Source organism: Bufo bufo, chromosome 8 (assembly GCF_905171765.1).
Source record: "Bufo bufo chromosome 8, aBufBuf1.1, whole genome shotgun sequence".
Lineage (NCBI taxonomy): Eukaryota > Metazoa > Chordata > Amphibia > Anura > Bufonidae > Bufo > Bufo bufo.
This window is the reverse complement of record NC_053396.1, coordinates 66,593,068-66,665,156: the sequence shown is the minus strand read 5'-3', so window position 1 is coordinate 66,665,156 and position 72,089 is coordinate 66,593,068.

Below are 72,089 nucleotides of genomic sequence, written 5' to 3'. Positions count from 1 at the left end.
AGCCAGGGTAGCCCCAACACTAGAGGAGTAGGCAAACCGCTAAGGACAAAACATGACACATCCTCAACATGAGCATCACTCACAATTAAACGGATATTGTGAACTATGCCCTTTAATGATTTCTGAGAAAGTGGAGCGGAATCAATAGCAAAAACAGGAATATCCTTTCCCAAAGTGCATACCTGGAAACCATAAGTTATTGCAAATTGATGATCAATGAGATTGATAGCTGCTTCACTATCCACAAAAATCTCACAAAAAATGCTCTTGCTCTCTAGCGCCACCCTAGCAGGCAGGACAAAACGGGAACTACAAGCAAACGGAAAACCTTCAATTTCCGCCTCAACCCTGCCAATAGTAACAGACGGAACATTTTTAAAATATTTTTTCCTTTTTGTCTCTTTATTACTCCCAGAAAACTGCCTGAATCTCCTAGAGGGACACATATTTGCCAAATGATTTATACCTCCACAACAAAAACAAACCCTCCCATGCGGGCTGAATCTTCTATTGTCTGAGGCAATCAACCCCAGCTGCATGGGCTTCTGCTCAGAAGGGGCTGACAGCGACTGAGACCCCTGCGCACAGAATGGGACCGCTGCACTGTCCCGGGACTGAGCATGACAGGAAGGAGAGATCTCTCCTCTCTCTCTAAGACGCCTGTCAATACGAACGGCCTGAGACATAGCAGAATCCAAGGAGGTAGGTCTCTCATGAAAGGCAAATGCATCTTTCAATCCTTCTGAAAGACCATGGCAAAATTGACTTCGGAGTGCAGCATCATTCCAACCAGTATCAGCTGCCCATCTCCGAAATTCTGAGCAGTATATCTCTGCGGATTGTTTACCCTGGCATAACAGACGTAGTCTAGACTCAGCCAGAGCAATACGATCCGGATCATCATATATCTGACCCAGGGCTAAAAAGAATTCATCCACTGAACGGAGGGGCCGTGCCCCCTCCGGCAGCGAAAGGGCCCAGGACTGAGCGTTACCCCTGAGCAGCGATATAATGATCCCCACCCTCCGTTCCTCATCACCAGAGAAATGGGGAAGAAGGCGAAAATGGAGTTTGCAAGCCTCTCTAAAACGCACAAAATTCTCACTACCCCCGGAGAACGCATCCGGGAGCGAGATCTTAGGCTCAGAACAAACTCCATGAACGCAAGCTGAACCGGTCACTTGAAACTGAGAAAAAGTCTTACGGAGATCAGCTACCTCCAATGAAAGACCCTGGAAGCGTTCAGCCAAAAGTGAAACCGGATCCATGCTTGAGACGGTTTTGGCGGCTTATAATGTCACGGATGGTGTACAGGGAAACAAGACAATACAATATGATCTATGAGTCACTGGATCCACAACTAAGGAACAAAAAGGAGACCCCTGCATGAGACCTGCCACTCTCCCTGACTGCTCAGCCTATGCGAACACCCCAAAGGTGGATGGGCGCATATCCACGTACCTCGACTATCTTACAGCTGAAGACCCTACAATAGTGAGGGGACAAGACCACCGGCCCCCTACACAGACACGGAGGGAGCCAGGGTCACCTGGATCCAGCAAACAGAAAATTACAAACACATAAACAGTACTTATCTTGCAGACGACTGGGAACTAGGAAAGGCATGCACACACACTCCAGGAAGTTGTATAAGCCGCAACCTAATGCATCATGGGGAGGAACTTAAAGGGAAGCAATCAGTCCAACTGCATGACAGCTGAGATAGGCTAACGAGATGAGGAACTGAAATCAAAACAAAGAAACTCAAGGAGGAGGTTCTGGACAGCTCCTGTCAGAGCTTTTCAGCTGTCTGGTTGTGACAGGGGGCCATTTTAGTACAGTGAACTCATTGTCATGTTCAAGAAACCAATTTGAAATGATTCGAGCTTTGTGACATGGTGCATTATCCTGCTGGAAGTAGCCATCAGAGGATGGATACATGTTCTCATTATATTTACGCCAAATTCAGACTCTACCATTTGAATGTCTCAACAGAAATCGAGACTCATCACACCAGGCAACATTTTTCCAGTCTTCAACAGTCAAATTTTGGTGAGCTCGTACAAATTGTAGCCTCTTTTTCCTATTTGTAGTGGAGATGAGTGGTACCCGATGGGGTCTTCTGCTGTTGTAGCCCATCCGCCTCAAGGTTGTGCATGTTGTGGCTTCACAAATGCTTTGCTGCATACCTCGGTTGTAACGAGTGGTTATTTCAGTCAACGTTGCTCTTCTATCAGCTTGAATCAGTCGGCCCATTCTCCTCTGACCTCTAGCATCCACAAGGCATTTTTGCCCACAGGACTGCCGCATAGTGGATGTTTTTCCCTTTTCACACCATTCTTTGTAAACCCTAGAAATGGTTGTGCGTGAAAATCCCAGTAACTGAGCAGATTGTGAAATACTCAGACCGGCCCGTCTGGCACCAACAACCATGCCACGCTCAAAATTGCTTAAATCACCTTTATTTCCCATTCTGACATTCAGTTTGGAGCTCAGGAGATTGTCTTGACCAGGACCACACCCCTAAATGCATTGAAGCAACTGCCATGTGATTGGTTGACTAGATAATTGCATTAATGAGAAATAGAACAGGTGCTAATAATTCTTTAGGTGAGTGTATGTATATAATCACCGTAATAATTAGATCCATGATTGTAGTGATAAAAACATACAGTACTGGTGAAATTTAGGAGACGTACACATACAGGGATGGGGGGGGGAGGGGAAAGGGAAAAGAGGGGGGGGGGGGGAAATGGAGGGGGAAAAGGGAGGGGGGGGAGGAAAGGAAAAGAGGAAGGAAAAGAAAAGAAAAAGAAAAAAGAGAGCGTGTCCAGGCAAGCAATGCATATGTGTCCGTGCATATAACAAAATACAACGGAAGCTCAAATAACGGAAACATAACAAGCTGGAGAAAAATCCAGTGTTGTAGCAGATCAATGGGAGGCAAGGAAATGGCGTCCTGCAGAAAAGGGGTGCTGGAGAGAGACACAAAATATATTAAAAAAATAATAAAAATTGATTAATAACAACAAGCTATTAAAATAAAAATTGTGGGATCCACAGTCGTGGGCCCAGCAGTTACAGGAAAGATGAGAAGCCCAGATTGTTGTTAAGGCCCCTGGGACGTAAAGTCCCAAGGGTCAAGATCCAACGGCTCTCCTTTTGGGCTAGCCTCTTGGATACATTGCCTGCACGTAGGTCAACCTGGATACAGTCAATCCCTCTAACCTTGAGAAGACTCGGGTTACACGAGTGAAATTCCTTAAAGTGCCTCGCAATTGGTTTGAGGACCTCAACCTCCTTTATTTCCTGTGCATTCAGAATGTCCCTTACATGTTCCCGCACGCGGACTCTCAGCTCTCGTGTTGTCAAGCCCACATATATCTTGGGGCATGGGCATAGGGCATAATATACCAGCCGCATGCTGGAGCATGTAAGGGACTGATGGATTATAAAGGACCTGGTTCTGGAGGAGTCCATAAAGTCAAAGAATCGCTCCATATTAGGACATGCGGCACATCTGCCACAGGGTCTGAACCCGGTCTTTGGACTACCTTGTCCGACACAAAGTAGAAGAGATACTGGTTTTAAGTAGCCTCTAACCAGATTATCTCGTAGGGTGCTAGCCCTACGCGCCGTGACAAGGGGTCGTGTAGACAAGAGTTTTTCCAAGATGGGGTCCGTTAGTAAAATGGGCCAGTGTGAGGCCAGACACTTCCTCATTTCATCCCAGTGTGAATGGTACGTGCTTATAAATCAGATTTTTTTTTATCAGAAACCCTATCTCTTTTAGTTTGTAAGAGTTGGAGCTGATCCTGGGTCTTAGCCCACCAATAGGCCTTTTTAATAGACCGATGGCTGTAGCCTCTCCTGAGGAACCGGTCCTTCAGATCACTGGCCTGTCTTTCAAAAGTCGCATCGTCGGAACATATCTGACGAATGCGTAGAAATTGGCCAACAGGGATGGCAGAAATAGTGCTTTTAGGATGCAAGGAAGTTGCATGCAGATAAGCATTGACAGCCGTCTCCTTGCGTAAAACGTCAGTCTTAAGATGGCCGCCAACATCCCTTAATACCGCCCTTAATTCCGTCACTGGAGCGTGATCGTAAGATGGTAGATGTGCTGCTGATGGCATTCCCACCTGACAGCGGGGGCACAGTGGAAGCACAAGGCGAAGGCAGAGGAGGAGGAAGAGGTCGCCAACGCAGCTGGGGCACCGCCAGCACCTGAGAAGGCAGGGTTAGCATGGCCAAAATGTGGAAAAGCCTTGGAGGTGCTGACCTGCCCTGCAGCCAGTGTATAGTGTGCACGTGTGTTTAGCACGGCAGAGAGCATTATCACAGGCCGCAGCCAATATGGACAAGCTTACGTTTGTTAAAATGAACCAGGCATGGATCCCACAGGACCTGTCCGTACCTTGTGCAGAATAGACATTTATACCAGCCTCAACCATCCATTCTTGTACTCAAGTGCACTTATTTTTTATATGTCCCAATATTTTAGGGGATACCCCAATTTAAAAATAAAAAATAACACAAATCAATGTTGGCTACCTATTCCTCCTTCACCACCGCTTCCACCTACACCGCCACGTCAACCTACACCGCCACATCCACCCATCCGCCTCCTCAACCTCCTACTCCTAGATCCAGATTGTTATTTTACATTTTTCTGTATTTTATGTTATTTTAAGTCATTTCCCTATCCACATTTGTTTGCATAACAGTTGCCATGTTCTTAAGCACATTTTGATGCCTTTTGTAGCCCTCTAGCCCTTTCCAGGACTACTTTAGAGCCATTTTAGTGGCCAAAAGTTTGGGTCCCCATTGACTTCAATGGGGTTCGGGTTCAAGTTCGGGTCAAGTTCGGGTGCCGAACCCGAACTTTTTTTTCAAGTTCGCCGAACTCGTCGAGCCCGAACATCCAGGTGTCCGATCAACTCTACACGGAAGCCATTAGGTCTGTACTGGTATCGGATGATGTTCCCATTAATTTGTTGGGAGCTGATATCTTATCAGAAATACAGGCGATTATTGAGTACACTCCAGCTGGTATTGTGCTCAGTAGTACAGAAGAACGATTATTTGCTATGGTAGCATTACCATATCTAATGGAACCAGGCTGTTTCCTGGAGTTGGATGTGCTGGCAGAGGTAAATTCCAAAATTTGGGCAGCTGACAAGTACGATGTGGGTCTTCTGTCTGTGCCACCAACTACAGTTAACATCAAGCCAGGGAGCGTTTTGCCCAGATTACCACAATACCCCTTGAGTGTGGCTCAAATGGATAGTCTTAAGATCCAAGTGGACCGATATCTACAGATAAAGGTCCTCACACCAACCAAATCACCCTGCAACACCCCACTATTCCCAGTGGCCAAAAGGTCGACCAAAGGCCAGGAAACAACATACCGGCTAGTACATGACCTGATAGCTGTAAACAAGATCATTATTAGTGATGCTCCTCTGCTACCTACCCTCCACACCTTGCTGGCCTTTGTACCACCAAACGCAAAGTTTTTTTTTACTGTTATTGATTTAACCAATGCATTTCTCTCTGTACCACTGGACTCCCAGTGCCAGTACCTTTTTGCTTTTACATTCCAGAGTCAACAGCTAACATGGACACGTCTCCCTCAGGGGTCGGTGACCAGTCCCTCTGAATACAGTTGCAAGCTTAAGATCGTGTTAGACCAGTGGGCCCCGATGGATTCAGGGGTGGTACTGCTGCAGTATGTGGATGACTTGCTACTTTGCTGTCCCACGTGGGAGGTCTGTATCATTGCTTAACCATCTGGTGCCACGGGGAATAAGGCTAGCAAGGAGAAACTACAGTTTTGCAAGGAAAATGTTATCTTTTTGGGACATTGCATCTCTCAGGGCACCCGACATTTAACCACCCAGAGAGTACAGACATTGAAAGACTTGCAGAGACCTAAAAACACCCAACAATTGAGAGCCATTCTTGGACTTATCAATTATTGCAGAGACTGGATCCCTAACATATCATCCAAATTAGGGCCTCTTTATGAGCTGACATCAAAAACACCTTTTCAATTGTCAGATGACAACTGGTCAATCCTACAGGAGATGACCCAGGAGCTCTCCAAATCACCTGTTTTAGGTCTGCTCAACTGGAGTATTGACCCAACTACACGGGTCCAGGTTCCGACCCACCATGTACCTATTGTCCGGCCTAGATTCGGTCATCTGAGGCTCACAGGGATGTGTACGAGCCGTGGCTGCCTGCGCTGTACTACTACAGAAAGTAGGTGACATAGTGTTGGACTCCCCGTTGACCCTCTATACTCCCCATTCGGTGCAGGAGATCCTGATTCACGCCCAGACAAAACACCTCTCGGCTGCCAGGTTGACTAAGTACGAAGTGGCTCTCCTAACACCTACTAACCTGACTTTAAGACGATGCACCATTTTGAACCCAGCGTCTCTTCTTCCTGTTATTAAGGAGGATGAGAAGGGGGGAAACAATGGTGTGAAAAACGACAATTTTCTAACTTTTACTAACCATTCTAACCTCTCAACTACTAATCAATTTTCCAACCTAGTAGGGAATCACCTCGAGGACCATCACGACTGCTTTACCTTGATGGAACTTGAGTCAACAGCCATCAGCCCGGTGTGGGAGACTCCCATTCCAGAGGCCAAAAACCTTTTTGTAGATGGTTCCAGGTACTATACCCCAGACAGTAAGCCCCACACTGGATATGCTGTAACTACAGTCACTGAGGTTGTAGAGAAAGGCTCTTTGAGCTCACACATGTCTGCACAGGAGGTGAGCTATGGGCAGTGGCAAGGGCTTGTGAGATCCACAAGAACCAGAGGATTAACGTCTATACAGACTGTACGTATGCTTTTGGGATAGCACATGACTTTGGTCCAATCTTGAAAGCTAGAGCGTTTTTGACTAGTTCGGGGAAGCCGGTGAAACATGCAGAATTGATCGACAGGCTGTTTGTTGCCTTCAGCCTGCCATACAAAATGGCCATTCTGAAAGTGAAGGCACAAACGGTTGATAGGTCCCTGGAGGCAGTTGGGAACGCCTTGGCAGATAGAGCTGCCAAGGAAGGTGCTCTGAGCCCCTCTGTAGAGACCTTGATGCTGGTCGTCCCTTCTGATGTATCTCTGGAAGAGTTTAAAAAACTGTAGGGGCAGGCAGAGATGCAGGAGAAGAGGAAGTGGACAGATCTGGGGGCTACACAGGGCTCAGATGACATCTGGGGTCTTGGCAACAAATGGTGTCTGCCAAGATCAGTTTTTCCAATGATGGCCTTTTTGAGTCATTACCCAGGGCATCAGTAAAAGATGGTTATGTGTGTGTAGGTGGAAGAGCACTGGATTGCTCCTGGGTTCACTACTGCAGCATCCAATTTTACAGCTTCTTGCCTGGTCTGTACTTTGCACAACCCTGGCAGAACTGTGAAACCGCCAGAACGGCATTCGCCCAAACCGGAATATCCCTTTCAGCGCATACAGATAGACTACATTACGTTGCCAAGGAGTGGGCTGTACGAGCATGCCTTAGTCTGTGTAGATATGTTTTCTGGATGGCCAGAAGCATGGCCCGTTCGATGCGCCAACGCCACTACCACAGCAAAAAAGGTCCTGTCCGAGATAGTGTGCCGCTGGGGCCTGCCTGAAACGATCGAGTCAGATCGCGGCTCTCACTTCACCAGTCAGATTTTTGCAGAAATATCTAAAGCTCTACATGTCAACCAGGAATTACATATCTCGTATCATCCTCAGAGCAGTGGTAAGGTTGAACGTCTTAATGGGATTATTAAGAACAGGATCTTAAAAATCGTGGCCGATACTCAAAAACCATAGCCTGAATGTCTCGCTATAGCCCTTTATTCCATCAGGAATGCCCCCAGGAACCCCATGGGTTATCACCCTACGAAATTTTATTTGGTAGTCCTCCAAAGACGGGATTGTACTACCCTCAACTGCTGTCTTCTTTACATTCCAATCTGACGGGGTATGTGCAGTCTCTGCAAAAGGAGCTCCAAAAAGTCCACCACCAGGTCCGGGAGTCTCTCCCAGGCCCAGACTCAATAACCGGTGTTCATTCTATTCAACCAGGTGATTGGGTCATGCTAAAGAAACATCAGAGGACGGGACTAGAACTGAGATATCTTGGGCCATTCCAAGTGCTGCTGAAGACGCCAACCTTTCTGAAACTGGAAGGACGAGACAACTGGGTCCACGCCAGTCGCTACAAGAAGCTGTTCAACTACACTGCTCAAAAAAATAAAGGGAACACAAAAATAACACATCCTAGATCTGAATTAATTAAATATTCTTCTGAAATACTTTGTTCTTTACATAGTTGAATGTGCTGACAACAAAATCACACAAAAATTAAAAATGGAAATAAAATTTTTCAACCCATGGAGGTCTGGATTTGGAGTCACACTCAAAATTAAAGTGGAAAAACACACTACAGGCTGATCCAACTTTGATGTAATGTCCTTAAAACAAGTCAAAATGAGGCTCAGTAGTGTGTGTGGCCTCCACGTGCCTGTATGACCTCCCTACAACGCCTGTGCGTGCTCCTGATGAGGTGGCAGACGGTCTCCTGAGGGATCTCCTCCCAGACCTGGACTAAAGCATCTGCCAACTCCTGGACAGTCTGTGGTGCAACGTGACGTTGGTGGATAGAGCGAGACATGATGTCCCAGATGTGCTCAATTGGATTCAGGTCTGGGGAACGGGAGGGCCAGTCCATAGCATCAATGCCTTTGTCTTGCAGGAACTGCTGACACACTTCAGCCACATGCGGTCTAGCATTGTCTTGCATTAGGAGGAACCCAGGGCCAACCGCACTAGCATATGGTCTCACAAGGGGTCTGAGGATCTCATCTCGGTACCTAATGGCAGTCAGGCTACCTCTGGCGAGCACATGGAGGGCTGTGCGGCCCTCCAAAGAAATGCCACCCCACACCATTACTGACCCAATGCCAAACCGGTCATGCTGGAGGATGTTGCAGGCAGCAGAACGTTCTCCACGGTGTCTCCAGACTCTGTCACGTCTGTCACATGTGCTCAGTGTGAACCTGCTTTCATCTGTGAAGAGCACAGGGCGCCAGTAGCGAATTTGCCAATCTTGGTGTTCTCTGTCAAATGCCAAACGTCCTGCACGGTGTTGGGCTGTAAGCACAACCCCCACCTGTGGACGTCGGGCCCTCATGGAGTCTGTTTCTGACCGTTTGAGCAGACACATGCACATTTGTGGCCTGCTGGAGGTCATTTTGCAGGGCTCTGGCAGTGCTCCTCCTGTTCCTCCTTGCACAAAGGCGGAGGTAGCGGTCCTGCTGCTGGGTTGTTGCCCTCCTACGGCCTCCTCCACGTCTCCTGATGTACTGGCCTGTCTCCTGGTAGCACCTCCATGCTCTGGACACTACGCTGACAGACACAGCAAACCTTCTTGCCACAGCTCGCATTGATGTGCCATCCTGGATAAGCTGCACTACCTGAGCCACTTGTGTGGGTTGTAGACTCCGTCTCATGCTACCACTAGAGTGAAAGCACAGCCAGCATTCAAAAGTGACCAAAACATCAGCCAGGAAGCATAGGAACTGAGAAGTGGTCTGTGGTTACCACCTGCAGAACCACTCCTTTATTGGGGGTGTCTTGCTAATTGCCTATAATTTCCACCTGTTGTCTATCCCATTTGCACAACAGCATGTGAAATTGATTGTCACTCAATGTTGCTTCCTAAGTGGACAGTTTGATTTCACAGAAGTGTGATTGACTTGGAGTTACATTGTGTTGTTTAAGTGTTCCCTTTATTTTTTTGAGCAGTGTACATCAAAGAATGAGAAGTGTCATTTTCATTTATTTGTGTAGCATAGTTTATTCTAGCGAGGGAAACAATGAAAAGCATCCCAATCTTTTGTTTAAAATGCACCTCCGGCTAGCTAAGGCAGCAAACAGGACCAATTGCTAGGTGTGCTCTAAATCCCTCCCTAGCCATTATACCCCAGCAATGGCAGCCGTTCATGCTATATACAACGTTCATGAAGAAGTACAAGAAATTATCCAAGACCACCCAGAGACATTTGTCGATAGAATTTAACTATACATTTCTACAGGGTAACATCAGTTAGTGTTTTAATATTAGCTCTAACTCTTGCGCCTCGCTTGCCAATCCTGTATAGGTTTCCGGGCAGTTAGGCGACCCGCAGGTAGGCTTCAACATCAGCTTCGGTAAAGGGGATAGATTTGTGGGATCCTCTAGTTGTGAGAAAGGTATAACAGTCAACCTTACTAATGAAACCCCCAATCTCTTTAGTAACACCCATAGACCAAATTATATCTGTTGGAAAGAAGGATGCGATGTGGACTGGATGGGGGATCAAGCTTATGAAGCAATTGAACAATTTCTCCTCTATTGTAGATGAGATGTTCAATGAAACCGTAGAAGCTGTCAGGGAGATCATCCAGGAGTAATGACAGATGAAGACTCTAGTACTGCAGGAAAATAAGGCTCTTGGTTATCTTTTAGCATCCAAGGGGGTTTCTGTGAATTCATAGGTGAGGACTGTTGTACCTGGATAACAGACACCAGTGACATGGTCAAAGCATATATGGATAAGGTTAGCACCCTGCAAGGCAGAGCCAGAGCTATAGCTAGTGAAGGTTGGAATCCTTTTAAAGGTTTGGAAAGCTTCAGGGATTTTTAGTTTTCCATTGGATCCTGGCTAAAGGAAATAGGAGAATATATACTTATGGTGTTTCTGTTTCTATTCCTTCTATACGCCGGGGTCTAATCGACCGAGTCACCAAAGCCCAAACAGATGACTACATTTTCGTTGCCGAGACGAGATGCCCTGAAGACCAACCCATGGACCAGATACAGAGGATTCTAAACCGACCGGCGACCAAAGCGACCCACCACCTCCTCTGAGTTACCTCCCGAAGAGCAGAACCTCCGAGTCAAGATTTGTTTTCAAGCTCTGTTCTTTTCCATCATCTGTTTTGCTTTTTGGATTCAGGACTTTTCTTATGCAAGAGGGACTGTTTATTTTATTTTCCAAAGAAGATCGTGATTCATCGAGGGAAACTGGGGAGCATATGACAATGAGGAGGGACTGTTGTGGAAATTTTAATATATGGAATTATGCAGACATTTTATCTTAGGATGTGTGTGTGTTTTTTATAGATTGTCATCTGTCTCCCTGTGTCGGATTTAATCGAGTAACGCTGTAGCATAGGGTACTTGGTTTGAATCGGGACCAGCGGTAAAACCGTCAGTATGAAAACCTTCTCATGGGCTTGGAGACGTGTTCTCAGTGTGTAGGGGGGGCGTTTGCCGGTTTGTGAGCACTAAGTGCAATGCGCTGGGCTTCTTTCCTTCAAATGTCTATACACATTAGAGAAGTGAAGTCTGCATAATGAGAGATACATATTATACCTCTGCTGTGGCTTTGCTATCCCTTTCTAGATACATATCTGCTTTTAAGACATGCATATCTGCCTTGTCGGTATACTCCGTATACTGACAATAGCCGTAGCAATGTCTCGCAGATAGTCCCAAATCAATAAGAACCAGTAGAATGATCTTCACTAGATACTGGTCACTTTGAGCAGTATTAAATGGGGTCCATGCTGACAGTGATGGGGGTGGTCAGCCACCTGGCTGATCAGACAATGGACATGACTCATCCTTCCTTATACAGGGATGAGGTGTGTGCATTGCACTGTTCGACCATGTTTTTGCCCTCCCCTGTCCTTTGATATGTACCTGCACTTTCTTGACTGACTGGCTGAAGGTGTAAAGCCATCTCCCACTGGGCGTCATTCTATTGCCTTAATAAAGGAGGAGTCTGGAGTCGATTGAAAGGCTTTTTACACTGATTCCAGCTTAAACGTGTCTGACTCTTTCTGGGCTAAAGAAGTACTTCATCCCTTATACAGAAATAACTGAATAATAGCAATGGAATTGGTTGTGCTGGGCACACTTTAATACTGAAGTTCACTTTTTAGTGCACCGGAGATTTGTGCGCAAAGTCCAACCAAATTATCCATATCAACACTGACATGGAAAAGGACCTAGGAATTTTAGTGAACAGCAAACTAAGCTGTAAAAACCAGGGTCAGGCAGCTGCTGCCAAGGCCAATAAGATAATGGGATGCATCAAAAGGGGCATAGATGCCTGTCATGAGAACATAATCCTACCACTTTACAAATCACTGGTCAGACCACACATGGAGTACTGTGTACAGTTCTGGGCTCCTGTGAACAAGGCAGACATAGCAGAGCTGGAGAGGGTTCAGAGGAGAGCAACTAAAGTAATTATGGGAATGAGGGAATTACAGTACCCTGAAAGATTATCAAAATTAGGGTTTTCACTTTAGAAATAAGACGACTGAGGAGAGATTTAATTACTATGTATAAATAAATCAGGGGTCAGTTGTCACGACTGTGACTGATCCAGACAGGTCTGGGAGGAGAAGGTCGCAGCGACTTGCTACTCGCGATAGCTTGTGAGTTTGCTCCGTGGTTCAGGGTATGTCATCTGGGTTTTGCCTTGTGAACCTTTTTGTCCTGACTGGGAGTTTGTAGGCATCCTTCTCAGGTGAGTCCTGTCTGCCACTCCCAGCTACTATATTAGTTTCAGTTTCACTTGCAGTCATTGCCAGATATAGTCCTTACTTCCAGTGCTACTCTGACCTTGGAAGGAGATCGATTGATGGTGTTGCTGTGGAGCTCTTGTCCGGCGTGGACTGTCGTGTTTGGGATCGCCTTCTCTGCTCGTGACTGGATAAGTCTATCTGCTGTAGATTGTTTGTTGTTGTCTTCCCCTGTTGTTCTCCTAGACGTGAGTGATGGTGACTAGCGCTCCCATCGGCCTTTCCCCAGTCCAGTGTTAGGGCGACTGAGGGTTTAGGCATCCAGCTCGCCGCACGGGTTCACACCCCGTCTAGGGTATCAGGGCAGACAGGTGCCAGCTTAGGGTGACTCAGGGGTGGCCATTCTATTTCCCATCCGTAGATAAGGGTCCCCCTTCCCCTCCGTCTGGTGCGACACGACTGCTGCTGGGATAGCGGTCGTGACAGTATATCTGGCCTTTTAAAAAAAAAGTGACATTTCATTTTTTTTTTTCTTTTTTGCTTGCTGTTTTGCTTTGTATTTTGTCTGTTCCACTATGGATCCAGTTTCGGTTTTGGCGAAACAATTACAGGGGTTATCCCTTGAAGTGGCAGGATTAAAAGCAACAGTGCTGCAGCAGCAATCCTTGGGTTCCACCGTTGCTACGGGAAACCAAGGTACTCCTGAGCCAAAAGTGGCTTTACCTGATAGGTTCTCAGGAGGGAGAGACCAATTTGTAACCTTCAGAGAAGCTTGCAAGTTGTTCTTCAGATTACGCCCTAGATCCTCCGGCGGTGAGGAACAACGGGTGGGCATTGTAATTTCTCTCCTGCAAGGAGATCCGCAGGCTTGGGCTTTCTCCCTACCATCAGACTCTCCGGCCTTACGATCAGTGGAGGAGTTTTTTGAAGCCCTGGGTCTCGTATATGATGACCCGGACAGGATCTCACTGGCTGAGTCTAAGCTGCGTAGACTTCGGCAAGAGAACCGTTCTGATGAACTATATTGTTCCGAATTCCGTAGGTGGGCTACTGATACGTTATGGAACGACTCGGCCCTTAGGAGTCAGTTCTGCCAGGGGTTGTATGAAAAATTAAAAGATGCGCTGGCGATATACGAGGTCCCTGGGTCTCTTGAGGCTGCTATGTCTCTGTCCATAAGAATCGACAGACGACTCAGGGAGAGACTATTAAATTTTACGGAGGCCTCTATAGGGCAGGGATCGGTCTGTTATGGTCCAGTCCAACCAATGGGGGCGCCACTAGACGGGTGAATCCTCCTAAATTCCGCCGTAGGTCAGAGGTTTGTTTTCGTTGTGGGGGGAGGGGTCATTTTGTAAAGGTTTGTCCCTCAGAACCCAAGAGACCACAAACAAAGGAGCCGCCGGAAAACTAGAGTCCCCAGACTGTGCGGAGGAGAACAGTCTGGGTGTATTCATTTCCTCCATACGCATGTCTCAGTTTTTGTTGTCCGCTACCGTTGAGGCGGGCAATAAAACTGAGATCTGTTCCGTCTTTTTGGACAGTGGGGCGGGGGTCAACTTGGTGGATTCACGGTTTGCTCAGGCTCTGGGTTTTACTCCGGAACCGGTATGCAGAACTATTCCTGTTTTTGCCATCGACTCCTCCCCTCTTACTCAGAGAGAGTTAACTCAGATCATCCATAATATCCATCTGCAGGTAGGGGACCTCCATAAAGAGCATATCTCTTGTTATGTCCTGGACGGTCTTCCGGCTCCTATAGTATTGGGGCTTCCCTGGCTGGTGACTCACAATCCAGTGGTGGATTGGCAGGCCGGGGAGATTGTGGAGTGGAGTGAACGTTGTAAGGACAACTGCTTGAGTAGTAGGTGCTCTACACTCTCTGTAACATCTTTACCTGCCTTTCTGTCAGATTTTATGGATGTGTTCTCTGAGAAGGGTTGTCAGGGGTTACCACCTCATCGTCCATATGATTGCCCGATTAATCTATTACCTGGGGCAAAACTACCTAAAACCCGGTTATACAATCTTTCCGGCCCGGAGAGGAAGGCTATGAAAGATTATATTTCGGAGAGTTTGGCTAAGGGACACATCAGACCCTCTTCTTCACCTGTGGCTGCAGGGTTCTTTTTAGTTAAAAAGAAAGATGGGGGCCTACGTCCTTGCCTGGATTTCCGGGAATTAAACCGGATAACTATCCGAGATCCCTATCCTCTTCCTCTCATTCCCGACCTCTTTAATCAGGTTGCTGGTGCTAAATGGTTCTCCAAAATGGATCTCAGAGGAGCCTATAACCTGGTTCGCATCAAAGAGGGGGATGAGTGGAAGACGGCTTTTAATACTCCGGAAGGGCATTATGAAAATCTGGTCATGCCATTTGGTCTTACTAATGCGCCTGCGGTATTCCAACATTTTGTCAACGATATTTTTAGTCACCTTATCGGGAGATTTGTTCTGATATATCTTGATGACATCCTGGTCTATTCCCCAGATCTGGATACACATAAGATCCATGTGAGACAAGTGCTGCAGATATTAAGGGCCAACAAATTGTTTGCTAATTTAGAAAAATGTGTGTTCGCCGTAAAAGAACTGCCATTTCTGGGGTATGTGTTGTCAGATTCAGGTTTTCCGCATGGATCCAGAGAAAGTCCGGGCGATTATAGACTGGGATCTGCCTGAGAACCTGAAGGCATTGCAACGCTTCCTGGGGTTTGCCAATTTTTATAGAAAGTTTATAAAGAACTATTCCTTGGTGGTCAAACCACTGACGGACATGACCCGAAAGGGATCCGATTTTTCCAAATGGTCACATGCAGCCAAAACTGCCTTTGCGTCTCTGAAGGAGAGGTTCACCTCGGCCCCTATTCTCGTACAGCCAGATGTCTCGCTTCCTTTTATTGTAGAGGTTGACGCATCAGAGGTGGGGGTGGGAGCGGTACTATCTCAGGGCCCGTCCCCTGGTGAATGGCGTCCGTGTGCTTTCTTTTCGAAGAAATTGTCTACTGCAGAAAGGAACTATGATATTGGCAACAGGGAACTTTTGGCTATTAAGTTGGCCTTTGAGGAGTGGCGTCATTTTTTGGAGGGGGCGGTTCATCCCGTCACGGTGATTACTGATCACAAAAACTTATTATATCTGGAGTCTGCTAAACGTCTTACCCCTAGACAGGCTCGGTGGTCGTTATTTTTTACTAGGTTTAATTTTGTAATAACCTATCGCCCGGGGGCAAAAAATACTAAGGCGGATGCATTGTCTCGTAGTTTTCCTGGAGGGGGTGATGTTGAGGTACCAGAGCCCATTTTGCAAAAGGGGGTGGTGGTCTCTGCATTACACTCAGGTTTGGAGGGGAGGGTGTTGGAAGCCCAGGGGGACGCCCCGGCCTCCTGCCCCTCGGGTAAACTGTTTGTGCCAGGAAATTTAGGACTGGAGATACTAAAAGAACACCATAACTCCACACTGGCAGGACACCCAGGTAGTAGGGCAACCTCTGAGTTAGTGTCTCGTCGGTTCTGGTGGCCTAAATGGCGCCAGGAGGTGTTGAATTTTGTGTCTGCATGTGCTACCTGTGCTCGTTCTAAGGTAGATCATACTCGTCCGGCAGGGCGTCTTTTACCTCTGGCCATCCCCAACAGGCCTTGGACGCACCTGTCAATGGATTTCATTACGGATCTACCAGTATCAGCGGGGAAGACTGTTATTCTGGTAGTTGTTGACAGATTCAGTAAAATGGTGCACTTTATTGCTCTTGCCGCATTGCCTAATGCTAACACACTGGCTCAGGTTTTTATTGACCACATCGTGAAGCTTCACGGGGTCCCTTCCGATATTGTTTCGGATCGTGGTACCCAATTCGTTTCTAAATTTTGGAAAGCTTTTTGTTCTCGTTTAGGGGTTCATCTGTCGTTTTCTTCATCTTTCCATCCACAGTCCAACAGTCAGACTGAACGTACCAATCAAAACCTAGAGACATATTTGAGATGCTTTGTTTCCGAAAATCAGGAGGAATGGTCATCTTATTTACCGTTAGCTGAGTTCGCCATTAATAATCGTCGTCAAGAATCCACTGATAAGTCACCATTTTTTGGTGCGTATGGTTTCCATCCTCAGTTTTGTACGTTTAGTGAGGGGGGGCCGTCTGGGATTCCCGAGGATGAACGATTTGCGTCTTCACTTTCTTCAGTGTGGCAGAGTGTGCAAGAAAGTTTGAAGAGAATTGGTGGTAGATACAAACGTGCGGCTGATAGGAAGCGCTCTGAAGGTCCGGACCTTGGGGTGAATGACTTGGTGTGGTTGTCTACCAGAAATATCAAGTTGAAGGTTCCCTCGTGGAAATTGGGTCCGAGATTTATTGGTCCTTATAGGGTAATTAAGATCATTAACCCGGTGGCTTTTCGTCTGGAGCTACCTCAGACTCTAAGGATCCATAATGTCTTCCACAGATCTCTGCTTAAGAGATATGTAGAACCTCCTGAACCATTGCCACTACCGCCTCCACCGGTGGTTGTTGATGGCAGTCTTGAGTTTCAGGTAGAAAAGATTGTTGATTCACGATATGTTCGCCGCTCTCTTCAGTACCTGGTGCACTGGAAAGGTTATGGTTCCGAAGAGAGAATGTGGGTTCCAGCATCAGAGATAAAAGCGGACAGACTCATTCGGGCTTTTCATAGCTCCCATCCGGAGAGGCCTGGTCTTGATGGTCCAGGGGCCCCTCGTAGAAAGGGGGGTACTGTCACGACTGTGACTGATCTAGACAGGTCTGGGAGGAGAAGGTCGCAGCGACTTGCTACTCGCGATAGCTTGTGAGTTTGCTCCGTGGTTCAGGGTATGTCATCTGGGTTTTGCCTTGTGAACCTTTTTGTCCTGACTGGGAGTTTGTAGGCATCCTTCTCAGGTGAGTCCTGTCTGCCACTCCCAGCTACTATATTAGTTTCAGTTTCACTTGCAGTCATTGCCAGATATAGTCCTTACTTCCAGTGCTACTCTGACCTTGGAAGGAGATCGATTGATGGTGTTGCTGTGGAGCTCTTGTCCGGCGTGGACTGTTGTGTTTGGGATCGCCTTCTCTGCTCGTGACTGGATAAGTCTATCTGCTGTAGATTGTTTGTTGTTGTCTTCCCCTGTTGTTCTCCTAGACGTGAGTGATGGTGACTAGCGCTCCCATCGGCCTTTCCCCAGTCCAGTGTTAGGGCGACTGAGGGTTTAGGCATCCAGCTCGCCGCACGGGTTCACACCCCGTCTAGGGTATCAGGGCAGACAGGTGCCAGCTTAGGGTGACTCAGGGGTGGCCATTCTATTTCCCATCCGTAGATAAGGGTCCCCCTTCCCCTCCGTCTGGTGCGACACGACTGCTGCTGGGATAGCGGTCGTGACATCAGTACAGAGATCTCTCCTATCATCTATTTATCCCCAGGACTGTGACTGTGACAAGGGGACATCCTTTGCACCACGAGGAAAGAAGGTTTGTACACAAACATAGAAGAGGATTCTTTACGGTAAGAGCAGTGAGACACTGGAACTCTCTGCCTGAGGCGGTGGTGATGGTAAGGACACTAAAAGAGTTCAAGCTGGGCCTGAATGTATTTCTGGAGTGTAATAATATTACAGGCTATAGCTAGTAGAGAGTGGTCGTTGATCCAGGGAGTTATCTGATTGCCTGAATGGAGTCGGGAAGGAATTTTTTTCCCCTTAAGTGGGGAAAATTGGCTTCTAGCTCACAGTTTTTTGTTTTTTTTTTTGCCTACCTCTGGATCAACTTGCAGGATAACAGGCTAAACTGGATGGACAAATGTCTTTTTTTGGCCTTATATACTATGTTACTATGTATATATTTTGGAATGACTATATGAGCAGAGGAAGGCCATCAATGATTTCTTGATGATGCATGCAGACAGAACTACTCTGTGTAACTTCGATGTCAGCCAGTGACATCTCATGCGTGACACAGGCCCTTTGAGGAGGCCACTTGTCAGTCGCCAGGATTATGGGATGAACAACGTCATTCCCCAACATCTCATGGTCACCTGAGCCCTGTGGGGGCTGAACTGGAGGAGGAGGACATTCACACACAAGCAGTGTATACAGACATGGGTGGTTTTTCTGCACAAGTGACAGGAGAAGAGCAGGAGGAGCCTGAGGAGCTAGAGGGCAATGAGGAACACCAGGCAGATGACCCAAGAGACACCGTGGCAGTATGCAGTGGAGATGGAGACAGGGAGTTCCTCCGAGTTCCTTGTGCAAGTGGCCAGATGCATGCTCAGTTGCTTGCGTAGTGACAGATGTATTATCACCATTTAGCAGAGAGATAACTACTGGCTCTCCACCATGCTAGACCCTCACTAGTGCTCTAAAATGGGGGCCTCTAAGAGGGAGGATAAACTCAACTACTATTGAGACATCCTATGTAGTCAGTTGGCCACTTCCTATGTGCGCCATGGCCCATCTTAACCACTTACCGCTACTGTAACGCCGAAAGGCGTCATCTCTGCGGCTCCCCCAGGCTACGCTAACGCCGGTTGGCGTCATCTCGCGTGAGCCGAGATTTCCTGTGAACGCGCGCACACAGGAGCGCGCGTTCACAGGAACGCATAGTGCACAAGTTCTTCTGCAGCCTGCCGGCCGCGATCATTGGCTGGCAGGCTGTAGATTTTTGAATGGACAAATGAAATGCTTATATCAGACGCAGTGACAGAATTTTTTTTTTCTGATCACTGCAAAAACACCGTAAAATCGCTGCGCCGCTATAAAGATCACTTTTGAGCTTTTTGGATCTTTATTAGCGGTCGCAGCTTTACTTCGCAAGCACTCCTTTTTGCTAGGTAGGTTTGCTCTTTTTCCTGGGTAGTCTCAGAGGAAAACCCCCTAAATTTAGTGAACCCAAAATGTCAAACAAGGGGTATTCCGCTGAAGAGGCCTACAGGATTCTGGACCTGATGGATGAAAGCGATGGGGACGACTCACCCGCTGAATCCAGTGGTTCAGAATATGAACCTGTAGACAGCAGTGGCACTCTAACCGCTAGTGAGGATGACGAGGTAGAGGTCCCTGCTACGGCCAGACGTACCCGATCCCATGTCAGGGTTCTGCCTACCCTGCATGATGACCCTCATTTGCAGCAGAGTGGTGCTAGCGCTGATCTTGTTTATGGTGCGGCATACACCAGCAGCGCAGCACATCCTGGACCTTCTACCAGCACTGCCGTATTCCCTGGTGAAGTGGCGAGCACCAGAAGGGCAGTTCCAGCTGGTACGGTGGCACGTGCAGTAACTCCCCTGTCGCAGCCACCGCGTTCACAAGCCCCGTAGAACCCTTAGTCTCCCAGAGGTGCTGGCAAATCCCAATTGGCACTCCCCTGCTTCCGCCGCACCCGTATTGCCCCCTTTCACCGCCCAGTCTGGAGTTCGCGTGGAGACGGCTCATTTAGGATCGGCCCTTCAGTTTTTTGAGCTGTTCTTCACCGCGGATCTCTATGACCTAGTTGTGGCAGAAACCAACCGCTACGCCACACAGTTTATTACCGCCAATCCGGAAAGCTTCTATGCCCAGCCTTTCCAGTGGAAACCAGTCACCGTTTCCGAGTTAAAAAATTTTTTGGGCCTTCTCCTCAGCATGGGTCTAACAAAAAAAAATGTATTGCGGTCATATTGGTCTAAAGACCCAATACATTACATGCCCATGTTCTCTGCTGCAATGTCTAGGGCACGTTTTGAGGCCATCATGCGCTTTATGCATTTTACGGACAATAGCACCTGTCATCCAAGAGGCCACCCTGCTTATGACCGGCTCCATAAAATTCGGCCCCTCATAGACCATTTGTCATCCAGATTTGCAGATGCGTATACCCCTAATCAAAACATCTGCATAGACGAGTCCCTAGTACATTTTACCGGGCGCCTTGGCATAAAACAGTACATCCCCAGCAAGCGCGCCCGTTATGGGGTCAAACTGTATAAGCTCTGTGAAAGGGCCACAGGCTATACATATCGTTTTAGGGTCTATGAGGGAAAAGACTCAAAACTGGAGCCGGTCGGATGTCCTGACTACCTGGGGAGCAGTGGCAAGATTGTTTGGGACTTGGTGTCACCCTTACTCCACAAGGGGTACCACTTATACGTGGACAATTTTTACTCAAGCGTGGCCCTCTTTCGGCACTTACATCTAGTCGGAATTCAATGCTGTGGCACCGCGCGACCTAGTCGCCGGGGCTTCCCCCAACGGCTCGTTAGTACCCGACTTGCACGGGGGGAGAGGGCTGCCTTGTGTGACCAAGAACTGCTCGCGGTGAAGTGGAGGGACAAAAGGGACGTTTACCTTCTGTCCACCATTCACGCAGACACGACTGTCCAAATTGAACGGGCAACTGGAGTCATTGTGAAACCCCTCTCTGTCCATGACTATAACCTTCACATGGGAGGGGTGGACTTCAATGACCAGATGTTGGCTCCCTATTTAGTTTCCCGACGCACCAGACGCTGGTATAAAAAGGTGTCTGTATATTTAATTCAATTGGCGATGTATAATAGTTTTGTTCTCTACAGTAAGGCTGGGAGAACGGGATCCTTCCTAAAATTCCAGGAAGAAATCATTTTGGAACTCCTGTATCCAGGAGGGTCCGTGCCCGAAGGCCCTGATGTAGTGAGCCGGCTACATGGCAGACACTTCCCGTCTGTCTATCCTGGTACCCCAACTCAACGTTCCCCAAGAAAAAGATGTCGTGTCTGCAGCAGGGCTGGAATAAGGCGTGACACCACCGTTTTTTTTCCTGACTGTCCTGACCAGCCTGCCCTATGCATAGGGGAGTGTTTCCGCAAGTTCCACACTCAGGTACACTATTAGTGTAGGGATCGCGTGACACAGGACAGGCACACAGGGCTATTAGGACCCTTTCACACAGAGCTGCCACAAACCTCTCCTTTCACCTGGGACAAAGTGCATAATGTACTTCGCCACATCTCTGGGCGATTTGCGCTTTGCACATTGTCCCATGGGGAAGGAGAGGTTTGTCCTATAAAAGGTAACAAAACAAAAAAAAATCACCGGTAAGCAAAAAAGTTATTGTTCTGTTTCAAAAGTTTATAAAAGTTAATGTTCTCTAAAGTTAATGTTAATAAATTTATTGCGTTGCGGCCTGGTTTTTTTTTTTTTGTTTTTTTACCTTCTAGGTGGACCAAGCGATCGACTAGCTGCAGCACTGATGTGCATTCTGACAGAAGCATTGCGCTGCTGTCAGATTACACGCAAGTCGGTGTATGCGGCGCTGCAAGACGAGATTTCTCCTCTGCAGTAAAAGATACGTTTGCCGAGGCATATGAGCTGAGGAGGTGGCGGTGTTCATATACTTTGGCAAACACTTTGTATATATAAAAAAAATTAAAAAATCCCGGCAATGATTTATTTATCCACATCGATTGATGTGAATGGATAAATCTGGTTTGCCAGGGCATACGAGCTAAGTGGGTATGGATGTTGGGCGGAGCTCCTATGTCCTGACAGATGCCTTTCCCCTCCTTTTTCTTTTTTTGGCAGAGATTTTTCCATCCACATTGATCGATGCGAATGAAGAAATCTGTGCCGTTCATTTTTTCTTTCAGCCCAGAGGCTGAACGAAAAAAAAAAATCTCATTACCCGTATGCTCAATATAAGGAGAATAGCAGAAACTCCTAATGCTGGCCATACATGTAATGATTGCGGAGACCCTCAAATGCCAGGGCAGTACAAACACCCCACAAATGACCCCATTTTGGAAAGAAGACACCCCAAGGTATTCGCTGAGGGGCATATTGAGTCCAGGAAAGATTGAAATTTTTTGTCCCAAGTTAGCGGAAAGGGAGACTTTGTGAGAAAAAACGAAAAAAATCAATTTCCGCTAACTTGTGCCAAAAAAAAAAAAAATTCTTTGAACTCACCATGCCCCTCATTGAATACCTTGGGGTGTCTTCTTTCCAAAATGGGGTCACATGTGGGGTATTTATACTGCCCTGGCATTTTAGGGGCCGTAAAGCGTGAGAAGAAGTCTGGGATCCAAATGTCTAAAAATGCCCTCCTAAAAGGAATGTGGGCCCCTTTGCGCATCTAGGCTGCAAAAAAGTGTCACACATGGGGTATCTCCGTTCTCAGGAGAAGTTGGGGAATGTGTTTTGGGGTGTCATTTTACATATACCCATGCTGGGTGAGAGAAATATCTTGGCAAAAGACAACTTTGTATAAAAAAAATGGGAAAAGTTGTCTTTTGCCAAGATATTTCTCTCACCCAGCATGGGTATATGTAAAATGACACCCCAAAACACATTCCCCAACTTCTCCTGAGAACGGAGATACCACATGTGTGACACTTTTTTGCAGCCTAGGTGGGCAAAGGTGCCCACATTCCAAAGAGCACCTTTCGGATTTCACAGGTCATTTACCTACTTACCACACATTTGGGCCCCTAGAATGCCAGGGCAGTATAACTACCCCACAAGTGACCCCATTTTGGAAAGAAGACACCCCAAGGTATTCCGTGAGGGGCATGGCGAGTTCCTCGAATTTTTTTTTTTTTTGTCACAAGTTAGTGGAAAATAATGATTTATTTTTATTTTTTTCTTACAAAGTCTCATATTCCACTAACTTGTGACAAAAAATAAAAACTTCCATGAACTCACTATGCCCATCACGAAATACCTTGGGGTGTCTTCTTTCCAAAATGGGGTCACTTGTGGGGTAGTTATACTGCCCTGGCATTCTAGGGGCCCAAATGTGTGGTAACAAGTTTGAAATCAAAATGTGTAAAAAATGCCCTGTGAAATCCGAAAGGTGCTCTTTGGAATGTGTGCCCCTTTGCCCACCTAGGCTGCAAAAAAGTGTCACACATGTGGTATCTCCGTACTCGGGAGAAGTTGGGGAATGTGTTTTGGGGTGTCATTTTACATATACCCATGCTGGGTGAGAGAAATATCTTGGCAAAAGACAACTTTTCCCATTTTTTTATACAAAGTTGGCATTTGGCCAAGATATTTCTCTCACCCAGCATGGGTATATGTAAAATTACACCCCAAAACACATTCCCCAACTTCTCCTGAGTACGGCAATACCAAATGTGTGACACTTTTTTGCAGCCTAGGTGGGCGAAGGGGCCCATATTCCAAAGAGCACCTTTCGGATTTCACAGGTCATTTTTTACAGAATTTGATTTCAAACTCCTTACCACACATTTGGGCCCCTAGAATGCCAGGGCAGTATAACTACCCCACAAGTGACCCCATTTTGGAAAGAAGACACCCCAAGGTATTCGTTGATGGGCATAGTGAGTTCATGGAAGTTTTTATTTTTTGTCACAAGTTAGTGGAATATGAGACTTTGTAAGAAAAAAAAAATAAAAAATCATCATTTTCCGCTAACTTGTGACAAAAAAAAAAAAGTTCTATGAACTCACTATGCCCATCAGCGAATACCTTAGGGTGTCTACTTTCCGAAATGGGGTCATTTGTGGGGTGTTTGTACTGTCTGGCCATTGTAGAACCTCAGGAAACATGACAGGTGCTCAGAAAGTCAGAGCTGCTTCAAAAAGCGGAAATTCACATTTTTGTACCATAGTTTGTAAACGCTATAACTTTTACCCAAACCATTTTTTTTTTACCCAAACATTTTTTTTTATCAAAGACATGTAGAACAATAAATTTAGAGCAAAATTTATATATGGATGTCGTTTTTTTTGCAAAATTTTACAACTGAAAGTGAAAAATGTCATTTTTTTGCAAAAAAATCGTTAAATTTCGATTAATAACAAAAAAAGTAAAAATGTCAGCAGCAATGAAATACCACCAAATGAAAGCTCTATTAGTGAGAAGAAAAGGAGGTAAAATTCATTTGGGTGGTAAGTTGCATGACCGAGCAATAAACCGCTAAAGTTGTGGAGTGCCGATTTGTAAAAAAGGGCCTGGTCTTTAGGGGGGTATAAACCTGTGGTCCTTAAGTGGTTAATGAAGGCCTGAGCAGGGGGGCCCTCTGCGCTCAAGTTTCACTGCCATGGCTGCTCGAGGGGTGGGGGGGCATGAGCAGCACCAGCTCCATCAAAAGCAACTGAAGTCCGAAGACTATAATGAGCACTTTTCTTCACCCGCCTACTGAAGAAACCACCCACCAGCAGCAGCAAGACATGGAACAGAACCTGAACCAGCAGGTGGTGGCATACTTAGACTGCACCCTGCTACCCGACATCTGGACTACTGGGCAACCAGACTTAAATTGTGCTCGCAACTGGCTAAGTTTGTCCTGGACAAGTTTTCCTGCCTGGCCAGTAGTGTGGCATCAGAGCGTTTTTTGTTTTTGTTTTTTTATATAAATCTTTTTTTGTTTAGTTTTTTCCCATTATACAAAGTTATTAATACAACATTTGATATCATTCATTATATACCCCCCCCCCGCAATTTCCTTATTCGCTGTTTGCTCTCAACAAAAAAAAAAATATATATATATATAAAACCACAGATCCCAAACCACACTACCCAAGTCTCCAAAAATAAAATAAAAATAAAGATCGCTATGTTAGCAAATCTATTTTTTTTCTTAGTATTTGTCAGATGGTAATTTTCTCTGGCAAGTGAAGTTCTAGCAAACCTCTCCCATTCCCTAATCGTGGGAACCGCACTACCTCCCCAATGTCCTATAATACATTTCCTTGCTTGAAAAAGGAGCTTGGATGCTATTTCTTGATGTTGAGGGGTGTCCGTTTTGTCCATCATGCCCAATACACAAGTCTCAAATTTACTGGGGATTTTAAAACGGTGATATTGCTCTATTTTATCCTTAACCTTCCCCCAGAACTCTTGAGTTTTTATACATGTCCAGAGTATGTGGACATCATCCGCCCCTACCGCTCCACATTTTAAACATCTAAACTCTTTAGATTTGTAATACTTCATTAGAGACGGTGTAATATATTAAATTGGGTAATCCTATAGGAAAAGTTCTTTGAAACCCTGTTTTTTCCCTGTATTGCCAACTCCCAAAACTCTTCTTGTTGGGGCTCTATAACATCTCGCCATTTATGCTTTAAGCTATTAGTTGCTCTTTTCTTAGTATTTTCATATAACAAGGATTCGTATATTTTAGAGACTAGTTTTCCCCCTACTGTTTGTTTAGAAATGTTAAATAGCGGCTGCAGAAGGTCAACTATTTGTGTACCTTTACCTAACGTCGTTCGTAGCACATATTTTAATTGTAGGTAAAAGAACCTCAATGCCCAATCCATACTCCCTATTAAGGTCTTCTGTTGAGGAAGGGTTGAGACACATGCATATATATATACATATATGCATGCAAACACGTGCATGCATGTATGATATACAGTACAGACCAAAAGTTTGGACACACCTTCTCATTCAAAGAGTTTTCTTTATTTTCATGACTATGAAAATTGTAGATTCACACTGAAGGCATCAAAACTATGAATTAAGACATGTGGAATTATCTACATAACAAACAAGTGTGAAACAACTGAAAATATGTCATATTCTAGGTTCTTCAAAGTAGCCACCTTTTGCTTTGCTTACTGCTTTGTACACTCTTGGCATTCTCTTGATGAGCTTCAAGAGGTAGACCCCTGAAATTGTTTTCACTTCACAGGTGTGCCCTGTCAGGTTTAATAAGTGGGATTTCTTGCCTTATAAATGGGCTTGGGACCATCAGTTGCGTTGAGGAGAAGTCAGGTGGATACACAGCTGATAGTCCTACTGAATAGACTGTTAGAATTTGTATTATGGCAAGAAAAAAGCAGCTAAGTAAAGAAAAACGAGTGGCCATCATTACTTTAAGAAATGAAGGTCCGTCAGTCAGCCGAAAAATTGGGAAAACTTTAAAAGTAAGGGCTATTTGACCATGAAGGAGAGTGATGGGGTGCTGCGCCAGATGACCTGGCCTCCACAGTCACCGGACCTGAACCCAATCGAGATGGTTTGGGGTGAGCTGGACTGCAGAGTGAAGGCAAAAGGGCCAACAAGTGCTAAGCATCTCTGGGAACTCCTTCAAGACTGTTGGAAGACCATTTCAGGGGACTACCTCTTGAAGCTCATCAAGAGAATGCCAAGAGTGTGCAAAGCAGTAATCAAAGCAAAAGGTGGCTACTTTGAAGAACCTAGAATATGACATATTTTCAGTTGTTTCACACTTGTTTGTTATGTATATAATTCCACATGTGTTAGTTCATAGTTTTGATGCCTTCATAGTCATGAAAATAAAGAAAACTCTTTGAATGAGAAGGTGTGTCCAAACTTTTGGTCTGTACTGTATATGCATGCATTAATGGTCACTTTATAGGATGATGTGCGCAGATGTGCCCAGCATCTGCGCACATCTGCCCTTAGTGGCCCACAGGGGCTCATGGTGGCCCCTGTGGGAAATATGTGGTCCCTGGAAGCTGTGCCCCCTTATAATCACCCTTATAATATATATATGTGCCCCTGATATATACAGTATATATATATACACTCACCTAAAGAATTATTAGGAACACCATACTAATACGGTGTTGGACCCCCTTTTGCCTTCAGAACTGCCTTAAAGGGGTTATCCCACTTTGAGTTTTTATACTTACCTGCTGCCACCGCGCGTTCACTTCCTGGATTCTGGCTGGGGGCGGGCTTCATCTTGATTGAAGTCTTCTCCCGGCCGGGCCGCGCGCTGGACTGAACGCGCACGCTGCCGCACATGCGCAATGTGACTTATTTCTGGCCAGTATAGTACAGAGCCTGCATGCGCGTTCGCAGCTCTGTACTATTCTGGCCAGGAAGAAGTCACCGTCGCGCATGCGCGGCAGCGTGCGCGTTCAGGACAGCGAGTGGCCTGGCCGGGAGAAAAGAAGAAGTCTTCTGGGCAAGCGCGACCATCGGGATTTTGCGGAAGAGCGGTGGTCGTAACCAGGGGAGACCGAGTCACAACAATAAGGTAAGTGGGGATGAATTTTCTCCTAATCGGTGGGAATTTGTTAATAAAGTATATTTACAAAAATGATCACTGTCAAATCATTAACAGATTTAACAGTGATCATTATGATGGGATAACCCCTTTAATTCTACGTGGCATTGATTCAACAAGGTGCTGATAGCATTCTTTAGAAATGTTGGCCCATATTGATAGCATAGCATCTTGCAGTTGATGGAGATTTGAGGGATGCACATCCTGGGCACGAAGCTCCCGTTCCACCACATCCCAAAGATGCTCTATTGGGTTGAGATCTGGTGACTGTGGGGACCATTTTAGTACAGTGAACTCATTGTTCAAGAAACCAATTTGAAATGATTCGAGCTTTGTGACATGGTGCATTATCTTGCTGGAAGTAGCCATCAGAGGATGGATACATGTTCTCATTCTGTTTACGCCAAATTCGGACTCTACCATTTGAATGTCTCAACAGAAATCGAGACTCATCAGACCAGGCAACATTTTTCCAGTCTTCAACAGTCCAATTTTGGTGAGCTCGTGCAAATTGTAGCCTCTTTTTCCTATTTGTAGTGGAGATGAGTGGTACCCGGTGGGGTCTTCTGCTGTTGTAGCCCATCCGCCTCAAGGTTGTGCGTGTTGTGGCTTCACAAATGCTTTGCTGCATACCTCGGTTGTAACGAGTGGTTATTTCAGTCAACGTTGCTCTTCTATCAGCTTGAATCAGTCGGCCCATTCTCCTCTGACCTCTAGCATCCACAATGCATTTTTGCCCATAGGACTGCCGCATACTGGATGTTTTTCCCTTGTCACACCATTCTTTGTAAACCCTAGAAATGGTTGTGCGTGAAAATCCCAGTAACTTAGCAGATTGTGAAATACTGAGACCGGCCCGTCTGGCACCAACAACCATGCCATGCTCAAAATTGCTTAAATCACCTTTCTTTCCCATTCTGACATTCAGTTTGGAGTTCAGGAGATTGTCTTGACCAGGACCTCACCCCTAAATGCATTGAAGCAACTGCCATGTGATTGGTTGACTAGATAATTGCATTAATGAGAAATAGAACAGGTGTTCCTAATAATTCTTTAGGTGAGTGTATATATATATCTCTATGTCCCTTATATTAGTGTATACATGTGTATGGATGTGCCCCATGCATCCATACACATGTATATTATGTATGCCTTTCATATATACATATATATTGGCCCAGTATGGGCCCAAGTATGTGTATGCATAGAGATGTATGTATGCCCCCTTGTCAGCATACATCTCTATGTATATAATATATGTATAGGTGGGCTTATTGCTGCCCATTCAGACCCCCTGTTTTATATATATGTGTATATATATATATATATATACTTATGGGTGTGCCCCAAGCATCTATAAGTATATATACAGTTAAACTGCCCAGAAGCTCAAATGGATGCCCCCCCCCCCCCTCCTCTGGCAATGTCCCTCAGCCAGATGAGAGTGAGACCGCTCCTATGGCTGCCTCCAATCAGACTGATTCCACTCCAATAGCTGTACAGCTGTATAACTGCTGGTGACACCATTCATGGATTAGGAGTTGGCATGGGACAGACCACTTCCAACTCACAGACGTGTCACAGCAATGCGGCAGAATTGCATTCTTTCCATAACATGGAGAGGATGCAATTTCTGCTAAAGATATGTAAACTGATTCCTACATATGATCCAGACGCAGATCCTTTCACTTCCTGTGATACTTTTGAGGGACATTGCCAGAGGGGGAAGGGGGCATCCATTGGAGCTTCTGGGCAGTTTAACTGTATATATACTTATAGATGCTTGGGGCACATCCATAAGTATATATATATATATATATATATATATATATATAAAAACAGGGGGTCTGAATGGGCAGCAATAAGCCCACCTATACATATATTATATACATAGAGATGTATGCTGACAAGGGGGCATACATATATCGAGAACCGCGCCCATCAAGATGGAACAAGAGAAAGTCGTGCTTGAAGAAAGTTGGGACTGAGGTTGTGAGGGTGAACCCGCTCCAGATTTCTTGGGGGCGGGCCATACCTGAAGATCGGCAATTACCGAGAGACTGTGGGGGTGTGGTCACTCCAAAGTAAGGGGTGGCCGACACTGGAAGACTTTTACTTGAAGGAAAGGCCAGTTAAAGGTTGTGAGGGTGAACCCGCTCCAGATTCCGTGGAGGCGGGCCATACCTGAAGATCGGCAATATTATCGAAAGACTATGGGGGTGTGGTCACTCCAATTGGGGGTGACCGGCACCGGAAGATTTTTTTTACTTGAAAAGACTGCGAGGGTGAACCCGCTCCAGATTTGGGGGGGGACGACACCTGAAGATCGGCAACTAATGAGAGATTGTGGGGGTGTGGTCACTCCAAATGTGGGGAGTGGCTGACACCGGATGACTATTAAAGTTGCCGCGAGAAGAAGACGGTGTATCCTATGGATGGAGGAGTAAGTTACGGTGAACGGCAGGTCGGAGGAAGCTGGATGAGGGATGTCTAGGTACCTAAAGATAGTGTGCACTACAGTTCTTCCTGAACTTCCACCAAGGATGGGGTTGAGGGGGGGGGAAATATATCTCAACCCTTTTTCCCCAAGATATTGTCGTAATTCCGACAACAGGGGGATTGTTGAGGAAGGGTTGAGACTAGAGTTGAGCGAACACCTGGATATCCGGGTTCGAGAAGTTCGGCCGAACTTCCCAGAAATGTTCGGGTTCGGGATCCGAACTCGACCCGAACTTCGCCCCGAACCCGAACCCCATTGAAGTCAATGGGAACCCGAACTTTTCAGCACTAAAAGGGCTGTAAAATAGCCCGGGAAAGGGCTAGAGGGCTGCAAAAGGCAGCAAAATGTAGGTAAATCCCCTGCAAACTAATGTGGATAGGGAAATGAATTAAAATAAAAATAAAATAAATTAAAATTAAACAATATCAATTGGAGAGAGGTCTCATGGCAGAGAATCAGGCTTCATGTCATAGCAGAGAATCAGGCTTCACGTCACCCACCACTGGAACAGGCCATTGTCAGATATTTAGGCCCCGGCACCCAGACAGAGGAGAGAGGTCCGATAGCAGAGAATCAGGCTTCATGTCATAGCAGAGAATCAGGCTTCAAGTCATAGCAGAGAATCAGGCTTCAAGTCATAGCAGAGAATCAGGCTTCAAGTCATAGCAGAGAATCAGGCTTCAAGTCATAGCAGAGAATCAGGCTTCATGTCATAGAAGAGAATCAGGCTTCACGTCACCCAACACTGGAACAGGCCATTGTCAGATATTTAGGCCCCGGCACCCAGACAGAGGAGAGAGGTCCCATAGCAGAGAATCAGGCTTCATGTCATAGCAGAGAATCAGGCTTCATGTCACCCACCACTGGAACAGGCCATTGTCAGATATTTTTAGGCCCCGGCACCCAGACAGAGAAGAGAGGTCCCATAGCAGAGAATCAGGCTTCATGTCATAGCAGAGAATCAGGCTTCATGTCATAGCAGAGAATCAGGCTTCACGTCACCCACCACTGGAACAGGCCATTGTCAGATATTTAGGCCCCGGCACCCAGACAGAGGAGAGGTTCATTCAACTTTGGGTTGCCCCGCAATATAATGGTAAAATGAAAATAAAAAAAGGATTGAATAAGGAAGTGCCCTGGAGTACAATAATATATGGTTAAGGGGAGGTAGTTATAAATGTCTAATCTGCACAAGGGATAGACAGGTCCTGTGGGATCCATGCTTGGTTCATTTTTATGAACGTCAGCTTGTCCACATTGGCTGTAGACAGGCGGCTGCGTTTGTCTGTAATGACGCCCCCTGCCGTGCAGAATACACGTTCAGACAAAACGCTGGCCGCCGGGCAGGCCAGCACCTCCAAGGCATAAAAGGCTAGCTCTGGCCACGTGGACAATTTGGAGACCCAGAAGTTGAATGGGGCCGAACCATCAGTCAGTACGTGGAGGGGTGTGCACAGGTACTGTTCCACCATGTTAGTGAAATGTTGCCTCCTGCTAACACGTTCCGTATCAGGTGGTGGTGCAGTTAGCTGTGGCGTGGTGACAAAACTTTTCCACATCTCTGCCATGCTAACCGTGCCCTCAGAGGAGCTGGCCGTGACACAGCTGCGTTGGCGACCTCTTGCTCCTCCTCTGCCTTCGCCTTGGGCTTCCACTTGTTCCCCTGTGACATTTGGGAATGCTCTCAGTAGCGCGTCTACCAACGTGCGCTTGTACTCGCGCATCTTGTTATCACGCTCCAGTGCAGGAAGTAAGGTGGGCACATTGTCTTTGTACCGGGGATCCAGCAGGGTGGCAACCCAGTAGTCCGCACACGTTAAAATGTGGGCAACTCTGCTGTCGTTGCGCAGGCACTGCAGCATGTAGTCGCTCATGTGTGCCAGGCTGCCCAGAGGTAAGGACAAGCTGTCCTCTGTGGGAGGCGTATCGTCATCGTCCTGCGTTTCCCCCCAGCCACGCACCAGTGGTAGGCCCGAGCTGCGTTGGGTGCCACCCCGCTGTGAACATGCTTCATCCTCATCCTCCTCCACCTCATCCTCGTCCTCCAGTAGTGGGCCCTGTCTGGCCACATTTGTACCTGGCCTCTGCTGTCGCAAAAAACCTCCCTCTGAGTCACTTCGAAGAGACTGGCCTGAAAGTGCTAAAAATGACCCCTCTTCCTCCTCCTCCTCCTCCTCCTGGGCCACCTCCTCTTCCATCATCGCCCTAAGTGTTTTCTCAAGGAGACATAGAAGTGGTATTGTAAAGCTGATAATGGCGTCATCGCCACTGGCCATGTTGGTGGAGTACTCGAAACAGCGCAACAGGGCACACAGGTCTCGCATGGAGGCCCAGTCTTTGGTGGTGAAGTGGTGCTGTTCTGCAGTGCGACTGACCCGTGCGTGCTGCAGCTGAAACTCCACTATGGCCTGCTGCTGCTCGCACAGTCTGTCCAGCATGTGCAAGGTGGAGTTCCACCTGGTGGGCACGTCGCATATGAGGCGGTGAGCGGGAAGGCCGAAGTTACGCTGTAGCGCAGACAGGCGAGCAGCGGCAGGATGTGAATGCCGGAAGCGCGAACAGATGGCCCGCACTTTATGCAGCAGCTCTGACATGTCGGGGTAGTTGCGAATGAACTTCTGCACCACCAAATTCAGCACATGCGCCAGGCAAGGGATGTGCGTCAAACCGGCTAGTCCCAGAGCTGTAACGAGATTTCGCCCATTATCGCACACCACCAGGCCGGGCTTGAGGCTCACCGGCAGCAACCACTCGTCGGTCTGTTGTTCTATACCCCGCCACAACTTCTGTGCGGTGTGGGGCCTGTCCCCCAAACATATGAGTTTCAGAACGGCCTGCTGACGTTTACCCCGGGCTGTGCTGAAGTTGGTGGTGTAGGTGTGTGGCTGACTGGATGAGCAAGTGGAAGAAGAGGAGGAGGAAGCTGAGTAGGAGGAGGAGGCAACAGGAGGCAAAGAATGTTGCCCTGCGATCCTTGGCGGCGGAAGGACGTGCGCCAAACAGCTCTCCGCCTGGGGCCCAGCCGCCACTACATTTACCCAGTGTGCAGTTAGGGAGATATAGCGTCCCTGGCCGTGCTTACTGTTCCACGTATCTGTGGTTAGGTGGACCTTGCCACAGATGGCGTTGCGCAGTGCACACTTGATTTTATCGGATACTTGGTTGTGCCGGGAAGGCACGGCTCTCTTGGAGAAGTAGTGCCGGCTGGGAACAACATACTGTGGGACAGCAAGCGACATGAGCTGTTTGAAGCTGTCTGTGTCCACCAGCCTGAATGACAGCATTTCATAGGCCAGTAGTTTAGAAATGCTGGCATTCAGGGCCAGGGATCGAGGGTGGCTAGGTGGGAATTTCCGCTTTCTCTCAAATGTTTGTGAGATGGAGAGCTGAACGCTGCCGTGTGACATGGTTGAGATGTTTGGTGACGCAGGTGGTGGTGTTGGTGGTACATCCCATGTTTGCTGGGCGGCAGGTGCCAACGTTCCTCCAGAGGCGGAGGAAGAGGCCGAGGCGGCAGCAGCAGAAGAGGCCGAGGCGGCAGCAGCAGAAGAGGTAGCAGGGGGAGCCTGAGTGACTTCCTTGTTTTTAAGGTGTTTACTCCACTGCAGTTCATGCTTTGCATGCAGGTGCCTGGTCATGCAGGTTGTGCTAAGGTCCAGAACGTTAATGCCTCGCTTCAGGCTCTGATGGCACAGCGTGCAAACCACTCGGGTCTTGTCGTCAGCACATTGTTTGAAGAAGTGCCATGCCAGGGAACTCCTTGAAGCTGCCTTTGGGGTGCTCGATCCCAGATGGCAGCGGTCAGTAGCAGGAGGAGTCTCTTGGCGGCGAGTGTTCTGCTTTTGCCCACTGCTCCCTCTTTGTCTTTTGCTACGCTGTTAGCTCGGTCTCACCACTGCCTCTTCCTCCGAACTGTGAAAGTCAGTGACACGACCTTCATTCCATGTGGGGTCTAGGACCTCATCGTCCCCTGCATCGTCTTCCACCCAGTCTTGATCCCTGACCTCCTGTTCAGTCTGCACACTGCAGAAAGACGCAGCAGTTGGCACCTGTGTTTCGTCATCATTAGAGACGTGCTGAGGTGGTATTCCCATGTCCTCATCATCAGGAAACATAAGTGGTTGTGCGTTCGTGCATTCTATTTCTACCACCCCTGGGGAAGGGCTAGGTGGATGCCCTTGGGAAACCCCGCCAGCAGAGTCTTCAAATAGCATAAGAGACTGCTGCATACCTTGAGGCTCAGACAGTTTCCCTGATATGCATGGGGGTGATGTGACAGACTGATGGGCTTGGTTTTCATGCGCCATCTGTGCGCTTTCTGCAGAAGACTGGGTGGGAGATAATGTGAACGTGCTGGATCCACTGTCGGCCACCCAATTGACTAATGCCTGTACCTGCTCAGGCCTTACCATCCTTAGAACGGCATTAGGCCCCACCAAATATCGCTGTAAATTCTGCTGGCTACGGACCCGAGGTAGTTGGTTCACTAGGACGTGTGGCTGTAGCAGAACAGCCACGTCCTCTCCCAGCACCAAAGGGTCCACTAACACCACCACGACCATGTCCGCGTCCCTTACTAGATGTTTTCCTCATTGTTACCGTTCACCACAATAAGAAAAATATTATTTGGCCCAATGTATTGAATTCAAATTCAGGCCTTTTTTTTTTTACAGACACCTAACACTATCTGGCTATCTATTTAGGTACCGTATTACACTAATAAAGGCACAGCAGTAACGACAGATTTAGCTGAATATAAATTTGAGGCCTAGTATTTAGGCGCTGGATGACAGGTATACGTTTACGGACAGAATTAGACTTGGAATTGCACAGTAGCGTGTGTGTGAAGTTATTGAGAATAACCCTATCTGCACCTTGAATCTTATATACCCTTTTAGGGATAGATTTAAAGTAGGCCTGATACAGCAGAAACCACTAATTTAGAGAATTGCAAAATTGGGAATTGTATTTCCACCCAGAACGAAAACTGTGCTTTGACGGACACTAAATAACTTGACCAGCTAAAGCAATAATGACAGATTTGGATGAATATAAATTTGAGGCCTATTTTTTAGGCGCTGGGTGACAGGTATACGTTTGCACACAAAATTAGACTTGGATTTGCACAGTAGCGTGTGTGTGAAGTTATTGAGAATAACCCTATCTGCACCTTGAATCTTATATACCCTTTTAGGGATAGATTTAAATAACCACACTATTGATGGTTAAATGGACTTGGTGGCAGCTTGCCCCTGATGTAGGATATAGCCAAAAAATAACCACACTATTGATGGTTAAATGGACTTGGTGGCAGCTTGCCCCTGATGTAGGATATAGCCAAAAAATAACCACACTATTGATGGTTAAATGGACTTGGTGGCAGCCTGCCCCTGATGTAGTATATGGCCAAAAAATAACCACACTATTGATGGTTAAATGGACTTGGTGGCAGATTGCCCTTGATGTAGGATATAGCCAAAAAATAACCACACTATTGATGGTTAAATGGACTTGGTGGCAGCTTGTGCTGGCGCACCACAAGCCACAAAATGGCCGCCGATCACCCCAGAAAAAAAGTGACTGAAAAACGCTCTGGGCAGCCTAAAAACAGTGAGCAATTGAATAGCAGCAGTTCAATGATCCACAGCTGTAGATCGATCACTTAAGTGTTTTGGAGGAGTTAATCACTGCCTAATCTCGCCCTAACGTCGCAGCTGCAACCTCTCCCTACACTTGTAACAGCAGAGTGACGTGCAGCGCTACGTGACCCAAGCTTATATAGAGGCTGGGTCACATGCTGCACTGGCCAATCACAGCCATGCCAATAGTAGGCATGGCTGTGATGGCCTCTTGGGGCAAGTAGTATGACGCTTGTTGATTGGCTGCTTTGCAGCCTTTAAAAAAGCGCCGAACACCGAACCCGAACGCGGACTTTTACAGTTCGGGTTCGCTCATCCCTACACGTCACCAAAGGCGGAGACCAAACGCCGCAACGTCTGGTGTCAATGCAATGTCGGCACGCTCAGCACACCTGACGTGCCCGCGAACATGTCGTCACCGCTACCAGCCGTGCTTCATTTGCCTTTTCCACCATTTTGTCTAAGGGCAATCTTTTGGGCAGTATATATATCTGTCATCCTCCCTGTTTCCACTACTTTGTATGAGACCAATCTACAAACCAGCATATCAACTTCCTGATTATTCACTTATATCACACAACAATATAAAAAAAACACATTGTGGCATAATTAATCTGCGTAACTTCCACTAGATCCACCTAATACAGCATTCTGGACATACACAGACATGAGCAATAGAGGACAGGGCACTAGCCCACCATCCCCCCAGTTACCCTAAACTCAAAATTTAAACGTTTTGGGTTTCAATGTATCTAAACGGAAAATCCATCTGAGCTCGTTTTTCTTTAATATCGTTAACCTATCACCCCCTCTTTCTAACGGTTTTACATGATCTAAAATCATGAATTTCAATTCATTTTCTTTATGATTTCTTTCCACAAAGTGTTTTGACACTGGCAAGTTTCACCTACGTAAAGCATTTTGTGTCTGGATGCGTGAATACTGATCCCTTATGCATCAGTTTAAAATTCACGCATCCCAAACATGGGAAACTCCCTGTACGCCTCATTTTCAGAAATGTTTGCCTTAACTGGCCTTTTTCAGGCAATCTTGAATGCACCTGTTGAGGAACGGTTGAGACGTATGCATATATCCATGCATGCCTGCAAACACGTGCGGGCATGTATAGTATATATGTGCATACCTTAACCACAGCATCATGGGACGATGTGCGCAAATGTGCCCAGCATCTGCGCACGTCTGCCCATGGTGATCCCCAGGGGCTCATGGTGGCCCCTGTGGGAAATATGTGCCCCCTGGGAGCCGGGCCCCCTTATAATGTAGGGGCTTGTGCCCCCTTATAATGTAGGGGCTTTTGCCCCCTTATAATGTAGGGGCTTTTGCCCCCTTATAATGTAGGGGCTTGTGCCCCCTTATAATGTAGGGGCTTGTGCCCCCTCATATAATAATGTGCCCCCTTATAATGTAGGTGCTTGTGCCCCCTTATGTAGGGGCTTGTGCCTCCTTATGTAACTGGGTTTTGGCGGCGCCCCCTAGTGTCTTTGGGGTCCATAACCCTAGTTAACTCACTATGCCTGACAGGCGGATCCTGAGCCTCCGCTATCTGGGAGTTGGGGTACATGTCTGCGGCAGTGCCTCCACCCAGTGGAGCATCCGGGGTAGGGATGTGAGGCTCCACTGGGAACATACTTGATGCAAATAAGACTGACACAACCTAACTGGAATTAACTTTATATAGCACGTAGCAAATGAACCAACATACATAGGAAAATACAATAGGGTAACACAAATAACAGGGTAATGTGGATTCTTCCTCACCCACCCACCAGCACACCTGCGTCCCACCCCCTATCTTCGCCCTAATGGCCGTTGGTGCACATAGGAGAGTTGGGGCCCTTATAAGTCCTGCTCCGCAGGGTCACTGAAGCAGCCTGAGCTGTGTAATGTCCGCACGGGACCTCAGAGTCTTTATTGTGGTGAGGAGACAGGTGCCCTGTGGTGATACAGGGAGAGGTTTGACTTACCCTCACAACACCATTTACCAGGCCAGTCCGCAGCAATCTCCTTTCACTGGATTCACCAGACGTCTGGACTCAGTGCTTGTCTTTGCCAGCGGTCCCTCTCTCAGCAGGTGTGATCTTGGGTGAAGTAAGTTCTCTCCGCCAGGTTCTATCTCTGTGCTGCAGTCTCTCAATGCCAGACACATGTCCTCTCTCTGGCTGAGCAAATCGTAACTTCCAGAAACTTCCAGGACCTTCCTCCTTAGAGCTGTGTAGCAAACGTCCTTTCAGGACCTGCGATGATGTCACAAAACCATGTGACTCCTTTCAGCCGGTCATGTGATCAATGCTCAATGTCTTATTAACAGCATACTGAGTCCATCTACTGGGCATTTCAGATAACGCAGCCTGTGTAACTTCACAGGGTTACATGCTCCCCCTTGAAAAATACTTGCCTTCCACTGGCAAGTCCTAGCCAGGGGGCTTAACAAAAATTCAACAGAAAAATGTTTAGCATACATACAGTACAGTTAGCACAGTAATATCCTAGCTAGCTAGTTATTTAGGGTAAAGAATCACTAACATTTACCACTTCAGCTAGTGCATGTAGGAAAGTGGCCATTTTAGATGCTGCTTGTGTCAGCGGGGCATAACTGGGCTCTCCTATATTATCATAAACTAAGGCCCTAGGGGGTTGCCGCACTCTGGTGCTGTGTCTCAGTTCTCGCTGTGGGAGAGGATCTTGGGACTTCAACTGTGGAACTTCAACTCCTGCCCTCGAAGTAGAGTCTCTAAGGGAAGTTCCAGGCACAAAACATGGACTTTCTGGATTCAACCTTGGAGAACTTTGTGACCCAGGAGAGGTTCCGGGACTTTGTGAAACCACAGGAGTTAAAGGAGGCAATTGCTGTGTTTCTTCTGCGGGTGATGACCACCACTGATCCTCTGCACTGGGAGTTCCCAGGGGCTCCTCTGCCCCATTTCCAGGATTCTCTGCTGGGTTTTCCTCCAGTTCTTCACTACTCTTTTCCTCTTCATCAGCATACACAACTGGAAGTAGATGGTTTCTATGCCAAGCCTTTATTCGGCCCTCCGGGCCCCTAATGTTGTACACTGGCAGTCCTTCCAGTTTGGACACAACCTCAAACAGGGTATCTTTCCATCTGTCAGCCAGTTTGTGTTTTCCAGGCACACCTAGATTCCGGAGAAGAACTTTATCCCCTGCTTGAATCTCCCGATATCTCACCTTAGAATCATACCTTCTTTTGTTCCGTTCTTCCATTTTTGCTGCAGCTTGGGTGGCCAACTCATAGGCCCGATGAAGGTTTTGTTTGAGGTTCCTCACATATTGAAAGTGTGAAGTTGAATCTGTTCCATCAGGAGACCCTCCCAAACGGACATCTATCGGTAATCGAGCTTCTCTTCCGAACATTAGGAAATAGGGTGAGAACCCTGTAGATTCATGCCTTGTACAGTTGTATGCGTGGACCATGGCTTCCACATGTTTACTCCAAGACCGCTTCTCGACTTGCTTGAGAGTCCCTAGCATATCTAGGAGGGTCCTATTGAACCGTTCTGGCTGTGCATCACCCTCCGGATGATAAGGTGTGGTTCTGGACTTCTGCACCTGCAACATGTCCAACAGCTCCTTGATCAACTTACTCTCAAAGTCTCTACCTTGATCAGAGTGTATCCGATTGGGTAGTCCATAATGAATAAAATACTTCTGCCAAAGGACTTTGGCTACAGTCACAGCTTTTTGATCTTTAGTGGGGAAGGCTTGAGCATATCTGGTGAAATGGTCCGTTACCACCAGCACATTTCCAATTCCCGCTGTATCGCTCTCAATGCCGAGATAGTCCATGCACACAAGATCCATGGGTCCCGTACTTTTCAGATGACCCATAGGGGCAGCTCTCACAGGCAGGGTCTTCCTCTGGATACACCTCCTGCATGTCTTTACATGTTGCTCGACATGTTCCCTCATGCGAGGCCAATAGAACCGATCTTGTACTAGGCCATAGGTCTTGTCCACCCCGAGATGCCCATGTTGATCGTGGAGAGCTCTCAGGACCATGCCACGGTATCTGTGGGGTAGTACCAATTGTTTCCTGTCAGGGTGATCATGATACTTCACGACCCTATAGAGTACTCCATCTTCAAGATGTAGTCGGCTCCATTCTCTTCGGTATAATTCTCTTTGACTCACAGGTAGAGAAGTCAGCAATTTAGGATTCTTAGTCTTTATTGCTCTGATAACTATCCCAATATACCAGTCCTGCGCTTGAGCCTTCTTCTTGTCTTCTGTGGTTATACTGGACCATTGTTGAAGCATGACTGGAGCATGGAACACCTCAGGCACGGCTTGTGGAGAGTGGCTAATGGAGTCTATCCCCCTTAGCTCGGCAAACTCTTCTTGACTCTCGGCCACCACATACATCTGACAAAAGGCTCCTACCCCCGGCCCAGGGATCTCTTCCCACTCCTCTTCTTCTTGGTGAGGAGGGAGTCTAGGTCTGCGGGACAGGGCATCTGCGCTGACATTCTTGGGCCCAGGCTTGTACTTCAGGCTGAAACTGTAGCTTGACAAGGCAGCCAACCACCTATGTCCTGTGGCATCCAGCTTAGCTGTAGTCTGGATGTAGGTAAGTGGATTGTTGTCAGTCCTTACTTCGAATGTTGCTCCATACAAATAGTCATGTAGCTTATCCACGATGGCCCACTTGAGTGCCAGAAATTCCAATTTATGGACTGGATAGTTCTTCTCTGCACCTGTAAGACTTCTACTTATGTAAGCCACCGGCCTCAATCCTTCTGGATAACTTTGGTGCAGTACACCCCCTAGACCTTCCATACTGGCATCCACATGGAGGATATATGGTTTCTCAGGGTCTGCATAGGCTAAAACAGGAGCTTCTGTAAGTCTCTTCTTCAATGTCAGAAAGGCATCTTCACATCCTGAAGTCCATTTATCTCCAAAGGGGTCTTTAGGATATGGTGCCTTAGTACCCTTTATGTCAGAGGTAATCTTCAGTAGGTCATGTAACTCTCGAGCAATCTTTGAGTAGTCTTTCACGAACCTTCGGTAGTAACCACAGAATCCGAGAAAGGACCGCAACTCACTAATGTTATCTGGTCTTGGCCAATTCAACACTGCTTCAATTTTAGCAGGATCTGTGGCTACTCCTTCAGCGGAGACTATATGCCCCACATAAGTGACAGAGTTCTGGGCAAATCGGCATTTGTCCACTGATAGTTTCAGGCCTTCAGCTTGAAGTCGATCCAACACCTTTAGCAATCTTTGTTCATGCTCCTCTGGTGTCTTCCCGAAAACAATTAGGTCATCTAGATACACTAGACACTCTTTGGGATTCATATCCCCCACAGTTTTCTCCATCAGCCTCTGAAAAGTAGCAGGAGCTCCTGTGACTCCCTGTGGCATTCTGGTAAACTGGAAGAACCCCAAAGGGCAGATGAAAGCTGTCTTTTCCTGATCCTCCTTCTTCATGGGTACCTGATAATATCCAGACCTCAAGTCAAGCACACTGAACCACTGGCTGCCAGAAAGGGCGTTCAGAAGATCCTCTATCCGGGGCAACGTGTACTGATCTGGCACAGTCCTCTTGTTCAAAGTACGGTAGTCCACACATAGCCGAACTGAACCATTCTTTTTCCTCACTACCACAATAGGTGAGGCATAGGGGCTCCGAGACTCTGTGATGATGATGCCTGCTCGGCCGTTCCTCCCGACAGGAAGTTGGGGCGGTGCGTTTCAGCTTGGAGCGCATCATGTGACAGTGGGCCATACAGGAAGTGTATCGGCTGTTGTGCGCTCCAGGCTGGAACGCACAGCGAAATTGGGGGCAAATTACTACAGTCAGAGGTTGTAGACCTCGGGCTGACACATCTGCTTGGGGCAAAACATTACATGATTAAAGACTAAAGAATATAGTTAGTGAATTTCTGCCACTTAATAACATTGAGGTACGGCCCCCCCCACCAACATACTTCCTGTTCCGGCCCTGGAGGTCATGTGACCAGGAAGTTATCGCCGGCGTCTTCTCTTCCGGGTGTATGCGATGACGTCATCGACGCAGGAGCATTGAGGATGGAGCGGTCGAGCAGAGCGGCCGCCTCTCAGTGCGCCTGCGCCGATTGAAGCCAGGTACGGCGCAGGCGCGAGATTTCAAATTCTAACAGCGCCAGCAGAGAAGGATTACCTTCCCTGGCCCTGTCAATCAGCATGCCGAGGGGGCGTCATTACCATCGGAGGATGCGGCTGCTACCAGCAAGTAGCCGCCCTACTTGCTGGTAGCAAGGTAATTAGCATATTTTAAAAATCGTTTTTTAGCAAAATCTACTGAACCAAAATTATTAATTTGATTATGTATCATGAGATCGCACTATAGGGATTATTATTAAAGAAAAAAAAAAAAAAAACGGTTAATGGGGTGACAGAAACCCTTTAATTTATTTTTATTATTCCATCACAGTATGGTATGTTTTCTATATAGCTCTATTTTAGCACCAATAGAACTTCTTTTTGAGCGGTTGTGAATAATCTGTATACTGTTCCTTACTGCCATCCTTGTATTTATTGGTCACGTGTAACTGGCGCCCCACTATACTGTATTTCTTCCTAAGAGCTGACAGTTCTGTATCCTCTTTCTCCTTCTGTAGGGGTGAACACATCTGGTCTTCCAATCTCCTGGCTGTATTTATTAAGGTTGAATAAGGCAGGACTTTATCATCCAACTTGGCTCTCAGCAGAATCATAATTGGATTATTGATTAAACCACCTCTCTGAATTTGCTTAGATAGCCGAGCATCCAACTCAGAGGCAGGAACTGCTCCTTTATGGAATAACTTTCCAAGCGATAGCTGTAACCGGTTGATATAGTCAGTGGCTTTTTCATGCTCCTTCTGCTTAGTGGCTAGGAACTTAACCAGCAGATCATCCAAATCTTCTGATTTCCCATAAGCATCCTGCAAAACTTGTAGATAGTCGTGCACAGTAGCTTGCCCATTTACTCCCTTGTACAGTCTTATCATGTCTGTAGCGGGAAAACGAAGACTCTCCACCAACCGCTGTTTCTTTATAGTATCCGTACAAGACCATTCCTCCAACAACTGCATAGCATTATCCTTCCAGACCTCAAAAGGCTCTTCTCCTGAAGAAACAGGCTGATTCCCAGAAAACACCTTTAGTTTGCGGTAACTATGGGTGTGGTTTGCCGTCACTATGGCTTCTGAGAGTTTCTGGAGTATGTCCGATACATCACTACCTCCTGTAGGCGGGGTGCGGACTTCAGGGTTGTCTGGTTTCAGTAATGCTGTAGATGGATGAAATTCTGCTTTAGGAGTAATCATCCCCTGTTCTCTAGGAGGATGGGCAGCTTGTTTAGGAATGGCTCCGGCCTTTCCGGAGATGGGAGTCAGGAGCTTAGAATAATTTTCTGTGACATAATCTCTCTGTTCTAATTTAAAGGGTTGTTGCAGTGAGACCCTTTCTTTCTTATCAAGGAGAGCGTACACCAAAGAGCATCCTTCATCCGGGGCTCCATATAAATGAATGTTGGTAGGCATCTCATGGTCTTCCAAGTCCGTATGACAATATATTAACATGTAAGTTTGGCCTTCAGAATCCTGCATGATATCCCTGACGGTCGCCATTCCTATTCCCAATCGAAGTTCTATACACAAGATGACGTGATTCATCTCACAGCAGGATGGAACTTTGCATAACATCACAGCTTGCTACAATGGTACATTTCTTTGCTGGGCCCACTCTTTTGCAAAGGAGGGAGTGGCCTGAGGATTTAATCTATTCTCACTGGTTGTACCCCAATTCATCTCAGCAGTGCCTCCATATGTAACAGGGTTTTGGCGGCGCCCCCTAGTGTCTTTGGGGTCCCTAACCCTAGTTAACTCACTATGCCTGACAGGCGGATCCTGAGCCTCCGCTATCTGGGAGTTGGGGTACATGTCTGTGGCAGTGCCTCCACCCAGTGGAGCATCCGGGGTAGGGATGTGAGGCTCCACTGGGAACATACTTGATGCAAATAAGACTGACACAACCTAACTGGAATTAACTTTATACAGCACGTAGCAAATGAACCAACATACATAGGAAAATACAATAGGGTAACACAAATAACAGGGTAATGTGGATTCTTCCTCACCCACCCACCAGCACACCTGCGTCCCACCCCCCTATCTTCGCCCTAATGGCCGTTGGTGCACATAGGAGAGTTGGGGCCCTTATAAGTCCTGCTCCGCAGGGTCACTGAAGCAGCCTGAGCTGTGTAATGTCCGTCACTGGACCTCAGAGTCTTTACTGTGAGTGAGGAGACAGGTGCCCTGTGGTGGTGCAGGGAGAGGTTTGACTTACCCTCACAACACCATTACCCAGTAGGTCAGCAGCAATCTCCTTTCACTGGATTCACCAGACGTCTGGACTCAGTGCTTGTCTTTGCCAGCGGTCCCTCTCTCAGCAGGTGTGATCTTGGGTGAAGTAAGTTCTCTCCGCCAGGTTCTATCTCTGTGCTGCAGTCTCTCAATGCCAGACACATGTCCTCTCTCTGGCTGAGCAAATCGTAACTTCCAGAAACTTCCAGGACCTTCCTCCTTAGAGCTGTGTAGCAAACGTCCTTTCAGGACCTGCGATGATGTCACAAAACCATGTGACTCCTTTCAGCCGGTCATGTGATCAATGCTCAATGTCTTATTAACAGCATACTGAGTCCATCTACTGGGCATTTCAGATAACTCAGCCTGTGTAACTTCACAGGGTTACACTTATATATATGTGCCCCTATACAGTTATATAGGAGGGCTTATTCCTGCCCCTATGTGAATAATGTCCGTTCATATATGCTTATAGATGTGCCCCAAGCATCTATGGGCATATATGGCCGGAATCCCGCTCATATGCGCCTGCTGGGTGGGTGGAGGAGACCGACAGTTGGACAATTATGTCCAGCGTCGGCCTCTACAAAGGACAGAGGATCAAAAAGATCCTCTGCCCTTTGTCACCATCTCCGGCAGCGCTGGAGATGGTATGCCTAACAGGCAGGGCGGTAAAACTGGCGCGAGCGCTGCAGGGTTTAAATACCCCAGCAGCACTGCGCTCGGGCAGATCGGCACCCCCCCCCCCCCCCCCCGAAGATGAGCGGATCTGGTGCTCAGAACGGGTCCCCTCCATACAGGAGAGCGCAGGCAGCGATGTGCTGCGCTCTGAAGAAATGACCGGCCACCCCCACAGAGAGGAGAGAGAGAGAGCGCAGGCACACTGAGCCCTGCACCCGGAACAAGAGCTGAGAAGAGAGTTGGAGAGCCCAGAGCAGTCGAGCCCAGAGGAGGAGAGCAGAAGGACGGAGCAGAAGCTGAACAGACTAAGTATCGCTTTCCCTGTCCTGCCTCCTCCTTAACCCTTGCTGCCCTGAACCCCTAATCCTTTCACCCTGGGATCTCACTGCCCCCTGCCATTAACCCCTTCCCAGCAGTTCCCCAGTGGACCCTGTAATCCCAGCAGCATTGCTGCTGCCCTTAACCTATGCCTTGACACCCCTGCAGTCTGCCCTGTCCTGTCCCTGCAGAGCATTCTGCATTAACCCCTTCAATGCCCTGCTCTGCCCTGACACCCCTGCAGTCTGCCCTGCAAAGCCCTGACTGTTCCCTGCTCTGCCCTGCAAGTCCCTGCAGAGCATTAACCTCTGCATTGCCCTGTCCCTGCAGAGCCCTGACCATTAACCCCTCCCTGCTACTGCTTCCCTGTTAACCCCTACCATACCAGGGGTTAACCCTTTCTTGGGTTACCCCTTGCCCGGCCTTTCCCAGAACCCTGTGTTCCTTGGCCTGCAGGTATAAACCCCTGCAGAGCCACCATTGTGTTTAACCCCTTTTACCCCGTAGGGATAGTATATTGTCAGGCAGGTGGGTTACTGATATTTGTGAGTATGCGAATGTATTATTGTAATGTATAGATAGTATGTGGGGTGGAATTTGGGATTGTGTAGTGTAGTTAGGCTTGTATTGTGTTTATTGTAGTACTGTTTCTGTACTGCGGTGTGTACGTCTATATGTATATATATTCATATCCATTGATCCATGAATATATATGGATATAACGTATTGCTAGACTGATATAATTGTATTGTGTAATAAATATTCCTTATTGTTCATAATGCAGTGTATGATGTTTTTAGTAGTCGCCGCCGTAGTAAAGTGATAGTAAGGCGCTTGCAGCTAGCGTAGTGATTAGTGTAAAGCATAGCAAAGGTATTGTTAGTATATAAAGGTATAAATGGGCAGAGTTATCAATAGACAGCTCCTCCCATTTATGAATATTAATTATCGATATTTGCATAAATATTGGTGATTAATATTCCCCCTTTACATTGGCGAGCCAGGCCCACTGCGTGGATTTTGCGTTTGTTTTTGGTCTTAGGGCTGAGGGTCGCTGGTACTGTAAATTAGCGGGCAGGAGAGACGCGGTCAGCGGAGTGTCTGAGCGTCTAGGACCCGATAATTCGCACAGGAGAAGCGATACTTCCCTTAGAGTACCAGAAATAAAACAAAATCTTTTGCAGAGAATCTAGAATCTATCTGTACAAAAAATAGTGGTAGGTTGTGGTGGCTCACTAGCAAGTAGTTAAGGTATGGTGCTACAAGCTCATATAGAGGGAATCACCCCACCCTCTCTTAAAGGCAAATGTAGTAATAGAATAATGAGCGAGCACTCATACACTTGGCAACCAGATTGACATATGCAGAAAATATTTATTAAATCCCCATAAAATACAAGTAATAAAATTTATAAGAACAATGTAGCAATAATATACAACATTACAGTCACATATATTGTGGTAGATATGATCAACACTATATTCATATGACTCAATAGTGTCGATAAATTCAATAATATATATCACACCAAAAAACTTCAAGTATATGCTGTTATTTGGGAAGAGGGGGTATTATCTTCTAGCGCTCTATCCCAATTTGGGAAACTGAATGTCACTGAAAATGTTGTAGGTGTATTTACTGGGAGCGCAATATGTTCATAAAGTGTCCACAGGAATCCTGATAATGTGAAAAGTCTCTTATAGCATATCCTTTTAAGCTTGATATGAGCTTTGGATTGAAGAAAACTTTAAATCGATGTTTGGCTTACCGTCTAGCGTCTGCTGTCTCCCTATTGCTTCAGTGGAGCTTTAAATATTTGCCGGCTTATTCAGTTCCTCCATACAGCAAGCTGGTTTGAATTTCGCGGGAGTTCCAAAGATCGCAGGAGTTTCCACTCTGTTCCGCAATTTCCTTCGGTGCAGCTTTCGACGATAAGTATAGTTAATCCTTTACTGTAGAGATTTTCTTCTGTATGGCCATACAGTATTATCGGAGGCTTTTTCAATGCAGGTACATCACTTGTTTCACCATACGCGTTACGGGTCAGACACTTGACCACTGAGGAAGGGAGAGCGAATCTACCCGTAACGCGTATGGTGAAACAAGTGATGTACCTGCATTGAAAAGCCTCCGATAATACTGTATGGCCATACAGAAGAAAATCTCTACAGTAAAGGATTAACTATACTTATTGTCGAAAGCTGCACCGAAGGAAATTGCGGAACAGAGTGGCAACTCCTGCGATCTTTGGAACTCCCGCGAAATTCAAACCAGCTTGCTGTATGGAGCGACTGAATAAGCCGGCAAATATTTAAAGCTCCATTGAAGCAATAGGGAGACAGCAGACGCTAGACGGTAAGCCAAACATCGATTTAAAGTTTTCTTCAATCCAAAGCTCATATCAAGCTTAAAAGGATATGCTATAAGAGACTTTTCACATTATCAGGATTCCTGTGGACACTTTATGAACATATTGCGCTCCCAGTGAATACACCTACAACATTTTCAGTGACATTCAGTTTCTCAAATTGGGATAGAGCGCTAGAAGATAATACCCCCTCTTCCCAAATAACAGCATATACTTGAAGTTTTTTGGTGTGATATATATTATTGAATTTATCGACACTATTGAGTCATATGAATATAGTGTTGATCATATCTACCACAATATATGTGACTGTAATGTTGTATATTATTGCTACATTGTTCTTATAAATTTTATTACTTGTATTTTATGGGGATTTAATAAATATTTTCTGCATATGTCAATCTGGTTGCCAAGTGTATGAGTGCTCGCTCATTATTCTATTACTAGAATCTATCTGTGTATTAATATTTTTGTATTTGCTTTACAGCGTCACCGTCGCTGGGGTAAGAGAAGAAGACACAGAAAAGTACAGCACCAACAAGCATCGCTCAAGTGATTGCAAGGGAGAAGCGGACACGTCACTGAAGGAGATCCATCTTTGTGGGAGCGGCGTACAAGTCAGGCTGGTCGGGAAGAGGCAATCCGGGAAAATTGACTTCTTCCAAGCAGCTGCGAGGTACGGCGCCAAGGAGAAGATGGACACTCATCAAACGGTGAGTATGGACTTCCCCACACTGCAACACTTGAGCAGACACAGCACATTTAACCCCATCCTCCCCACTACATACAAGTCAGCAGAAATGCTGTGGTCCGATTTGTTGGCACAGGCTTGTAGTTATGACAAGCTTTGTGTTAACAAACGGACAGTGTTGAACAAGGCCACCAAACGGCTTCGGATGCTAGCCAAACTCGTTCATACGTTTGAGGCTAGCATCTGTAAGCCAAAGGAAGTGGCGCTGGTGTCTCAGTCAACGGAGACAATTCATCCGGCCATTCACTGCCAGTGCTGTACCAGTAATTCGGACCAGGTTTCGGCATTGCAGGCACAGCTGGCAGAGAATGTGCAGTCTACTGTTGACCGAGATGCGCAGGTGGCTAGGATAGAGTCACAGTTAGTAGAGCTGCAGAGGCAGAAGGAGGAAATTGAGGCTAAGTTGACTCAGTCTTATACTGAGGTCAAGGCCTTCAAGGAGCGGACTGCCTCTACTGACGTGACGGTAGCCAAATTGAAGGCTGAGGTTGCTGTAAGGTCCCAGCTAATGTCTGGCATGCAACAGGTTATCACCAAGTTGGTGCCGGCCCTTTCTTTTTCCGTAAAGCCAGGGTCGGAATCTCCCAAAACGTTGCCCTGTGCAGGGCCACAAGGGGGGAGAGTAGTCTGTGACCGGTCTAATCATCAGACTAAGCCAGTCCAGACTAACAGAGATTTTTCCCTGACTTTGGGAAAAAGAACTGTGGTGAAGAGTGCGTCCCTGAGGATGGAACAATTCAGGAGAAGGGAGCACGGCTGCAGTGTAGATGGACCTGGGCCATGCAGAGCAAACTACAGATGTTTTGCATGTGGTGACCTAGGTCACATAGCGAGACACTGCAAAACAGATAGGAACATAACACACAGGACAGGAAACCAAGTCACATGTTTCAGGTGTGGGAACAAAGGACACATTGCAAGGAATTGCCCTTGTGCAAGGAATTGCAATGTGTCCAACAGTATCAGCCAGGTAACAAATTGTGCAGTGGGGTCTAGTCAGCCTGGCCATAACGGGGTTACCTCTCGGCAGCATCACCAGCTGCTGAGGGGTCAGTGGCCAAGCTAGGCTAGGCAACATTTGACACCCCTGTACTATTTGTTACACCGTTTGTTCCCTGTGTATGTCCATGTTGTGTGTTTTTGTTATCTGTTGGTAAGTTTTTCTTGATGTTGATGGTGGTAGTCCTTGTCTACGGATGTGTTCTACCATGCTGATTTATGTAGTTAGTTGTAAGTCCCGTCTGCTGTCTTGTTTCATTCTGTGTCCCCTTGGAGTGGAACAGTGTTATACTGTGGATCGAGAACGTATAGGTTCGCGAGCAGATAATATCACACGGGAAATCCTGCTGGTCGGGAGAAGGCATAAGGACCTTCTCCATGCAGCACACAAAGGATGATGTGATATTATTCTGGGCAACCAGGGTCTCAGATCGATACAGATAACGCTGTTGTGCTCAAGGTTTTCGGCAGGGCTGTGTTGCACTGTGGACTGCGGCGGACAGACAACATTCGTGTAATGTTGTGCTGCGCACTTAATTCTAGTCAGGGCAGGCAGCACAGCTCTGATAGGGATTGGACGCAGAGTGTTTGGCAGCGGAGTGTGGACTGTGTTCTTGTGTTGTGGGGTCCTGAGGAGCCAGGGCATGCCTATGCCATTGGTTCTGTGGGCCTCCACAAGATGGGATCACAGGGGGAAATCAGCCTGGGTACACATGAGTGGACAGGGATGCGGTGCCATCAATAACAAGATGGTGCTTTGTCCACAGAACTCCAGTTATCCTAACCTAGTAGGGTAGCCATCCTTATCTGTTGGTGCAGAGGGATGTGCAGCAGAGGACTCAATCCTCTGAAGGTAGGGTGTTCAGACACCAGTGTTGGGATAATGAGGGGTCCTGTGAGATAAAGGGCAGCCCAATACCTTTCTCTACCCATGGGTCAAAGGTATTGGGGCTGGGAATTTTCACATTTAATTGCACTGTTAGGGGAGAAATTCCCCTGGGAGCGCCTGGTGTTTTCTTCTGCCATAGGTGTGATTTTATATGGAGCGGAAGAAAAACCCAGGAGATGCCACAGAAGAGGCCAGCTATTCCCCCTGACACTTTTGTGAGGCTCCAGAGGATCCCATTGGATTTTGGCAACTAAGCGACCTCTGTCTAGAGGTGTTCTAGAGATGGAGGACTGTGCCACAATCCAGCGGGAGCATTATTTAAGGCTCTGGAGGAAGACTTGGGAGACGTTCGGGTGGAAGAACTTATTACCACTTGTTTCACCCAGTGAAACTTCTTCTGGTTCTGGTCATCGTCATCGGAGGGTCAAGGGACTTATTGACCAAATACACCAGAACCAGACAGAACTTTACAGAACTATCCAAAGGAGGCTCAGGACATAACTCAAACATTGTTCCTGTAGCCAAATATTGTATGGACACACTTTGTTTCCTGTGAGGGTTCGGGACGTATAACTTGTACTACCCTGAAACCCCATAGCACATTGTATTGTACATTTATTGATTGTGTTTGTTGTTCGATGGTGTACCCATAGACACTCTAGGTACAAATGTGTGACAGCCCACACCCAAGGAAACTCTCCCAACACACTGTGGTGAGTTATTATTTGGCTGTACACATTTGCATCCTATAGTCATTTCCCATTGACACAGGGGTCTGCGACCTACCTGTGTCTTTGGAGGTGTAGAGATATGCCAGGTTGCATGAGTCTCTATGGGTACACATACATATAATGATTTTGGTGGTGTTGGGAGGGATGTGACATGTGTTTTGTGTGAATGGGGATAAGTTTAGGTCACGATAGGGACAGGCATCCTTTGTTTGCCATTTGCCACCTTGAACCCTGGAACGGTGAGGTTCTTAAGGGAAGGGCTGGAGGTGTAGTGTGGCCGAGGTGTTCTCCGCAGTAGAATTTAGGTACTATGATATCACTGCTTAAGAGTTTGAACTTCCTTGTAAAGACCTATTAATCTGTCCACGGGAGAACCGCACCCATCAAGATGGAAACAGACGTTGGATAGAAGAAATTTGGGACTGAGACTGAGGGTGAACCCGCTCCAGATGCCTTGGAGGCGGGCCATACCTGAAGATAGGCAGAACTACCAAGAGACTGTGGGGGTGTGGCCACTCCAAAGTGGCGGTGGCCGACACCAAGAGACTGTTAAAGAAAGGCCAGTTAAAGACTGTAAGGGTGAACCCACTCCAGAATTGGGGGGGGACGAAGATACCTGAAGATCTGCAGAATTACCGAGAGACTGTGGGGGTGTGGTCACTCCAAAGTGGGGGTGGCCGACACTAAAAGACTGTTAAAGAAAGACCAGTTAACCGAGAGACTGTGGGTGTGTGGTATCCTAAAGATGTCAAGAAGAAGACGGTGTATCCTGTGGACGGAGGAGTAGGTTACGGTGAAGGGCAGGTCGGAGGAAGCTGTATTAGGGATGTCTAAGTACCTAAAGATCAGTGTGCACTACAGTTCTTCCTGAACTTCCAACAAAGATGGGGTTGAAGGGAGGCAAATATATCTCAACCCGTTCCCCCAAGATATTGTCGTATTATATAGTCCGACAACAGGGGGATTGTTGAGGAACGGTTGAGACGTATGCATATATCCATGCATGCCTGCAAACACGTGCGGGCATGTATGGTATATATGTGCATACCTTAACCACAGCATCATGGGACGATGTGCGCAAATGTGCCCAGCATCTGCGCACGTCTGCCCATGGTGATCCCCAGGGGCTCATGGTGGCCCCTGTGGGAAATATGTGCCCCCTGGGAGCCGGGCCCCCTTATAATGTAGGGGCTTGTGCCCCCTTATAATGTAGGGGCTTGTGCCCCCTTATAATGTAGGGGCTTGTGCCCCCTCATATAATAATGTGCCCCCTTATAATGTAGGGGCTTGTGCCCCCTTATAATGTAGGTGCTTGTGCCCCCTTATGTAGGGGTTTGTGCCTCCTTATATATATATGTGCCCCTATACAGTTATATAGGAGGGCTTATTCCTGCCCCTATGTGAATAATGTCCGTTCATATATGCTTATAGATGTGCCCCAAGCATCTATGGGCATATATGGCCGGAATCCCGCTCATATGCGCCTGCTGGGTGGGGGGAGGAGACCGACAGTTGGACAATTATGTCCAGCGTCGGCCTCTACAAAAGACAGAGGATCAAAAAGATCTTCTGCCCTTTGTCACCATCTCCGGCAGCGCTAGAGATGGTATGCCTAACAGGCAGGGCGGCAAAACTGGCGCGAGCGCTGCAGGGTTTAAATACCCCAGCAGCACTGCGCTCGGGCAGATCGGCACCCCCCCCCCCCCCCCCCCCCCCCGAAGATGAGCGGATCTGGTGCTCAGAACGGGTCCCCTCCATACAGGAGAGCGCAGGCAGCGATGTGCTGCGCTCTGAAGAAATGACCGGCCACCCCCACAGAGAGGAGAGAGAGAGAGCGCAGGCACACTGAGCCCTGTACCCGGAACAAGAGCTGAGAAGAGAGTTGGAGAGCCCAGAGCAGTCGAGCTCAGAGGAGGAGAGCAGAAGGACGGAGCAGAAGCTGAACAGACTAAGTATCGCTTTCCCTGTCCTGCCTCCTCCTTAACCCTTGCTGCCCTGAACCCCTAATCCTTTCACCCTGGGATCTCACTGCCCCCTGCCATTAACCCCTTCCCAGCAGTCCCCCAGTGGACCCTGTAATCCCAGCAGCATTGCTGCTGCCCTTAACCTATGCCTTGACACCCCTGCAGTCTGCCCTGTCCTGTCCCTGCAGAGCATTCTGCATTAACCCCTTCAATGCCCTGCTCTGCCCTGACACCCCTGCAGTCTGCCCTGCAAAGCCCTGACTGTTCCCTGCTCTGCCCTGCAAGTCCCTGCAGAGCATTAACCTCTGCATTGCCCTGTCCCTGCAGAGCCCTGACCATTAACCCCTCCCTGCTACTGCTGCCCTGTTAACCCCTACCATACCAGGGGTTAACCCTTTCTTGGGTTACCCCTTGCCCGGCCTTTCCCAGAACCCTGTGTTCCTTGGCCTGCAGGTATAAACCCCTGCAGAGCCACCATTGTGTTTAACCCCTTTTACCCCGTAGGGATAGTATATTGTCAGGCGGGTGGGTTACTGATATTTGTGAGTATGCGAATGTATTATTGTAATGTATAGATAGTATGTGGGGTGGAATTTGGGATTGTGTAGTGTAGTTAGGCTTGTATTGTGTTTATTGTAGTACTGTTTCTGTACTGCGGTGTGTACGTCTATTTGTATATATATTCATATCCATTGATCCATGAATATATTTGGATATAACATATTGCTAGACTGATATAATTGTATTGTGTAATAAATATTCCTTATTGTTCATAATGCAGTGTATGGTGTTTTTAGTAGTCGCCGCCGTAGTATAGTGATAGTAAGGCGCTTGCAGCTAGCGTAGTGATTAGTGTAAAGCATAGCAAAGGTATTGTTAGTATATAAAGGTATAAATGGGCGGAGTTATCAATAGACGGCTCCTCCCATTTATGAATATTAATTATCGATATTTGCATAAATATTGGTGATTAATATTCCCCCTTTACAGCACCACTTTGTCTCTGACATTGCCTGCTCTTTTGTATGCCATCATAGGAGGGTCTCTAAAGGCCACTATTGTAGGGTGGCCACTTCTAAGTAGCCCCCAATGTCGCCTCACTATACGTTCAATGCTTGGGCTCAACTCATTGTAAGATGACACAAAAGGTAACCTTTCACTTGCCTGCTTCTGTTTAGTAATTAACAGTTCATCTCTAGACATTTTTCTTACTTTATCAGCATGTCTTTTGATCAAATTTCTAGGGTAGCCTCTGTTCACAAATGACTGCTTTATATTTTTTAGTGCCTGATTCATATTATCTTCCTTATCTACTATCCTCCTCACTCTAAGCATTTGGCTAAATGGTAAAGAATTTACCATCCTCCTCGGATGTCCACTTGCAAAATGCAATAATGTATTCTTGTCAGTTGGCTTAATATTCAAATCCATATGTATTTGCTCGTCCTCTGTATATACCTGAGTATCTAGAAACTGCACCCTATCTTCTGATGCCGTTAATGTAAATTGGATCTCCATGTCAATGGAGTTCAAAAATACATGAAAGTCCATCAGTGCATCCATGGTGCCTGTCCAGATGAGGAAAATGTTGTCTATGTATCTCCACTACGTCAAAACATGGTTATATATATACACTCACCTAAAGAATTATTAGGAACACCATACTAATACGGTGTTGGACCCCCTTTTGCCGTCAGAACTGCCTTAATTCTACATTGCATTGATTGGTGCTGATAGCAAGGTGCTGATAGCATTCTTTAGAAATGTTGGCCCATATTGATAGGATAGCATCTTGCAGTTGATGGAGATTTGAGGGATGCACATCCAGGGCACGAAGCTCCCGTTCCACCACATCCCAAAGATGCTCTATTGGGTTGAGATCTGGTGACTGTGGGGGCCATTTAGTACAGTGACGTTCAAGAAACCAATTTGAAATGATTCGAGCTATGTGACATGGTGAATTATCCTGCTGGAAGTAGCCATCAGAGGATGGATACATGTTCTCATTCTGTTTTCATCAAATTTGGAATTTACCATTTGAATGTCTCAACAGAAATCGAGACTCATCAGACCAGGCAACATTTTTCCAGTCTTCAACAGTCCAATTTTGGTGAGCTTGTGCAAATTGTAGCCTCTTTTTCCTATTTGTAGTGGAGATAAGTGGTACCCGGTGGGGTCTTTTGCTGTTGTAGCCCATCCGCCTCAAGGTTGTGCGTGTTGTGGCTTCACAAATGCTTTGCTGCATACCTCGGTTGTAACGAGTGGTTATTTCAGTCAACGTTGCTCTTCTATCAGCTTGAATCAGTCGGCCCATTCTCCTCTGACCTCTAGCATCCACAAGGCATTTTTGCCCACAGGACTGCCGCATACTGGATGTTTTTCCCTTTTCACACCATTCTTTGTTAACCCTAGAAATGGTTGTGCGTGAAAATCCCAGTAACTGAGCAGATTGTAAAATACTGAGATCGGCCCGTCTGGCACCAGCAACCATGCCACGCTCAAAATTGCTTAAATCACCTTTCTTTCCCATTCTGACATTCAGTTTGGAGTTCAGGAGATTGTCTTGACCAGGACCACACCCCTAAATGCATTAAAGTAACTGCCATGTGATTGGTTGAGTAGATAATTGCATTAATGAGAAATAGAACAGGTGTTCCTAATAATTATTTAGTAGAGTTGAGCGAACACCTGGATGTTCGGGTTCGAGAAGTTCGGCTGAACTTCCCGGAAATGTTCGGGTTCGGGATCCGAACCCGACCCGAACTTCGTCCCGAACCCCATTGAAGTCAATGGGGACCCGAACTTTTCGGCACTAAAAAGGCTGTAAAACAGCCCAGGAAAGAGCTAGAGGGCTGCAAAAGGCAGCAACATGTAGGTAAATCCCCTGCAAACAAATGTGGATAGGGAAATGAATTGAAAATAAAAATTAAAAAAATAAAAATTAACCAATATCAATTGGACAGAGGTCCCATAGCAGAGAATCTGGCTTCACGTCAGCAGAGAATCAGTTTCTTCATGCCATAGCAAAGAATCTGGCTTCATGTCAGCAGAGAATCAGTCTCTTCATGCCATAGCAGAGAATCTGGCTTCATGTCAGCGCAGAATCAGTCTTCATGTCATAGCAGAGAATCAGGCTTCACGTCACCCACCACTGGAACAGGCCACTGTCACATATTTAGGCCCCGGCACCCAGACAGAGGAGAGAGGTCCCGTAACAGAGAATCTGGCCTTATGTCAGCACAGAATCTGTCTCCATGTCATAGCAGAGAATCAGGCTTCACGTCACCCACCACTGGAACAGGCAACTGTCACATATTTAGGCCCCGGCACCCAGACAGAGGAGAGAGGTCCCGTAACAGAGAATCTGGCCTTATGTCAGCACAGAATCTGTCTTCATGTCATAGCAGAGAATCAGGCTTCACGTCACCCACCACTGGAACAGGCCACTGTCACATATTTAGGCCCAGGCACCCAGGCAGAGGAGAGAGGTCCCGTAACAGAGAATCTGGCCTTATTTCAGCACAGAATCAGTCTTCATGTCATAGCAGAGAATCAGGCTTCACGTCACCCACCACTGGAACAGGCCACTGTCACATATTTAAGCCCCGGCACCCAGACAGAGGAGAGAGGTCCTGTAACAGAGAATCTGGCCTTATGTCAGCGCAGAATCAGTCTTCATGTCATAGCAGAGAATCAGGCTTCACGTCACCCACCACTGGAACAGGCCACTGTCACATATTTAGGCCCAGGCACCCAGGCAGAGGAGAGAGGTCCCGTAACAGAGAATCTGGCCTTATGTCAGCACAGAATCTGTCTTCATGTCATAGCAGAGAATCATGCTTCACGTAACCCACCACTGGAACAGGCCACTGTCACATATTTAGGCCCCGGCACCCAGACAGAGGAGAGAGGTCCCGTAACAGAGAATCTGGCCTTATGTCAGCGCAGAATCAGTCTTCATGTCATAGCAGAGAATCAGGCTTCACGTCACCCACCACTGGAACAGGCCACTGTCACATATTTAGGCCCCGGCACCCAGACAGAGGAGAGAGGTCCCGTAACAGAGAATCTGGCCTTATGTCAGCACAGAATCTGTCTTCATGTCATAGCAGAGAATCAGGCTTCACGTCACCCACCACTGGAACAGGCCACTGTCACATATTTAGGTCCTGGCACCCAGGCAGAGGAGAGGTTCATTCAACTTTGGGTTGCCCCGCAATATAATGGTAAACTGAAAATAAAAATAGTATTGAATGAGGAAGTGCCCTGGAGTAGAATAATATATTGTTAAGGGGAGGTAGTTAATATCTAATCTGCACAAGGGATGGACAGGTCCTGTGGGATCCATGCCTGGTTCATTTTTATGAACGTCAGCTTGTCCACATTGGCTGTAGACAGGCGGCTGCGTTTGTCTGTAATGACGCTCCCTGCCGTGCTGAATACACGTTCAGACAAAACGCTGGACGCCGGGCAGGCCAGCACCTCCAAGGCATAAAAGGCTAGCTCTGGCCACGTGGACAATTTGGAGACCCAGAAGTTGAATGGGGCCGAACCATCAGTCAGTACGTGGAGGGGTGTGCACAGGTACTGTTCCACCATGTTAGTGAAATGTTGCCTCCTGCTAACACGTTCCGTATCAGGTGGTGGTGCAGTTAGCTGTGGCGTGGTGACAAATATTTTCCACATCTCTGCCATGCTAACCCTGCCCTCAGAGGAGCTGGCCGTGACACAGCTGCGTTGGCGACCTCTTGCTCCTCCTCTGCCTTCGCCTTGGGCTTCCACTGGTTCCCCTGTGACATTTGGGAATGCTCTCAGTAGCGCATCTACCAACGTGCGCTTGTACTCGCGCATCTTCCTATCACGCTCCAGTGTAGGAAGTAAGGTGGGCACATTGTCTTTGTACCGGGGATCCAGCAGGGTGGCAACCCAGTAGTCCGCACACGTTAAAATGTGGGCAACTCTGCTGTCGTTGCGCAGGCACTGTAGCATGTAGTCGCTCATGTGTGCCAGGCTGCCCAGAGGTAAGGACAAGCTGTCCTCTGTGGGAGGCGTATAGTCATCGTCCTGTGTTTCCCCCCAGCCACGCACCAGTGATGGGCCCGAGCTGCTTTGGGTGCCACCCCGCTGTGAACATGCTTCATCCTCATCCTCCTCCACCTCCTCCTCATCTTCGTCCTCCAGTAAGGGGCCCTGTCTGGCCACATTTGTACCTGGCCTCTGGTGTTGCAAAAAACCTCCCTCTGAGTCACTTCGAAGAGACTGGCCTGAAAGTGCTAAAAATTACCCCTCTTCCTCCTCCTCTTCCTCCTGGGCCACCTCCTCTTCCATCATCGCCCTAAGTGTTTTCTCAAGGAGACATAGAAGTGGTATTGTAACGCTGATAACGGCGTCATCGCCACTGGCCATGTTGGTGGAGTACTCAAAACAGCGCAACAGGGCACACAGGTCTCGCATGGAGGCCCAGTCATTGGTGGTGAAGTGTGTCTGATCCGCAGTGCGACAGACCCGTGCGTGCTGCAGCTGAAACTCCACTATGGCCTGCTGCTGCTCGCACAGTCTGTCCAGCATATGCAAGGTGGAGTTCCACCTGGTGGGCACGTCGCATATGAGGCGGTGAGCGGGAAGGCCGAAGTTACGCTGTAGCGCAGACAGGCGAGCAGCGGCAGGGTGTGTACGCTGGAAGCGCGAACAGATGGCCCGCACTTTATGCAGCAGCTCTGACATGTCGGGGTAGTTGCGAATGAACTTCTGCACCACCAAATTCAGCACATGCGCCAGGCAAGGGATGTGCGTCAAACCGGCTAGTCCCAGAGCTGCAACGAGATTTCGCCCATTATCGCACACCACCAGGCCGGGCTTGTTGCTCACCGGCAGCAACCACTCGTCGGTCTGTTGTTCTATACCCCGCCACAACTCCTGTGCGGTGTGGGGCCTGTCCCCCAAACATATTAGTTTCAGAACGGCCTGCTGACGTTTACCCCGGGCTGTGCTGAAGTTGGTGGTGAAGGTGTGTGGCTGACTGGATGAGCAGGTGGAAGAAGAGGAGGAGGAAGCTGAGTAGGAGGAGGAGGAGACAGGAGGCAAAGAATGTTGCCCTGCGATCCTTGGTGGCGGAAGGACGTGCGCCAAACAGTTCTCCGCCTGGGGCCCAGCCGCCACTACATTTACCCAGTGTGCAGTTAGGGAGATATAGCGTCCCTGGCCGTGCTTACTGGTCCACGTATCTGTGGTTAGGTGGACCTTGCCACAGATGGCGTTGCGCAGTGCACACTTGATTTTATCGGACACTTGGTTGTGCAGGGAAGGCACGGCTCTCTTGGAGAAGTAGTGGCGGCTGGGAACAACATACTGTGGGACAGCAAGCGACATGAGCTGTTTGAAGCTGTGTGTGTCCACCAGCCTAAATGACAGCATTTCATAGGCCAGTAGTTTAGAAATGCTGGCATTCAGGGCCAGGGATTGAGGGTGGCTAGGTGGGAATTTACGCTTTCTCTCAAATGTTTGTGAGATGGAGAGCTGAACGCTGCCGTGTGACATGGTTGAGATGCTTGGTGACGCAGGTGGTGGTGTTGGTGGTACATCCCATGTTTGCTGGGCGGCAGGTGCCAACGTTCCTCCAGAGGCGGAGGAAGAGGCCGAGGCGGCGGCAGCAGCAGAAGAGGCCGAGGCGGCGGCAGCAGCAGAAGAGGTAGCAGGGGGAGCCTGAGTGAGTTCCTTGTTTTTAAGGTGTTTACTCCACTGCAGTTCATGCTTTGCATGCAGGTGCCTGGTCATGCAGGTTGTGCTAAGGTTCAGAACGTTAATGCCTCGCTTCAGGCTCTGATGGCACAGCGTGCAAACCTTTCGGGTCTTGTCGTCAGCACATTGTTTGAAGAAGTGCCATGCCAGGGAACTCCTTGAAGCTGCCTTTGGGGTGCTCGGTCCCAGATGGTGGCGGTCAGTAGCAGGCGGAGTCTCTTGGCGGCGGGTGTTCTGATTTTGCCCACTGCTCCCTCTTTTGCTACGCTGTTGGCTCGGTCTCACCGCTGCCTCTTCCTCCGAACTCTGAAAGTCAGTGGCACGACCTTCATTCCAAGTGGGGTCTAGGACCTCATCGTCCCCTGCATCGTCTTCCACCCAGTCTTGATCCCTGACCTCCTGTTCAGTCTGCACACTGCAGAAAGACGCAGCAGTTGGCACCTGTGTTTCGTCATCATCAGAGACGTGCTGAGGTGGTATTCCCATGTCCTCATCATCAGGAAAAATAAGTGGTTGTGCGTTAGTGCATTCTATCTCTTCCACCCCTGGGGAAGGGCTAGGTGGATGCCCTTGGGAAACCCTGCCAGCAGAGTCTTCAAACAGCATAAGAGACTGCTGCATAACTTGAGGCTCAGACAGTTTCCCTGATATGCATGGGGGTGATGTGACAGACCGATGGGCTTGGTTTTCATGCGCCATCTGTGCGCTTTCTGCAGAAGACTGGGTGGGAGATAATGTGAACGTGCTGGATCCACTGTCGGCCACCCAATTGACTAATGCCTGTATCTGCTCAGGCCTTACCATCCTTAGAACGGCATTGGGCCCCACCAAATATCGCTGTAAATTCTGCTGGCTATTGGGACCTGAGGTAGTTGGTACACTAGGACGTGTGGCTGTGGCAGAACGGCCACGTCCTCTCCCAGCACCAGAGGGTCCACTAACACCACCACGACCATGTTCACGTCCGCGTCCCTTATTAGATGTTTTCCTCATTGTTCCCGTTCACCACAATTTTGAGAATGGCAAATTTGGGAATAGTTTTTCAACCCAGAACAAAAAGTGTGCTTTTACGGTCACTACAAATAACTTGACCAGCTGAAACAATACAGATTTGGTTGAATAGAAATGTGAGGCCTGTTTTTTTTTGCGCTGTGTGACAGGTATAGGTTTAATCACAGAATTAGACTTGTATCTGCACGGTAGCGTGTGTGTTAAATTTTTCTGAATGACACTATAAGCACCTTCAATGTAAGATATCCTTTTTGGGATAGATTTCAAGTAGGCCTCATATAGCAGAAACTAGTTATTTTGAGAATGGCAAGTTTTGGAATAGTTTTTCAACCCAGAACAAAAAGTGTGCTTTTACGGTCACTACAAATAACTTGACCAGCTAAAACAGGCTGGGTGACAGGCTCAACTTGCCCCTGATGTAGTATATGGCCAAAAAATAACCACACTATTGATTGTTAAATGCACTTGGGTGACACAGGCTCAGCCTGCACCAGATGTAGTTTATGGCCAAAAAATAACCAGACTGTTGATGGTTAAATGCACTTCGGTGACACAGGCTCAGCCTGCAGCTGATGTAGTATATGGCCAAAAAATAACCAGACTGTTGATGGTTAAATGCACTTCGGTGACACAGGCTCAGTCTGCAGCTGATGTAGGATATAGCAAAAAATAACCACACTATTGATGGTTAAATACACTTGGTGATAGCTTGTGCTGGCGCACCACAAGCCACAAAATGGCCGCCGATCACCACAGAAAAAAGTGATCTAAAAACGCTCTGGGCAGCCTCAAAAAAGTGAGCAAGTCGATATTAGCACTTCAATGATCCACAGCTGCAGATCGATCACAGAATGAAGTCTTTTGGAGGAGTTAATCTGCCTAATCTCGCCCTAACGTCGCAGCAGCAACCTCTCCCTATGCTTGAATCAGCAGAGTGACGTGCAGCGCTATGTGACCCAAGCTTATATAGAGGCTGGGTCACATGCTGCACTGGCCAATCACAGCCATGCCAATAGTAGGCAAGGCTGTGATGGCCTCTTGGGGCAAGTAGTATGACGCTTGTTGATTGGCTGCTTTGCAGCCTTTCAAAAAGCGCCAAGAAAGCGCCGAACACCAAACCCGAACCCGGACTTTTACGAAAATGTTCGGGTTCGGGTCCGTGTCACGGACACCCCAAAATTCGGTACGAACCCGAACTATACAGTTCGGGTTCGCTCATCCCTATTCTTTATGTGAGTGTATGTATGTATATATGTGTATATATATATATATATATATATATATATATATAAAATCTCTTATATATATATATATATAAAAATGAGTGTCTGTCTGTCTGTCTGTCTAGACGTCTGTCTGGACATTCTTTGTGTGCGACCAAACGACTGGACCGATCTTCTCCAAATTTGGCACACAGGTACAGCAGGTGTCCGGGAACGTTTTAGACCGGGTCGCAGCTCTCTTTGATGTACCGTTCCTGAAGACAGCAAGCCTTTCACTTAAATCCGAACTGCCATTTACACTGTCACATGTCCTTTATTAGTTAATAGAAGCTCGCAGGTCCTACTCCAGGTTGCCATAACAACTGATCACAGGTTTTAGCAGTTCACAGGTCATTAAATATTCAGTCATATGACGTATGACGGCACAACTACAATGCTACATGCATGGGGGGGAAGGGTCCACTATTAAACGGTCGGCTGCTGTGGATTTCACTGTTAAAGGGGCGAGCACTGTGGAGGTTACTGTTAAAGGGTGGTCAATGTTAAAGGGGCGGGCACTATGGAGGTCACTGTCAAAGGGGTGGGCCCTGTGGATATCACTGTTAAAGGGGAGGCCATTATAAAGTTCTCTATTAAAGGGGCAGGCACTGTGAAGCTCACTGTTAAAGGGGCAGGCAGTGCGGAGTTCACCATTAAAGGTGTGGGCACTGTGGAAGTCACTGTTAAAGGGGCAGGGACTGTGAAGCTCACTGTTAAAGGGGAGGCCACTATGAAAGTCACTGGTAAAGATGCAGGCACTGTTAAAAGGGAGAGCACTGTGGAGGTTACTGTTAAAGGAGCGGGCACTGTGGAGGTCACTGTTAAAGGAGCAGGCACTGTGGAGGTCAATGTTAAAGGGGCCGCCACTGTGGAGGTCAATGTTAAAGGGGCGGCTACTGTGGAGGTCACTGTTAAAGGGGCGGGCACTGTGGAGATCACTGTTAAAGGAACGGACACTGTGGAGGTCATTGTTAAAGGGGCGGGTACTGTAGAGGTCACTATTATGGGGGAAACTGTTGATATCTTCTTACGACACACGAAAACATAAAATGAAATAGATTAAATATATCCGTGTGAAGCAGGGTCCTTCTGCTAGTATTATATAAAGCTGAGTGTTTGCATGTGTGTGTGTTTGTATGTATGTATATCCGCTATGTATTTACAATCACATGTATTTACAATCAATGTATTAACAATGTAAATGTATTTACAATCACGAAATTTGGCACACAGGTACATCAGGTGTCTGGGAAGGATTTAGACCGGGTCTAGCACGTACCTTTTCTGAGATATTCCCAAAAAATGCATTAGCCAATAGAGCCTGGTCACATTACCATTATCAGCCAATAGAACCCGCAGGCTCTTAGTCTCCACATACACACAGTTTTATACCAGGTTTCCATAACAACCGAGCCATTTTTCTTCACTGCTTTAAAGGGGCAGGGCGCTGTGGATGACACTGTTAATGGAGTGGAGTGCTGTGAAGGTCACAGTTCAGGGGCAGGTAGGGTGGCCATTCAGGCCACCCTCAAACAACAGACTTAAAAACCCCACCCCCATTCCCGCTAAGCCACTCCCTGACCCATTTAGGTCACAGCCCCTCCCACTTCGCAGCTGAAGGGGATTGAAAAAATGAAGGTAAAATTCAACTTCTGTCAGCTGCATGGGTGAGAAGGAGGGTGACTTTCTCCCTGCAGCTCACACTCAGACAGCACAGTGCTTCTGTCTGAGAGTGAACTGTTCAAAAGGACATCCCTGTGTCCGTCCAGGCCCTGCGCCCGATGGAGGACAGGGAGTCTAAAAGCCGGACTGACCGCCCTAAAGCCGGACCTTTGGCCACCCTAGAGGCAGGCTGCTGTGGAGGTCACAGTTAAGGGGACGGTCCGCTATGGAGGTCAGTGTTAAGTGGCAGATTGCTGTAGTGGCCACTGTGCAGATGTAAATGAGCACACTACTGATCGGTGCTCTGCAGCAGGCACACACACAGATTGTGCGTGCAAAAACTGTAGTATAAAAATTTTAAAAGTAAACATTGGCTACAAATTAACGTGTATATATATGTAGAACTATATATATATATATATATATATATATATATATATATATATATAGTAAAAAAGATGTGCAATCCATTTTGTACACCTTGCCTAAAATCCACAAGGGAGTGGTGCCCCCGCCCGGCCGACCCATCGTGTCCGGGAGGGGGTCCCTCTTTTGTAATGTGGCAATCTTTCTTGACAAAATGTTGCGTCAATTTGCTACCTCCACTAAATCATTCATCAGAGACACGGGTGATTTTTTGTCTAAAATCGATAACCTTGATATCCCCACAGGCGCCTCTCTGGTATCGTTCGACGTGTGTAGTCTATATACGTCGATCGACCATGAGTTGGGCCTGCGGGCGGTAGAAACATGTCTCAAAAACTCTGAATACTCCGAAGTGTGCCAATCATTTATGTTGTCACTGTTGAGATTTGTTTTAACTAAAAATCACTTTCTGTTCCAGGACGATTTCTTTGTTCAGATGCGTGGGACGGCGATGGGGTCCAACGTGGCGCCCACTTACGCTAACATCTATATGGCCCACCTTGAGTAATCGTTGATTTATGGCAGCCACCACTTCAGACAAGTTCTGGGGTGGTGGCGCTATATTGACGACATCTTCTTGGTGTGGACGGGCGACACGTTGGGCCTCCTCGCATTCCAAGCATTTCTCAACGAGATCGACCCGACAGTGACATTCACTGTAGTGCATTCCACCGATAGGTTACAGTTCCTTGACACGGAGGTCCGGATCATGGAGCGGGGTCTGAGCACCGATTTGTTTGTGAAGCCTACTGATAAAAATACTTTGCTGCAGTATGACAGCCATCACCCCCGCTCCATGATCCGGTCATTGCCCTCTAGTCAGTTCCTCCGTGTACAGAGGATTGTGAAGGATGGATTTACTAGACATATGAGATTGACTGAAATGGGTCAAAAGTTCCTGTGAGCTTCAGATGAGTCTTCCAAGGAGGTACTTTGGATCTTTGGATCCTTTTTATTCAGCTGCATGCAATTAGGAACACACGCCCCAGACGAAGCATTATGGCGAAACCCGGGTCGGGCACTTTGTACCTGTTTTAATTTGCTCCAAAACTTGCGTTGTTTGTGAGTATAATAAATCCATTTTTATTCAACCTTGTGGTATATACTTCACCATTGGATGATATTTTTCTTTCCGAGACTTTGAGGAGTGTAAAGTTTGACATTCTGCCTAAGTGGTTTTTACCTGGAGATCCAGCCTGTGCTTGTGGAAATTATCCAAGATTCTATCCGCCCGTCGGGTCTGGTGAACAGCATTTGAGGTGTGCAGCTCCTGGGTCTTTGACAGCGCTGAGCCGGCTTTCTACACTTATTACCATCCGAGTTTTGTGAGTATAACCTGTACTTAGGTTGCACTCTGTTTGAAGTTACTACACCATCGTGCGGTTTCTATTTTATTTCAGAATTCTACATCCCAGTTTGTGTTTGATGTTCATGGATGAATCCTTTTGACTGAAGATTTACATAGGAAGAAAATAACTTTGTGACTTTGATTATTTCTAGTATACTCTCCTGCAGCGCAATCCAATTTTTCTTCTATTTTCACTGTATGGACTTTTGCTCACTTGTGTCCAGGATTTTGCAGCGCTAGAGAGTTTAATACTTGAACAGAATTTGTACCTTATTTTCCCCAACAAGATGATTAAGATTGCACAATATTTGACCTATGACTCATCCTACGTGGTATACCAATTATCATGCCCATGTGGGCTGTGGTATGTGGGGGAGACCACGTGGGATGTCAAGACACGGTTAAATCAACACCGCTACTCTATCAGGAAAGAGAAATTGGACTTACCTGTGTCCAAACATTTTAAAGAGGCAGGACACACACAGAATGATTTAAAATTTTGCATATTGGAGCAGATTGAATTGGGTAGACGGGGGGGGGGGGGGGGGAGACAGACAAGCTCTCCTGAAGAAACGTGAATTATTTTGGATTTATACTTTGAAAACGTTAAGACCCAATGGGTTTAATGTTGATTTTAGGGTGGACTAGTGTTGTCTCACCCCATGCACTGCTCGGTCCGTATTTTTTGCTGTGGGTTGATTGCACATGTATATAGCATAATCAAGTGATTCAATCATTATTTTTATATGATAGTTTTTTTTCAATATTTTTCTTCTCTCTGTTTTTAGATTCACCAATTTGTCGGGGTCAGGATTGAGGCACTGTGTGACGTGAAGAACACCACTGATCTGGCTGGCTACCTATGGTCTTTTTTATCCACAAACAGGATGAGTAGACTGCTGTTTCAGCGGAGATGTGCGACGTAACCTGGGCTGGTTGGGGAGCCTACCCATACAGATTTCACATACATATTTATTCTTTGGTTTAATGAGTGATGTTTTCTAGCATTATTGTTTTATGCAATTCTGGCTTTGACACACAGTGCATGGGTGGGTGATTGAGGTGGCCCTGTGGGGGATGATTGACGGTTTGTGGGGAGCCCCCTGGCGACGTCACCATCCCACCACAACTGACACTGATGGGGACGCTAACACGACTCATCACTGTCATAGGACACCCACTTCCCACTTTACATGTATGTCAAGGTGTCATTTTATGGCCAGTATATTGGGTTGACTAGACTAAAATCCAGTGTGCCCACATTTAGACATAGTGGGCATCCCGGGATTGTCGCGGGCTAAACCCTTATATCAATAAAATATTCTTTTAAACCCATTATCCGTAATAAACCATTTGCTTACATTTAATGTCATCCGGTCACATGATAGTATTCATGTGATGACTGATGGGAGGCCCCTACCTCAGCCTGGACATGCGCACACTGGCTGTTAGGCTGTCTCGGCCATCTTTGATGTGGTTAGTAGTCAGTCTCCAAACGCCTGAGGAATCGCGATACTTGTTCCTCTCGCGCATGTGCAGTTACTAAATGGGAATGCCGAGATGATCGTGGTGCCGAGTCTTCATACAGTCTCTCACCTGACCGTGAGTTTTAATTCCACATTAATCGGAGTATACACCTGCACTGATTAGCACTTGTTATTGAATTTTTAAAATGCTATGGTATTAATATTAGATTTTTTATATGTACTGTATTCGGCAGTTTTCTATGACATCACATATGAGTTCGGTCCTCGATAGGGACTATTGTATTTATGAAATTTTGAACATTGTATATAACAATTGATATCAATTTTCACTTGATTGATGTACCTTTATAATGTATGAATGTAACACATGTGCACTGGGCTGGAAAAAGACAGCAACAAGCTGTTGAAACGTCGCTGCTGACTTTGGGTCAATAAACTACACGCTTTCTTGAGATATTTGGAGTGCTGCCGGCCTTCTTTCTTTTTTACTACATTGGACCGAGGTGCTGGTCCACATTGGCCTGACTTGCACCCACTGCTCATAGTATGCTGCATCCTCACTTTTCTACAAATATATATATATATATATATATATATAATTTATATAAAGCCCTAACTACATTTTCCTATTTTTTTTCTAAAAAAGGAAAAAAAATGGCCAAAAAATCAACACAGATGTGAAAAAAAAGCAATCTATTGTGTGAACGCGGCAGCATGACGTGAATCCGCCGTACCTGCCCACCTCACCCGCTTGCTTGTGCGTGCGCGATAATTGATACCGCGGCTTGTTCCGGCCCTCAGCTGAAGTGTCCCGTGTGGCTTCTGGTCTCAGGCTCCCGCTGAAGGATCGGAGGTGTCTTCGGGCTCTGGCAGTCGGCGGTGGCAGGAGAGGCCAAGTCAGCGCCCGCAACTACAGGTTGGTGATTTGTGTTGCCTCCTCTTCCAGGCTGGAACCATTGCTCCCTCACAGGTGTCCTTTGCACCTGCTCCTAAAGAAGGAGAATAGTGGTCCCCGAAATGCATTGAGCCCTGCTTGTTACAATAAAGTGATTGATGTGATGCCTTTGAAGTGTGCTGCCATCCATCACTGACATCCTACAGGGGGGGTTCTACGTCACAGTTGTTATGTGCAAAGTGAGTGCACATATGTTTGGTATTAATTTAAAAAATCAAATTTTTATGGTCATAGTTAGTATTTTTACAGTTTTTATAAGTATTGATCTTTGATGAGCAGTGATATTTTGTTTACATACTACCTCCTCACCACCACTCTTATTTGTCAACCAAGTACTGCTGTCAGTACTGTCAGTATATATATATGATAGAAATAAGGGGTTGGGTCAGCACAACCTGCCTGTAGGTGCAGATCGCTATGGCGAAATACATATACAAACGGAAAATGCAAATGTGATCGCACACTACATCCAGCACTCTGCCCTCCATGCTGGATGAGACATTGGTTTATATTTTGGCCAAAGCATAGTAAGCCACTCACCGCGTCAAGGCTGTCTCATGAGTGGTCCCTAACTCTTGTTCCTACCTGTTCATGGGCCATGACAGCCACATAAAATCCAGGGAATGCAGGTCAGCATGCAAGCCAAGTACACTTTGCTTGTAACCCCGTCCGGTGCCATTACAGCTTTCATCGGATCCAGGGATGCAAGTACCAACATGCATGCTGAACCCACCATATACTTCTCCTGGAGCCAAATGGCTAATGGTAGGTTCTATACAAGCAGACTCAGTTTTATACTGACTTTAAAACCAGCCTCAAGGACAGATTAACTGGTCAGGTGTGCAATGACTCCAAAGAGATCGCCACGCCTCCAATATATACTACAAAGAAAAAAATAAGGGGTTGGGTCAGCACAACCTGCCTGTAGGTGCAGATCGCTATGGCGAAATACATATACAAACGGAAAATGCAAATGTGATCGCACACTACATCCAGCACTCTGCCCTCCATGCTGGATGAGACATTGGTTTATATTTTGGCCAAAGCATAGTAAGCCACTCACCGCGTCAAGGCTGTCTCATGAGTGGTCCCTAACTCTTGTTCCTACCTGTTCATGGGCCATGACAGCCACATAAAATCCAGGGAATGCAGGTCAGCATGCAAGCCAAGTACACTTTGCTTGTAACCCCGTCCGGTGCCATTACAGCTTTCATCGGATCCAGGGATGCAAGTACCAACATGCATGCTGAACCCACCATATACTTCTCCTGGAGCCAAATGGCTAATGGTAGGTTCTATACAAGCAGACTCAGTTTTATACTGACTTTAAAACCAGCCTCAAGACTTGGCTTGCATGCTGACCTGCATTCCCTGGATTTTATGTGGCTGTCATGGCCCATGAACAGGTAGGAACAAGGAACAGGTAGGAACAAGAGTTAGGGACCACTCATGAGACAGCCTTGACGCGGTGAGTGGCTTACTATGCTTTGGCCAAAATATAAACCAATGTCTCATCCAGCATGGAGGGCAGAGTGCTGGATGTAGTGTGCGATCACATTTGCATATATATATGATACTTTACTACTTTCTACTAGCTCCCTGAGCAGTCTATATTTCCAACTAAATCAAATTCCAGCAATATCAATATACATGGATATATAATGGGGTAAATAGTTGTAAACAATTCCAGCATATAGAGTAACCCCTAAAACAATAATTTTATTGGTATACCTTAAAAAGGATCCCACTTGGGTCCACTTGTTATAACGCAAATAATATGGAAACAGAATGGTGTATCCTATAATTGCATCCAGTATACTTGGTAACCTGGGGTATGGGGATATTTGTCCCTATAGCTACCCCTGTTCTATAACCTCAGCCCAGGGAGAGCTCCTAATGGTGGAGGCCCCCTGTCCACTTACCTAGACTTCTACCCCTCACAGGTCCCTATGGGGGTACAGCAGGGATATTCCTAGTTTACCAAGAAATAAGGCGAGGATATAAAACACTAATGGATATACATATATATATATCGACTGGATGCAAAGAGAAAGAAAAGAAAAAACAATAATAACGTGGTACAGACATATACAAAAATACAATCAGTCAGGGTTGACTATATAGTCATACACCTAAACTACCTCATACAAAAATACAATCAGTCAGGGTTGACTATATAGTCATACACCTAAACTACCTTGACGCGTTTCCCCCATAAACAGTGCCATGGGATCATCAGGAGGTATAATATAACATTATACAAAGTAGATGCAGCCATATAGATACTGGCATATAGCCAGGTCACATAGAAAAGTGCTACACGATGTACACCAGCATAAAGCCAGGTCGCACATATGAAAAAAGATAGTCGCTCTACATAAATTGATTGAGGGGGAACGTAATCAGGCCAGTAGATATGTTTGATAGCATCATATCCGGCTAGTTACGTGCACATTTTGATGATCGTGCCTGCAGCGGACTCCTTCAGAGGTAGACAGTATATTCCGCATCCTATAGGGCAGAAAATAATCATATACCCAAGTCAGTTTGACGTTTATCATCCAGATATATATAGGTGCAGAGATCAGTGCGGACTCACGGTTTAGATGGTAGGGAAGATCCCAGTAAGAGATTATTCCTGTTGTCCCCCTATCATGAAGTCCTAGTGAGACCCACACTAGAATCCAAAAATCATAGTCACAAATAATGCTCATGTTGAATAGGAGCTAGATAATCCAAAGCCTTGGAGTCCTAGTGACAAGATGTATAAAACTTACATGCTGGAGTCCTTCCCTGTGTTCATGTTCCCCCTGGTAGGCAGTTTGTTACTGATGCTGCAGCTGTATTTAAAGCCCTATTGGTAGTCTGCATGACTTCCTGGTTAATGTCACTTCCTGTTGCTGGAACGCATATACGTTCCACAGGGCGGATGTTCAGGATATTCACAGAGCTGCATTACTTCCTGGTTAATGTCACTTCCTGTTGCTGGAACGCATATGCGTTCCACAGGGCGGATGTTCAGGTTATTCACAGAGCTGGACAGCACAGTTAATGCTGCGCTGTCCTTCCGGTCTATGGAACGCATATGCGCTCCACAGGGCGGATGTTCCAGTTATTGACACAGCAGACTCACACTCTCAGTGCTGCTCTGTCCTTCCAGTCACTGGAGCGCAAAAGCGTTCCAAATCGCGGCCTCCCATCTCTAAATCACTTCCTGGTTCCTGTATGTATTGTCATGTGATATATTATTACATTCCACACGTTTCAGGGCATACCCATCACGTGCATATATTTGAATGCCTCCTAAATCATACCCGGGAAGAGATTTATAAAGGGATAGGAGATAGAAAAAAGATATATAAATTCTATTGATGGAACAGACGCCGACACAGTAGTTATGGAACATAATTAATCTACCATATAGGTGGTTATATAGATGCCAAGGTGGTGCACCATAATAAAAGAAAACATTGCAGCATAGTTACACTCAATCCTGATGCATATTACTTTCACGAAGAAATAACCGCAGTGCGTGGTCAATCTCAGGACAGTGACTTGATATTGAGTCACCAAGGTCCAACAATCATATAACATAATATTTCATGCTTTACGCATGTGGTCTAATTTTCGTACACCGTAAACAATCACTAAAGGCTCGGCTTTTTAAAGAAAGACAGGGATGTCCCGAAACCGGCCACAGCTCAAAGGAAACAGGTAAACGTCAACCTTTCATTGATACCCAGGGGCGCCTGGGATTTGAATCTGTGGATCCACACACATTCCTTTTGCAGTATCTTATTGTCCCAGTTCCCGCCTCTGGGAGAAGGTGGTACCAATTCTTACACGGAGAATTTGAGGCATAGAGGGTTCCCCCCATGTACATTATTAATATGGGAAGCTACTGGTGTGGCCTTTTTATTAATGACATCATTAACATGCTCACATATTCTCCTACGTAGCTCTCTTATCGTTTTCCCTATGTAGTCCTTTGGACAAGGACATTGACAGATGTAAATAGCCCCTTTACTGCGACAGTTACAGAAATCCCTAATGTCAAAAGACTGTCTAGTGGCTGTGCATGTTATTGTTTTAGCGGTGGATATATATTTGCATGCCTTGCATGCTCCGCATCTAAACATGCCTATCGGCTTGCGGTCCAGCCAGGTGCCCTCTCTGGTGACAGGGGCATAGTGGCTATGGACAAGACGGTCCTTAAGACTTTTTCCCCGCCTATAACTGACGCATGGTTTCTCCGTGAGAATGTCAGACAGATCCTGGTCCATTCGTAGTATGGGCCAATATCTATTAAGCACCCTCATAACATCTTGGTTAGCTGAGTCATAGGTAGAAATAATACGGGGTGATGGTGTCTTAACTAGGTCTCTTTGTTTCGGAACAAGTAAACTAGTGCGATCCTGGATAACTGCGTGTTTAAAGGCTCGATTTA